This window comes from Alnus glutinosa, chromosome 14 (genome assembly GCF_958979055.1).
Source record: "Alnus glutinosa chromosome 14, dhAlnGlut1.1, whole genome shotgun sequence".
Lineage (NCBI taxonomy): Eukaryota > Viridiplantae > Streptophyta > Magnoliopsida > Fagales > Betulaceae > Alnus > Alnus glutinosa.
In genome coordinates this window covers 12,910,166-12,982,254 of record NC_084899.1, presented here as the reverse complement: position 1 = coordinate 12,982,254, position 72,089 = coordinate 12,910,166, and the positions used below count along the sequence as shown (strand labels likewise).

Genomic DNA, 72,089 nt, shown 5'->3' with positions numbered 1-72,089 from the left:
TCAACTCATGAAAGTCATAAGATCAGTCATGAGGACAATGAAATATAAAAGGAAATATAAATATGATCAACTCATGAAAGTCACGAGGACAAATGAAATGTAAAAGCAGTTTATATAACTCTTTACTTTAATTCTTTTATCTCTTAAGCTTATTGGGTCTTTAAACAACTCATAAAAACAAGTAATAAGATCATATAGTAAGAAGGAGATGCCAAGTGATTCATAAGATATTCCTTTGAAAGTTTCACGTTCAAACTATATCTTTTGAGTTTTTGGACTCGATATAGTGGAAGTGAATCAAACACTTTCTTAGGAATATCCAAGAAGTCACTCCATGCATCAAGATCACTTACCAAGTTGATTTGGAGGGAAAAACCTTCAAGAACACCCAAGTGGCCGTGTGGTAGAAGGAGAGAAAGAGGGAGAGAAAACCAAAGTACAAGCTTTCATGAAAGTTATCTATGATTTGTGTGGAAAAACAAAGACCCTTGCATGCTTATTTATAGAAGGAAAGTAGGGGTATAAGGTGCATAATGTAATAAAATAATCAACTTATTAGATAATATCTTGCAAACAAGTCTTTACTTTATTATCTATTTGAATTTAGGATTTTCGTCCAAATGGAGGGCAGCTTACTCCGACCTACTTTTCGATGGTCAAACCCACTCCGATTGATGTAAAATTTTGAGGGTAGATAGAGGACTTCAAAACAAACACTTTCTCTTTTTGGTTCGACTCATTTCAAGTTTGTTTTGACTTAGTTCCGGTCAAGTCAAAGTTTCCGTCTATTAAGCCAAAATATCTTTAAACTACTTTCTACGTTCACACTTGCTTTACTGATTTTTCTTTCTTTTCATGATTACTCTTGTGATATTATTGAGATCTTTTATTCTTTCATCATTACTCTTGACTTCTACACAAAAATGTTCTAGAACCATGGTGATATTTTTCTCTGATAGTTGTTTTTGTTTAATTCGACAGTTGGGTTATTTAGGCTTGGGTCAAAAAGTCAACTGGTGAACTTTTTTACTGACGTTTGCCAAATGATAGATCTTTCTTTTATGAGCACAACAGTCTTTGAATCAACTACATCTGAGTTCGTTTGACCTATTTTTGGTTCAATCAAAGTTTAAAACTCAAATGTTACTTTTAGGTTTTTAAGGGTTTTTAGGGTTTGATCTTTAAGTTTTCAAGATAACTTTAGGTTTGCTTATAAAAACCTATGGATATTGTCTCCTCAACAATATCAAGGCTTTCTTAAGAGCTTGAATTTCCCAGATATTGTCTCCTAAACAATATCAAGGTTTTCTTAAAAGCTTGAATTTCCCGGGCGTTACAAAGGATGAGACCTTTCACCCCTTGAAGGGGGAGTGGACTCACCTAGAAAAGGTACAGTCTCACCATGCCTAGGATTTTAGTTCCTAAATCCCAGTGCATGTTAGGTACGTTTACATTGCATTATTTATCATATCATATCTTATTCATGCCTTGAATTCTGTTTGAGGAACCATTTATTCTATCACCATATTTTCTCTTGTTGTTTTGAGAAACTTCTGCAGATTTTTTTTGGGGATGAGATATAAAGCACGTCGGGCGGTTGCTTTTTTGTCTTGGTATTTCTAAACCTCCCTCCATGAGGATAGGTTTGATTTTACCTCGCATACTGGGACTAGATATGGTTTCTTTTCCTCATAGCATGCCTTTGTTGTTTTTCTGTCTATTTTTTTTAACATACAAATAAATAAAATTAGGGGTGAAGATGTAGAATTTTTATTTTCTCTTTTGATAGCTTTTCAAATATTGTATATATTTTTGCCTGATATCTCAGTTCATTGTGCATTGATTGAAAATGCTTATATATGATTGAAAGTTTATGCCTGATATCTGCTAAGTTTTATTGTTGCATCTTAATGCTAGATAGTTGATTTTCTCATGCGATGAAAAATTGTACACTATCCAAAACTCCCCTAAAGTACATTTTTTTCTCTCTGATTTTTAGCTTCTGAAAATTCTGATGAGAGAGATTTTTTTGCTAAGATGATCAAATTGACCAACTTGCTAGTTTTCTATAGCTTATAAATTCTGGCATTCTTTCTAGGTTGCAGCACCAAGTGATAAAAAGCATTTAAATTTCAGTAAATATGGATAAATAAAAAGATCCACTGCTTATTGTGTTATAAATCTATTCTTATACTTGTCCCTAAAGAAGCAGTCAGTGACCAAATCGTTGCAGAAATAGACGGTCACTAAAGGACTAAGTAAAATAAAAGTGCTGCATCTTAGGGGAGTGTATCAGATGAGGGTGGCTAGGCCCTAATAAAATAAGGTTTGACTTTTGACTGATCTATTTTTGATTTTCTCTCTTGTTTAAAAAATCAAGTTGCTATAAATTATATCAGTAAACTTCATACCTTATTGAGAAAGCTTTCACACAGACACGCATTACATGAGTTGAGTAATCTATTTAAAATTTCTATCTGTAGGAAAATTTGTGCTAATTGAATACTTAACTTTCAATTATATCTTTGCTTATTTTTGAATTGCTATTTTGATTGCTTTATCAGTCATTTATACATGCGTGTTCTGAAGCTAACTTTAGGAAAAATTATTTTTCTACAAATTTTTGTCTGATTTTCAGCTTTTCAATGTGAAGCATCCAGACAGACTTGGCTTACAGTCTGGACGCAAGCGGCCCTGCCAATTGCTAATCTGGCAATGTATTGTTCGGACAAGTTGGTAACACGTTCGGACGGGATCCTTACAGGTTTTTATCTGTCGCTTGCTTTCTCTGCCATTCACACACCATTGCATTTTTTTTTTTTTATTTATCATGTTATGTTGTGTGTTTTTCTCGCAAATTTCTCCCAAGATTTTGGCATTCTCTGCACATCTCTTCTCATTCCATGATATTTTCTGTGTCTTCCTTTATTCTTTTAAGTTGTTGTGCTTGTTAGAATATTGGAATATTTTCTTGAGATATTGTGCATGAAAATCCTATTCTGTCTATGTGTTGGGTTCATATTTATATATTTGTGCCATTTGGATTGCTATATTTGCTTTTGTAATTTTTGGGGCATCCAATTGATAGCCGTCATAATATCACATTTTTCTTGGAAATAACAAGATTTAATCTTTCTTGGTGGTGGTATTTTTGGATATATTTCTATCTAAATCTTTTCAGGAATATGTCATCCAACAGCACCCAGCAAAGTGTCAGACAAATGGATCCTTTGGAAAACAAATTGCTGTTAAAGTCATATATTCAATTTCCAAAGTTCTCATGATTTAGATGAGCTTGTTCCCCCAGCTCATGCAGAGCCTTTCATAGCATCTTCCTCAGATCTGTATCAGTTAGAGGTTCAGTGGTGAATCTTCTCATTTATCTTGCATACCAGTTGCTTAGAGGATGTCAATCTGCGGATAACCTGTTTCAAGTTTTGCAAAATCAAGCAACTGAAGGTTTTTTAGTCTATGGTTCTTGACTTCAGGAGCTAGAAGCCGAAGTAGCACAAATCCAGCATTTTTTACAGATCTCTCTTCGTCACTTGCTTTAAGTGGATTAGCGGGATTTGGTACTTGGAGGATTTTTGTTCCTCTCTCTATTAATTGTTTTACAAACTTCTGGTTTTTTGGGCTCCTTACAGACACTTCTCTATTATCCCTGTTATTTTTGGATTTTAGAACTTTTTGTCTGTGGATTTTACATACTCTGTTTACCCTTGTCCTTTTGAGACATTAAGGGAGAGTATTTTATAGCTGGTTTTTCTACTATGTTTACCCTTTGTCCGTTTGAGACAAAAAGGGGAAGTATTTTTTGATTTGGACCAGGAATGTATTTTTCAATCGATTAAGTATTTTTGTCCCAGAATGGCCAAATGGAGAGTTTGTTAGTTTGTGTTGACTGCATTCTGTTTGACAAAATCACTATCTTGTAAAGTTGCTGTTTTAATCATGGATGTTGTATATTTAGAGTCCTCATTTTAGAAAAGTGTTTCAAGATGTTCAAGGAAGATTTTGTGCAGATTCCAACTCAGAGAAGTTGGATCCCAAGTTTCTGTCTGGACGGGCCAGTCTTGCGTCCGGACGGGCCAGTCTTGCGTCCGGACGCCCATTAGTGTCTAGAAGATTCTCAGTGCTCCAACATACATCCATCCAGATGTCATGGCAACATGTCCAAACGTACTTCAGGGTTCAAGAAGAATTAGGTTTTCCTTCACAGACACGTATATGGGAAGACTGTTTCATCCGTCCGGACAATGGGGCAACACCATCCAGACGAGGTCCTTAATAAGGCAAGACGTGGAGAAGAATTGCAACCGTCTGGACGTCATGGCAACACCGTCCGAACGCTAGGGCAACATCGTCCAGACGCGGCCTTAATATGGGAACGCGTAAAGCGCATTATGGAAAGCCGGTTGCACAGAGGATTGTCCAGACGCTCAATGCTTCCGTCCGGACGCTGCCTAGAGAATTCAGAAATAGACTCGATTCGGGTCTTCTTAGCCTATAAATAGAGGTCTCTAGGCATGTATTCCTTACAAAATTCGGTATTGAATTCTTTATAGCTTAGAGAGGGTGTTTAGGGAGAAATTGTGAAGATCCGCTAGCTCTCAAGCTTTTGTCGTTATATTGTTGCTATGCTTGTGATTGAAGTCTATCTTAGGGAGGAGCCCTAAAGTAAAGGAATCTATAGAAGACCCCTTCAAGTAGGAGACTTGGTTGGATTACCGTTAGAGTGTAAGATACGATCGCTGCATCGGGTGTGTGAGTGTTACTATCTTTGTATTAGCTTTGTCTTCTAATAGTGTGTTAGTTTTTGATTGGTTGCATTCTATTGACAAAATCACTATCATGTAATCTTGCTATTTTCATAGGGATGCCGTATATTCCAGATTTTCTTCAATGTATTTAGAGTTTATTTTTTTAAGATGGAAAGAGCCTAATGACAAGTTCCAATGTCACAAGCTGCAAGAAGGCTATTTCAATGTTCAAGGAAGATTTTGTGCTGATTCCAACTCAGAAAAGTTGGATCCTTTGTTTCCGTCCAGATGGCCCAGTAAAGCATTTGGACGCTCGTCAGTCAACAACATTCATCCAGACGATGTGGTAATATCGTCTAGACTCCCATCAATGTCGAGAAGCTTCGAACAGTTCAAGGTTGCATCCGTTCGAAAGTCATGGCAACATGTTCGAATGCTCTTCAGAGTTCGAGATGAGTCCAGTATTCCAGTGAACCTGTCCGGACAACGTGGCAATACAGTCCAGACGCCTATGAGAGTTCGACAAGAAATCAAATTTCCTTCACATACACAGATATAGGAAGACATCATGCTATCCTTGATAAGGCCTGACGTGGAGAAGAATTACAACCGTTCGGACGTTAGGGCAACACTATCCGAACACGGTCCTTATTATGGTATTTACGTGTAGCAGAAGTGCAACTGTCCTGACACTAGGGCAACACCATTCGGATGTGGCCCTGATATGGTATTGCGTGAAGCACATTATGGAAAGTCGGTTGCACAGTTGTCCGTCTTAATGGCCTCAGTTTGAGTTTGGACGCCGCCTAGATAAAACCAAATTATTGTCGATTTAGGTCTTCTGTAGCCTATAAATAGAGGCCTCTAGGCATGTAATAATCAAGAATTCAGTATTGAATTCTTCTGTACTTAGAGAAGGTGTTTAGGTAGACATTGTGAAGATCTGCTAGCTCTCTAAGGGTTGTCGGTGTGTGGTTAATTTGCTCATGCTGAAGTTTATCCTAGGGAGGAGCCCTAACGTAAAGGAATGCATAGAAGACCCCTTCAAGTAGGAGACTTGGTTGGGAGACATTCACATTGGGTTATGTGTCAGAGTGCTAGATACAATTGTTACATCGAATATGTGAGTGTTACTGTCTATGTACTAGCTTTGTCTTCCGATAGTGAATTTCCTGGATTTGGCTGTCCCGAGGTGGTTTTTCTCTTTATTGAGTTTCCACTTCGTCAACAAAATATTTGTCTTCTTTAAATCCTCATTTAATATTTTGTTGCACACGTTATTCACACACACCGTAATTAGAAGTCATATTTATTTTTTAATTGGCATCAGAGCTTGGTACACTCTATGTAGATTAAATTCTTGAGTGTACTCCATATTTTTGCTGACTTCTTTTATCATGAATTCTTCTATGTTATCTAAAGAGAATTCTGATACTGAGCTCCTTGAGAATTTTCCTTAAACTGAGTAAAAATTGTAAAAATTTCAATAAAGAGCTCAAAAAGGTTAAGCAAGAAAAAGAGTCCTTGATCATTAAACTGTTTGAATCACATGCTTGAATTGACTCTTTGAAATATGAGAATACCATGCTGTTTAACACTATTGATACACTTGAGAATAAATTAAAAGAATCTGAAGATATCATGAAAAAATTCTCTAATGATAATTTAAAAATCATGCTTTGTATTTATACAGATATTTCTAACAAGCCTGACTTAATTATTGATGATTTGAGTGCTTCTACTTCATATGTTTCTGATCCTGAATTAGATTCTATTGTTATTAAGCCTATGATAGTATATACAGCTTGTTTAGATAATTCTGAAAATTCTTGCTTAATTAGCAATGAGAAGCCTAAATCCGAGGGATCAAGAACACCAGGTAAGTTTGTTCCTACTTGTCATAATTGTGGGAAGATTGGTCATATTAGATCAAATTGTTATTTGTTGAAATCCCACAGGCCTTGGAATAAGCAAGTTGATCCTAAAAAGGGCAAAATTGAGAATCCTTCTTCTGATAAATATGTCACGCCCCATAGGAGACATTTATCTCAAAAAGGTAAGAACTTTGTTTTGTGTAAGAATGCTAACCCTAAAATTTCAAAGCCTATCAAGAAGCATTTCAGCAAACAAAGATAGTCTACCTACCATCACTGCAGCGTCACAGGACACATCAGGCCACACTATCATCAGATCTGGCATCAGAAGCCTCGAATCAAGAAGCAAGAGCCAAAGATAGGTAAGTCTAGCTCTGAACCTTCCAAGCCTCATCATGCTTCTCGGCAAAAGCGGCAATACCCTAAAAAGGGTTCTCCCTCATGCCGTCACAATGGCAAGAATGGTCACACCAAGGCCAAATACTTCAGAGATAAGCCTCACAAGCCCAAGGAAATTCATACCAATGAAGGGCTTGTCAACATGATGAAGAGTGTTCTAGTCAGACTGATCAATTTGGACATGGCTCACAACCCTGCCTCACAGGTAAAGAAGGTATGGGTAAGGAAGGATAAGACCATTCACCCCTTGAGGGGGAGTGGACTCACCTAGGTGGTGAGGTCTCACCATGTCTAGGATTTTGGTTCCTAAATCCTAGTGCATGTCAGGTATGTTTGCATTGCATTGTTTATCATGTCATATCTTATTCATGCCTTGCACTGTTTGAGGAACCATTTATTTTATCCCCCATATTTTCTCTTATTATCTTGAGAAATTTCTGCAGGTACTATTTGGGGATGATAGAAAAAGCACATCAGGCTGTTGTTTTTCTGTCTTCTTTTTCAACATTAAAAAAAATAAAAAAATTGGGGGAGAAGATGCAGAATTTTTATTTTTCCTTTTGATAGCTTTTCATATATTTTATGTCTTTTTGCCTGATACCTCAGTTCATTGTGCATTGATTGAATATGCTTATATATGATTGAGAGTTTATGCATGATATCTGCTAAGTTTTCCTGTGCATCTTAATGCTAGATAGTTACTTTTCTCATGCAATGAAAAATTGTGCACTATCCAAAACTCTCCTAATATACATTTTTTACTCTCTAATTTTTGGCTTTTAAAAATTCTAATAAGAGAGATTTTTTTGTACTAAGATGGTCAAATTGACCAACTCACTAGTTGAACCTAGAATCCATAAATTCTAGCATTCTTTAAAGGTTGCAGCACCAAGTGATAAAAAATATTTAAAATTCAGAAAATATGGATAAATAAAAAGATCCATTGCTTTTGTGTTATAAATCTATTCTTAAACTTGTCCCTATAAAAACTGTCAATGACCAAATCATTCCGGAAATAGTCGGTCACTAAGAGACTACGTAAAAGAAAAGTGGTGCAGCTTAGGGCGAGTGCATCAGATGAGGGTGGCTACGCCCTAGTAAAATAAGGTTTGACTTTCGACCGATCCAGCATTGAATTTCTCTCTTGTTTAGAAAATTCAATTGCTTTAAATCATATTAGCGAACATCATACCTTTTTGAGAAAGCTTTCACACACACACACACACATGCATTGCATGAGTTGAGTAATCTATTTAAAATTTCTATCTGCAGGAAAATTTGTGCTTATTGAATACTTAATTCTCAATTATATCTTTGCATATTTTTAATTTGCTATTTGACTGTCTTATCAGTTATTTATACATGCATGATCTTAAGCTAACTTTAGGGAAAATTATTATTTCTACAAATTTTCTTCTGCTTTCATCTTTACAATGTGAAACGTTCGGACGGACTTGGCTTAGAGTCCAGACGCATGCGGTCCTATCAATTGCTAGTTTGGCAAGTGGATTGTCCGGACGCGATCCTTACAAGTTTTTATCCGTTTCTTTACTTTCTCTGCCATTCGCACACCACTGTATTTTTATTGATTTATCATGTTATGTTGAATGTTTTTCTCGCAGATTTCTCCCGAGATTTTGGCATTCTCAACACATCTCTTCTCATTCCATGATATTCTCTGTGTCTTCCTTTGTTCTTTTAAGTTTTTGTGCTTTTTAGAATATTGGAATATTTGTTGTTTGGAATTTTTTTTGAGATATTGTGCATACAAATCCTATTATGTCTATGTGTTGGGTTGATATTTATATATCTATGCCATTTGGATTGCTATATTTGCTTTTGTAATTCTTGGGCATACAATTGACAGTTGTCATAATACTGCATTCTTTTTGGAACTATTAGGATCTAATATTTTTTTGTGGTGTTATTTTTGGATAGATTTCTGTCTTTTCAAGAATATGTCGTCCAGCAGCTCCCAGCACAATATCCGATAGATGGATCCTTTGGAAAACAGACTATTGTTGAAGTTATTTGTTTCAATTTCCAAATGTCTCAAGATTTAGATGAGCTTTTCCTCCCAACTCATACAGAGCCTTCCGTAGCATCTTTCTTTGGATCTGCATCAGTTAGAGGTTCAGTGGCTAATCTTCTCATTTATCTTGCAGACCAGTTGACTAGAGGATTTCAATCTGCGCATAATCAACTTCAGGCTTTGCAAACTCAAGTAACTGAAAATTTTCAGTCTATGGTTCCCAACTTTAGGAGCTAGAAGCTAATGTAGCACAAATCCAACTTATTGTACAGATCTCTCTCCATCACTTGCTTTCACTGGATCAACAGGATTTGGTACATGGAGGATTTTTGTTCCTCTCTTTATCAGTAGTTTTACAAACTTCTGATTATTTGGGCTTTTTACTATTTTTCCTTTTCCTGTGTTTGGACTTTGGAATTGTAATTTTGGGATATTATATACTCGGTTTACCCTTGTCCTGTTGAGACATCAAGGGGGAGTATTTTTGAGGTTTTTCGATACTCTGTTTACCCTTTGTCATTTTGAAACAAAAATGGGGAGTATTTTTAGTTTTGTACCGGAAATATATTTTTAACCGGTCAAGTGATTTTTGTCCCAGAATGGTGAAAGGGAGAGTTTGTTAGTTTTTGATTGGCTGCATTCTGTTGACAAAATCACTATCATGTAATGTTGTTGTTTTCATAGGGATGCCGTATATTCAGAATCTTCAAAGAATTTAGAGTTTATTTCTCTAAGATGAAAAGAGCCTTATTATGACAAGTTCTAGTGTCACAAGTTGCAAGAAGTCTATTTCAATGTTCAAGGAAGATTCTGTGTAGATTCCAACTCAGAAAAGTCAGATCCTTTGTTTCCGTCCTGACACTTGTCATTCAGCAACATTCGTCCAGACGACGTGGCAATACCGTCCGGACTCCCATCAGTGTAGAGAAGCTTCGAACAGTTCAAGGTTACATCCGTCCGGACGTCATGGTAACATGACCGGACGCTCTTCAGAGTTCAAGAGGAATCCAGCGTTCCAGTGAACCCGTTCGGATGACGTGGCAATACCATCCGGACGCTTGTCAGAGTTCAACAAGAAATTGAATTTCCTTCACAGACACAGATATGGAAAGACATCTGCATTCGTCCGGACGACAGGGCAATACCGTCTGAACGCTATCCTTAATAAGGCAAGACGTGGGGAAGAATTGCAACCGTCTGAACGTTAGGGCAACACCGTCCGGACGTGATCCTTATTATGGTATTTACGTGCAGCAGAAGTTCAATCGTCCAGACTCTAAGGCAACACCGTCCAGACATGGCCCTGATATGGTTTTGCGTGATGCACGTTATGAAAAGCCAGTTTAACAGTTGTCCATCTTGACGGCCTTAGTTTGCGTCCAGATGCCACCTAAAGAAAACTGAATCAGTGTCAATTTAGGTCTTCTGTAGTCTATAAATAGAGGCCTCTACGCATGTAATAATCAAGAATTCGGTATTGAATTCTTCTGTACTTAGAGAAGGTATTTAGGTAGATATTGTGAAGATCTACTACCTCTCTAAGGGTTGTCGGTGTGTGGTTACTTTGCTCGTGCTGAAGTCTATCTTAGGGAAGAGCCCTAAGGTAAAGGAATCCATATAAGTCCCCTTTATGTAAGAGACTTGGTTGGGAAGCGTTCACGTTGGGTTACGTGTTGAAGTGCTAGATACGATCGATGCATCAGGTATGTGAGTGTTACTGTCTATGTACTATCTTTATCTTTTGATAGTGGATTTTCTGGGTTTGGCTGTCCCGAAGTGGTTTTTCTTTTCATTGAGTTTCCACTTCGTCAACAAAATATTTGTCTCCTTTAAATTCCGAATTGAATATTTTGTTGCACACGTTATTTACACACACACACACCGTAATTAGAAGTCATATTTATTTTTCATAGTGGATTTCTTGGGTTTAGCTGCCACAGAATGGTTTTTCTCTTAATTGAGTTTCCACTTCGTTAACAAAATATTTGTCTCTTTTAATTCCGCACTTTTGATATTTTGTTACACATTGCACATGCACACGGTAAATTAGAAGTCAATTTAATTTTCAGTTTTATACTACTGAGTTTGTGGACTCACTCTTCCACCCATGTGGACGTGGCTATCACTATGACCGTGTAGATGTTGATGATTTGACTGTGGATACCGCTGACGTCGATGATGACTTAATTAATGGCGTTCTATTTGGGATACTAAGACTAAGGCTTTTTGCATTGTTCGTATGTATGTCGGGCTCGAATAGTCCATCCTTTCTATAGACATTTTATATATGGCTTGTGTCGCATGTGACACTTATTTTGTATAGCCATTATTTTGATGGTAAACAGTTAAATAGCTCTAATGTTGTAATTACTCTTTTTAGATCATGAATATAGTTACGCTGCTTTTGGTTTATCTCTGATATATTATGCATATGTCATGAGATGCATTAGGTTGATGATGACTTAATGACTAATCGCCATGTCACTGTGATGATTTTGTTTTAAAATAAATAAATAAATAAAAGGTCATCACAGGGTCTATCTTCTCAAAGCTTATCGAATCACTCGAAAAAAAGAAAATAGAGGAATGTTGTACTTTTTTTTTCAATTGATGTACTCTTTTTCTTTCTTTTTTTTTTATTCTTCTTCTTCTTTTTTTTTTCTTTTTCTTTTCTTTTCTTTTCTTTTTTTTTTTAATTTATTTTTTTTATCTAGTGTTTTCTCTTTTTCAAAATGGAGTTTATGTGATTCCATAGATTCAGTGATAAATTTACAAACGAGATGCGTAAAAGATAGATTAGAGATAATGTGTGCCAATCTCTCTTCTTCTTCTTTTTGAAAAAAATAAATAAATTTAACAGTGACATTTTCGAAACATTTTTGTTTTTTGACATTTGGGTGGAATTTCTATTTATGGGTGTCCAGGTATATTATGGCAATCCTTTGCAACTTTTTTAGTGTGGCAATGATGAGACTTCCTTTTTTACTGGAGTAGACAAGAATGACATAGGTTTGTAATAAATTGATCGGTTTGAGGAGGCTTAGAGCACTAGCAGCAGATTTCCAACCATTTTCCTTATTTTAGGGAAAATTTAGAGAACCAAACCATTTTTTTTTTCTTTATACAAAAACACCCAATAACAGCTTCCTTTTATCTTTCCCTATAAATTAAAATAATATTTCTTTTATCTTTTACTTTCTTTTTTTTTTTTCTCTCTTCCGGTTCTCTCTCAGATTTTTTTTTTTTTCCGTCTTCTTCTCCCTCTCATCTGTCTCTCTTCTTTCTTTCCTTTTTTTTTTTTTTCCTTCTTCTTCTCCCTCTCGTCTGTCTCTCTTCTTTCTTTCTTTTTTCTTTTTTTTTTCCCGTCTTCTCTCCCTCTCTCTCTCTCGTCTCCATCTTCTTCCTATTTTGTCTATCTATTTTTTTTCTTTCTTCCATAAACTCTTCTCTCTCTCTCTCCATCTTCTTTCTCTCTCTTGTCTGCATCTTCTTTGAGGTTGAGGAATGAGGACAACTGAATGAGAGAGGAGAGAGAGAGTTATTTTTTGAGATTGAGGAATGATGATGCGTGAAGATTCGAAGAAGAGAGGAGATAGGAGAGAGAAATGTTTTTTTTTTTATTAAAATAATCTGTTGGGAAGCTACAGTGCTTCCCAAGTATCCTCATCTAAAATGAGGAAGCTGCTGTGGCTCGTATTTTGCACATTTTTTTTCAAATTTTTCCTATTTTAGGGAATAGAACTACTTATAGAGCATCTGCTACTAGTGCTCTTACAAATTGTTAGTTTCATTTCTTAAATTTTGTATTAAGGAAAAATAAAAAATAGAAGAAGAATTGAGGTAGGTCTGATTTCGCATAAGATTGGTATCATAAAACGCAGGGAAAGTCCTTTAAATGGTTGGTCATTTAGAGCACTCACATTGGATCATGTAAAAGCTCCTTTAAATCTATAATAGATAACAAACTCACAAAAACATCCCTCCATTGGATTATCTATCTTAAATCTAAAAACATCTGCACTATTCACCAATCTATCCATTATTTTATTATTTTCTACATACAAAAAGTGAAAAAAAGAAAAAAAGAAAAAAAGAAAGTAAAATGACAAAAAGTAGAAAATAGATAAAAAGAATAAAATAAGATTAAAAGAAGAGTATAGAGTTAATAATAGATAATTGGATAGAGTGTGCATTTTAAAACCCATTAACTAAATTAGATAAAATAAATTTTAATTAATTATTTTAGATTGAAATATATACAATTAAATGTAAGTGCTCTTAGCAGCAGTGAATTAAAGAAATTCAATTATCAGTGTGTGACTAGTGGGGGCGTTTGGTCCACTAGTTCGTACTGTGGTTGATTGTTTCTGGCCGTGGGTGGCTACAATCACCCACGTGACCACGTCCTCGATTTTCAAATACTTTTTGACCACATACATAGTAATAATGGCCGGTCACTGCAAAAAGCTAGCCCATACGGCGGGGACTGTGGACGATGGCCCACTCACCAGTGTGTGGGAAACGACCATTGGAAGTTGGAGCTGTACGGAGTACATCCATCTCTATACATGATGGTGTTGCTAAACGCTCCTCCAATCAATGCGACTTCAACCTTATCCTCTCTATCTCTCTCTCTCTCTCATTCATGTTTTTAATTACAAAACCACGTTTTCCATGCAAACTCTCAAGGCGCGCGCACTTTACTTTAAATTATATATATATATATTTGCTTCCGTTCCAAATCTCTTCCCAAACCCTCGCCTGTCTTTCTCTCCTCTCTTTCCATCATGAAGAGCATCTCTGTCCACATTTTGCGGGACTGCAGGTAATTTTATTCTTGCCTTCGTCATTAATTATGATTGCCTGATCTGATTATTACGACCATTTTATTTATATGCAATGCTTTTCTTCTTCCTTTCAGCATCATTTCTTCACTTATTTCTTTAGTAGCAAATTAATGCTTTGAGGTACTACTTATTAGTCATAAGACTTCCGTAAGACGTATGAGGGTACGAGCATGCGACCCAATTATTAAACATTTTTTGTTTTTTTGAGTACGTGAACCAAATCATTAAACTTGTGGCCGTAATACTGATTGCACTTGTGAGTAATTTAGGACAGGCCGTAAGGGAAGGAAGAAACTAATCCCTGAAGGATTTTGATGTAATTGCAAAAAAAAGAAGGTTTTTATCCTATGTTATATAGTTTTCGGTATAGTGTAAGCTGACAATCTTTGATATTCTTCACGTTTTTAGAATTCTCGTTTCACAGCAAAAACCAACACTGTCAAGAAAACCCATCACCATTGCCAGCGGATCTCACTCCAATACCTAGCTAAGTTAGTTTCTCAGGAAAAGAAATGCTAAAGCATGATAGTTTACTCTTTGATTTATACTTAGTATAAGGGTCTATTTATAGGCTACTCCCTCTTGACCTAGAAGCATCGTTCGAATTTGACCTGGACTCGAAATCCTCCTCCTCCTCCCCAAACTCGAACTCTTTCAGCTTTACTTATCTTAGAGCAAGATTCTAAGCGGCTAATCCAGGATTCAATTTGGTCCCGATTTCTAGGAACTGGGTGCAATCCCGGATTTCTCGGGGTCGCATATTGCGGCCCCATGTTAGCTGTCGATCCTCGGAGCAGTACCTTCCCGAAGCTCCAGGATATCTAAATTCCATACCCGTGGGCTCATGCCTGACGGATTCGAAGCCCGCAAACATCAACAAACCATTGTGAACTCAGGAGCTCATAATCTTTAGAATGGACTGGACCGAGTGAGATTATTCCCAACATCATCTATTAACTCAATCTTGCCACACTTTTTTCACTCATAACATAACAATCACCAAAATCTAGCATTTTCAAGTATCGAACGACTCCAAGCTATATGTATATAGAGAGAGCGAATAATTTAATTATAGATTTAACTATTATGGTGTACATGCATAAATTAGAACCTCGATCACCACGTCCTGGAAGCTTCTCATGGGGGATTCCATTCGACTTTCGCCTAAAGCACCAACCTTTATAATTAAGAAACCGCTTCATATTTTGATCACATACTCTTCTCTACTATTTGTTGAGAGGGTTCTCATTGCTTTTCGAATTAGAAGTGTACGTGTTCTTATTGTTTTAGAAGTTACAAGTGTTGTCATCATGATCTGGGTCTCTTTTGTTTGGTGGGTTATAAGAAGCTTTAATTTTTCTTCTACCAATTAATCTTGCTTTCTTTTGTACGTTTTACCACCGTTATTTTAAAATTAGGCTTATCATCCATTTGAGTGTTATTTTGTCTTATTGTTAGTCTATTTAAGGACAATCCAAAATGATAATAAAAGAATTCAGGAACTTTCTATTTGACAACTTATATACGTTGTTAAGTGTTAGGGGTATACGGACATAGCCGTTGGGTATGTCGAAGAAGATGGTTAAAAGAGTTTTGAGTCGTTGGGTTTTGCATAGAAGAAGAAGGAAATTGGTAAAAGTTGTGAGAATTTATTTATAACTCCTGATTTTTTATTATTTTTGTAAAAATGTATTCAAACTTTAAAACGTGATAATTTAGGGTATCCATCTTTCAATTCTTTTTCAATTTCAACTTTCCGTTAGAATTTTTTGTTAAATTCTGTCAAAATTTTCAAAATATATACCACTCCTATTTGTTTGAGTAAAAAAGAAAGAAAGAAAAAATTCTAGGATTTAGGTATTGGTTAGAATTTAATGGAATTTACAAAAATACCCATATCTGAATCTTTTAAAAAAATTTATTTTTTTTTAAAAAAAAATAAGCACAAGGGTATTTTGTTAATTTTGATAGAATTTAACATAAAATTCTAACAGTTGGTTGAATTGAAATTGAAAAAAAATTGAAAGATGGATACATTAAATTGACATTTTTTAAAGTTTATGTACCTTTTTGCAAAAGTGATGAAAGATCAAGGGTTATAAGTGAAGCTTTTATGGAGAAAAAAAATGAGGAATGAGGAAGAGTCTTGAAGCACATGAGGTGCACTGCCCAAGGTAGCCGAGCCGTATGGCAGTCAGGCACAACCGAATATGAGATTGAGGCTGAGCGAGAACCAACTTCAAGACAATGTGTTTTATAGTTCATAAGTAGAACGCTGCGTTTTACATGTATTCCTAGATATATTCTAAAGTTTTTATGAGATTGTTAAGTTGGGCTAATTGAATGTAAAGATGTGTTTGTTTTGGCATAAAATGTTTTTTCGTCGGAAAATATTTTTAGGAAAATCAATTTTTAGGAAAATGTTTTTCACTAAAAACATTTTTTGGCATTTGGTATGTACGAAAAATCACAAATATTTTTTTATATCTTCATTCAATCATATTAACTGACGGTGGCCTAGTGATGATTCGACGATAGTTTGGTGGATGGCTAAGTGGTGGTCTGGTGGGTGGCTCGGTAGTGGTTTGGGGGTGGCTCAATAGTGGTCTGAGGGTGGCTTAGTGGTGGTTTAGGAGGTGGCTTGGGGGTGGTCCGGGGTTGGCTCGAGTGGTGGCTTGGTGTTGATCTGGCAGTGGTTTGGGGTGGCTTAGTGGTGGTCGTGAGTGTCTCTGCGGTGGTTCGGGGGTGGCTTAATTGTAGTTCAGGGTGGCTCAGTGGTGGTTTGGGAGTGGCTCGATGGTGGTATGAAGTGGCTTAGTAGAGTGGTATAGGGGTGGCTCGGTGGTGGTCTAGGGATGGCTCAGTGGTGGTCTGTGGGTGCCATGGTGGTGGTTTGGGGTGGCTCAATTGTGGTTCGAGGGTGGCTCGATGGTAGTCTAGGGATGGCTCGGTCGTGGTCTAGCAGTGGTACGAAGTGACTCAGTAATGGTCCAGCAGTGATCCGAGAGTCGTTCGAGGGTTGCCTAGTGTGGGCTTAGTGGTGGTCCATTGGTGGTTCGGCGGTTTAAGAAGGAGAAATTCAAACTTGAAAAATGATTTACAAAATTTAAAAATAAAAAATTATTTTCCGAAACTAAATAAGCTTTTTTAGTCAAATTGAAATTTTTTTCGTTTTGACTATTATTTTTCGACCGCACCAAACACCGAAAATGATGCAAAATATTTTTATGCCGAAAACAAACGAAGCATAAGACTGGTGGAAAGATTTGATTAGTCAACTATTGGGTTATATAAATTGGCCCATTTTCTGTATTGAGATATTAGATATTAATATGGAACCAATTTCCTTTTCGTGTAAATTGGAGACCGAACCTTTCGAAAGTGTTCAAACCCTTTCATTACAATCAATTACATCTCCCTCATTCCATAATCCATTCTCCACACCCATTCCCTATATCACATGACATTTAGTAATACATTCTACAAGCAAAAAAACTCTTTACATTTGGTATCAGATTGCCAACGATCCTACACTGTGGTAGATGGAACGAGAGTTGCTCAGCTTGCTGAATCGGTGAAGCAATGTGTTATACAAATATCAACCTAGATAATAAGCATTCTAAATGTATGTTTTAATTCGCAAGTACACAAGATTAAACAAATAGTATAGCTAGCAAATACAAGATCATTCCCACGAGGATTGGATTAATTGTGTTTAAAGATAATTTCTTAAAGCTTCTATCTAAATGAAAGAAAACAAATAACAAATTTGAATAAACACTCAAGATTGCACTAGTGAAAGAAAATTGTAAAACAGATTTGAAACTAGACTTGAAATAATGAGAAAATAAGTTAAGGCTTCGATATTCACCACTAATCATCTTCTTTCAAACAAACAACTTGCACAATGCTACAAATTAGATCTAGATGCTTAATGTTTGCCAACCTAAGGGCATGATATATATTCCTTAATGAAAAATAATGACTCCTAATTTACCTTGTGTGTGTGATCAATTGTGCAACAAAATATTTAAATGCAGAATTTAAAAGAGAAATATTTTTGTTAACGAAGTGGAAACTCTTATCAAGAGAAAAACCATTCCGAAGCAGCCAAACCCAGAAAATTCACTATTCAGAAGACAAAGCTAACAAAGCACTCGTACTCACATACCTCTGATGCAGTAGCCATACCTTTAACTCTAACTCGTTCCTATACGTGAACGCTTCCCAACCAGACCTCTTGTCTGAAGGGGTCTTCAATGGATTCCTTTAGCTTAGGACTCCTCTCTAAGCTAGACTTCAAGTTGATCAAATCACACACAAAGAAATTCTAAGAGAGCTAGCAAATCTAACAATCTCTGCCTAAACAACCTTTCTTAGCATAATGGAATTCAATACCGAATTCTTAAAGAATACATGCCTAGAGTCTTCTATATATAGGCTTTAGAAGACCTAATACAAGTCTGATTCTGAGTTCTCTAGGCTGCGTCCGGACCTAGACAGTGGGCGTCCGGACGGCAAGCAGCAATCGACTTCTTTTCACACGGTTTCACGCATTCTTCATTAATCTTTAGTCATCGAGTCCGGACGGCTCCGCACTAGCGTTCGAATGGTTGCATGTTGTCTTCACTATTCGCAACCTTCAGTTTGCTGTTCGAACACCTGTGCGAACAGGTGCTCTCGGGAGTTGCTGTCCGCTAGGCTGTTCGGACATTTGTGCGAACATGAGTTCCTTGTCATTGGTGTCTATTGAGGTGTTCGGACACTTCTTCGAACACTGATGGGTGTCTGGGATGGGTGTTCGGACGCTTCCTTTGGGCCGTCCGAACGATAGTAAGGGAACCGACTTTTGCTGAGTTGTAAGAGCGTCAAAATCTTCCTTGATTTTTGAAAATTGCATTTCTTGATATTTATGACACTGAACCTGTCATATCTTGGCTTTCCATGTTAAGGAAATAATCTCTGAATATTCTGAAGACTCTGAATAATTACGGTATCCCTATTATAGCAACACACTAATATGGTAGTGATTTTGTCAACTGAATGTATCCAATAAACTAACACTTAAGCTATTGATTTTCCTAAGCAACAAGTTAGGCATGAGTATCTACTCTAACTCTTTTCATTCTCAAAGTATTTAGCACAGTATCTATTAAGTTACACTTCAAGAAATCATAAAACGATAGAAACAAACACACGAAACCTTGAACATGATATCTATTCTGGTTTTTCATGTTGATTAATCCCAAGAACCCATAATTGGTTCCTTCGTCACTTAATGTAGTCACAAGACTCGGTCATCTAAATTTACCTAGCTGACAATCTCCATATAACATATGGATATGATGATCAAGTATAACACATAAGCCATATGAAGAATGATATAAAACTTGGAAGTAATCAGTTAAGCATTACAAAAATAATTTGTAAAAAAGCAAATTGAAATCCTTAAAAAAAATGACTAGGGCTTTAATCGAGTCCTAACTAAAATATTTAGTTATACATAATTCTAAGGAAAAATATCATCATCACAAAACAATAGATAAAAGAAAGAAAAGACAACTCCTCTATGATGATAATCCTCAGAGAACAAGAGCTCCCATGCGTGAAGACAGCCACCTTAGAAGAAAATCTAGTAGAAAAAACATGTGTATCCTTTAGGTCTCTTAAACATGTATTTACAGAGCCCTCAACAAAACCCTAGCAACGTGTGCCTCTTTTTATTTTTTGATTTTTTCCTAAACTTATTTAGGCACTCAGCTTCATTTTCCAACTGTGCAAATCCCAAGAAATTGGAATTTAATACCTCCTTCAATTCTACCACGTTGACATCACACACAAGCTTACCTTTGTCTACCAAAACTGCCATAACTTTCTCTACAAAAATTATTTTTATGACCTGTAAAATTCTCCAAAAAATAGACATCTAGATCTTTCCAAGCATATATGGGTCATCTCTTGGTTATTTTTGAATCAATACAGTTTAATCTGCAAAATTGTCTGATCTGTTTGAGCAATTCTAAGATTTTAGTGAGGCTCATTTTTCACCTTTGCTAGTGACAACATGACTTAGCAAAATGCTCAATTTATCTTTAACTGCCCAAAAATGATGGGTTTCGTTGCACTTCTCTTGGGAAACCTGAAAGCATGTAAAACACTACAAAAGATTAAATTATAACAAAGCTGAAGGATTAATGAATGCAAATTAAGGGCATTGAATGTGTAAAATTCAGCGTTTATCACAATGTCAAGTAGGCCAAAAGGAGACTCAACGGGAGACTCAAAGGCAGTTGCAAGAAGCACACAAGCTTAACCAAGAATTACAAAAATAAGTAAAGGAGTCAATTAAATAGCAGTTCAAGGATTTCACCTCGGATTTGAAAATGGGCAAGTCCCAATAACCATGCTATACATGAAAAATGAAGATATAAGTTTTAATAAAGAATATGAGGAAATCGAGTATTCAAGGGGTAATAGGTATTTCTAACCTCAAAATTCGAGATTGGATTTTCCAAGGTTTGAGGGTGACAATCCAGCAGATGGGTTTATAAAGCTAATCAATTTTTTAATTTTTTTTCTTGCTACCAAACACCCGAAATACAAAAAATAAGGTTGGCTTACTTCCACATGGAAGGTTATGCCTTAATATGGTTTCAAGATGTCTGGATAGTGGTCTTTTTTCCTCATTGGGATGCATTTGGAAAAGAAATTCACATGAGGTTTGGGCCATCAGCCTATGATGACCCCTGGAAGCCCTAACTAGACTAAAACATACATTTACTGCGGTTGTATACAAAGCCTAGTTTAAGGCTCTTTCCAATAGGCTAAAGGGAGGTCTTTCTACAAGAAACAAATTATGTTGCTTTCTTAGTGGGTTAAAGGATGACATTAAGTTGCCTATACGCATGTTATACCCAAAGAACCTAAATGTCACCTTTGGACTAGCCAAGATTAAGGAAGAGTACATTAGTAGTACCAAGAAGCCCATTAAACCTTTGGCAGGGGTCTTATGGGTACGGGAGCTGTAACGTCCCAAGAAATTAATTAACTGGTAATTAATTTCACAGTTCGTCTTCTACTCTTATTCCAAGAAGAATAAGACCACATGGATCTCTACTCCTCAAAAAGAGAACACTATGCAGCGGAAACATAAAATATTCTATCAACATTAGTTGCAACCAGAGCATCTACTAAGAGCCATTACATTAAGTGAAATCACACTATACAAATCACCAATCAAAACTAAACCTTAAAACACAATTGAGCATTAATTACTAAGCCTACACATCACCCAGAAGTACTACACATCACCCATGAGCGGCCTTCAAAATCCTCCAATAAGTCCTCAAGCATCAATCGGATCAATATCACTATGCCAAACGACCGCATCTTCTTCGAGGTCCATCTTGAATCCAATATCTAAAGGTGGTTCAACTATGAAACAACATGTGAAAAATATGCATGAGTAAGTCCATGACTTAGGGAGTAATAATATGCATGGTGATAGGTTATCATGTGGTGAACTCTATTATTTATAAATCACATGCACCAATGTAAATTATACTTCTTTTGACAAAATGATCATGGATGCAATATAGATATAATATATGTTGTAATAAGATAATCATGTCATAGTTCAATTCGATATGATCTACCCAGAATAATAACCCCTTCCGGTCAGGGTTGGCGATGTCCCAAGGGACCTGTAACATAGCCACCAGTGCGTAGGATATGTATGCTACCATCCATTATTAATAGCTTGACCGAGTCTGACCTCGGGTGGCCCACACTCATAATAACGTTTGTAATTGTGGCCCCCATTTAAGTACGGTGAGCTGGTCACAAAACAACTATTGGATCCAAGGCTAAACATAAAAATAAATAAACCTTTGATCATAGAGAATAACCTGTATAATAGTAAGTCCTTGGTCATTATCCCAAACGTACCGTTGTATTATGTCATACAATGCAATTTAATATTCACTGTCTTTTACATGCATGCTTTTCACAAACTCATCATTTTCATTATCTTGTCATTAATCACTCATTTTTACATAAATAAAGTTCACATTAATAAAAAAGTATATTTCATGTGAGTTGTAAACATGCACGTTTAGGTACACAAAATAATCATCCAATGCGGAAAAAATTATAATAACAAGTATCTATGTGAGTTTTACTCACCTTAGTCGGGAGTTTTCATCGGGTAATTCCCTTGATAGTCCACAACGTCCAAATCTGTGAAAGGGTATATCATTGGTCTTAATCTAAGCTAAAATACTCCTAAGACTATCCTAAGGGCAAAATGGTCATTCTGTATGACCATTGAATGTTCGATACTTGTGTCGAACGATCAGCATCGAATTTTTGGTACTAGTGTCGAACGATTGGTACTTGTGTCAAACGTTCGGTGAGTCTAGCATAACCTTAATTTCTAAGAGGTCCTAGTTTAACCCATCCTAGCATTATCCAAGGCTTGATTATACTTTTTAATACGATCCTAAGCCCATATATATCTTACATACATATCAATATCCATCCATAAACACTAACCCATCATGAATCTTCCCATAAAGCAACATCAAACTCATAATATCCAACTTGTAGATTTAAACCTACTAACCTAACAAGAAATTTATTATAATACATCTCTCTAAATAGTGGGTTAATCATGAAATAACATATGCTTAACAAAACTATAACCTACCCACTCAATAAACAACATCAACTACCCTAAGATTCATCCTAGAAATCTTAAACACAAACCTATTAACCCAACACACTTCGAGATAGTAAACATAAGTACCAATAATCAGTAGAAACTTCGAGAAATTGAAAGGGGAGAGTGTTAACATTTTACCCTTGAAGCTTTCTCTAAGTCCTCTTGTTCCAAACACACTTCCTCCTCTTAATCTCCTATCAAAATCTAATCTTCCCTTCCCTTCCATTTCTTTCTTTCTCTCTATTTTCTCTCTAGGGGCTGCTGAGTCATTCTTGGGGTTGGGGGACACATATAATGGAACCCTAGCCCCAAAACACCCTTTTTGTAGCTCTGAAATGTCAAATCTGCGTGTCTAATATAGGGGAAAACGTTCTCGGTCGTTTGTTTGCTTTCAAGCTGGGTCTAAAACCCACTTTCTGTTTAAAGGTTTCTATCTGGGCCGGGTTATGACGAAGTCCAAATCTAAGAAGCAGGCAGAGGTTACGAGTCAAGAGCTCCCTTCGGATCTTGAAGTGGGGTTTTGAGTTCTCTTTGGGTTTTGGGTCTTCAACGGTTGGAGGTGGCGGTGGCGGTGACAGTTGCCCTGGGTGGTGGGTTCTAACCAGTTCTGAGATGTTTGAAGGTGCCGAAGATACTCATGTGAGGACACTATCCTTTGCTTCTGAAGGCACCGGCTCTTGCTTGAACATGTCATTGCTCGCTGATCTCTCTTCGCATGTTTTTGAGGGATTTTCAGGATGGGCTGTAGAAGTTGCACCTTGTCTTCTGTTGCCGACAGGGTTTGGGACAGATGCTTATGCTCTGGAGTCTTCTATGCACGCCTCCTCTCCTGTACAAGCCTCTACGTTTCCAGGTATGTTGTTACTGGCGATCTCTAGTCTTGTTTCAACGTTTTCTGGGTCCCTTTCTGCGATAGCCTCCTCTACCTCTGCTCTGCCGCCAAAAGCAGTGGGTGTTCCCTTTGGGTGCTTGTCATGAGTTGGTCAGAATGTGGGTGTGGCTGTTAAGGTGGACTCAGATTCTGATGGGTTTTCTCAGGCGCTCGACTTCCTTGAAGTTGGGTCAGATTCCTTCAGTGTCTCTTTCGGTAATGTTGGTAATGTCGAAGAGTGGGGCTCCCATCTACCCATCAGTCCAAATCAATGCCGAGTTATCATCGGAGATCGAAGGTAGGCAGAGGTGCTCAGATGGATGCTTCTCTGTTTGACGAGGTTGTGACGGCTATCAGTGCTCCAACGACTCCATCTTTGGGTGCTCCTACTTAGGCCTTGGGCGGGACTGTGGTCCAGTCCTCGCCGAAGCCAGGTGAGAGAGTGGTCGATATGTCTCCTTCGGCGAGGCTTCCTTCTCCTGAGTGTTCCCTCCCCTTTGTGTGGTTGCGTTACTCCAATTGCTAAAAAGGGCGTAAATTTCAGGTTGGACAGTTTGGTCCAATCTCAGAAGTGGCCAGTACGTCGGGGAGATTATTGTGTGGGATTAAGGCGATGATGTTTGGGTTGGGGATGATGGAGACTTCCCTTACCCCTTGGGTGTTTGTCCTCCCGACATGCCCTTGGATTGGGTGTTGGATGGTGTTAGAGGATGAAGATTTGTCCTTTGCGATTTTGGATGCTATTGAAGAGTTTCCATTGGATTAAAAAGGTTGCGCGTTTTAAGACCAAAGGTAGGAGAGATGTGTTGAATCTGCAAAGCTCCATTAACTATAGCGATGTAAGCATGCCCTCTTGGGGAAGGAAAGACAAGGCTCACGTGCTGTAGCGTTGAATGCTCTTTGCGGGTTTCGGGTGTGGGGCTTTGGCTTCTTGTGATTTGGGTTTTAATCTTTTTTTAAAGTCATGGGTTTTAATCTTTTTGACGTTGTGCAAATATTTTTCGCCATTTGGGTCTACAAAAAATAACCATTTTTCATTGTCACTGTTTTCATGAACCTTTTTTCGCCCTTGTTTCAAAGTCTTCATCAATCTACAGGACCCAGCGGCATAAATTCCTGTTTTGCACGCACAATATCTGAACATTCTCCAATCACTTTATTGGTAGTAAAAAAAAAAAAAAATCCCTTTTGACCTTCTGAATTCGAGCAGCATGTCAAGTGCAAATAGAGTAGTTGAATTGTGAAATTTGTAACGCGATTATTTAGCGCTTCGTAGAAGATGATAATTATACTTGGAATTCATTCAAATGATACAGTGCGGTTGGTGGTGGCGCAAGCAGAGGCAGAGCGTTCTCTTACCGTTTTACAAGAAAGAGCAATCAAACACGACTTTCGTTCCCCAACCTTATCACAACTTCCTACGGGTAACCTCCCTCCATTTCTGTCTTTGCACCTTCTTCGTTTCCTCTCTCAACACTCATTTTCTTTTGCGCATGTGTGTGTGTGTGTGTTTTAGCTTTAAAAGTTGTTCAGCAACCCTGTCAGTGGTGGCGGAGGTGGAAGAGAAGCCAAAGTTTGACGTACACAAAACGGCTTTGCTCGTTAAGGAGCTCAGGAAGAGCTTTAATTCCGGCAGGACAAGAGGCTATGAATGGAGAGTATCGCAGTTGAAGAGCATCGAGAAGATGATTGACGAAAAGGAGAAGGAGATTACCGAAGCCCTCCACAAAGACCTCTCCAAGCCTGAACTTGAAGCCTTTATTTCCGAGGTAGTTAATCTTTTACTTTGCCCTTTATGATGATTATACAAGTGTCTCTCAAATTCATTTCAACTCCTATTTGTATCATCATGTCATACTGTTATTTGATTCTATTAAAATTGACTCTGTGATTAACAGATTCATGTATGGTTAAGGAATAACACTCTCAAGTTTATTTTAATGGCTATTTGTATCATGTCATACTATTATTTAATTTTTAGAATCTGATTATCAGATTAGCACAGATGGTTTTAACTGTAACTTAGATTTTGTAACAATTCATACTATAAATACATACAAAACTGTATGAAAGCAGAAGAATACATATGTTTAACCTTATTTAATATGTTTTCTTTGTTTCCAAGTAATGTAATATTCACCTCTGGCAAGCTGCTATTGTTTTTTCCTCGTAACTGTTACTATTATTACTACTGTTATCCCTCTTTTTACTACTATTGAGGATCTTGCTCTTCCTCAATGTACTACAATTGGTAACTGTCAGAATTAATGTTCCAGGCAGTCTGAAAACTTGAAGACCTCATTTGGTACTATCTTTTGTTTTTGTTTCTTGTTTGCAGTCCAGATGCTGAGCTCATTTGGTACTATCTTTTTGTTTTTGTTTCTTGTTTCCAGTCCAGATGCTGAGCTCATTTGGTACTATCTTTTTCTTTTTGTTTCTTGTTTCCAGTCCAGATTCTGAGCTCATTTGGTACTATCTTTTTGTTTTAATGCACATCTATTCTTGTAAATTACCATGAGGAAAAACGTGTCCATTAGCCACACAGAGTTCTTGTCGAAACATAAAAATTGCAGATCTTTCTTTGGGTAGTTGCATCAGGGATTTTATCTTTTCATAACGAACAGTTCAAGTTAGGAATGAAAAGTGAAAAGGAGAACAAAATGCTGCTCAAGTGAGGGTGTGTTCTTTTGTACTTGCATTATAGAGCAGCAAGTAATGAAGGAAAGAGTTAATATAATTTATGACGGACTAAAAGCATTTGAAGGATGTTAAGGTCAATGGTGAGGGAAGAGATGATTACTAGCACTTGCATCCAAATAATGTGGTTGATGAGGAAGGTTTGAAGTTGGAGCTAACAGTTGCCAACATCATGGGCAGACTGATAAAGAAAACGTGGTGGCAAAGCCATAGGAAGATGGAAACCCCAAGCCTTGAAAGGTAGAAGAGAATGATGTGGGCTTGGAAGCAACAAGGCCGGAGTGTACAGATGTAGATAATATTGGGAAAAGTCTACATACCCCCTTAAACTACCACCCAATTGACAATATCCCCCAAACTTTAGATTGCGATAATGTCTCACCAAACTACAAAAAATTGTTCATGTCTTCAAAGGCTAGAAAAAGACAAAAATGACCATAATTTTTTTTCAATAAGACACAAATACCCCTATAAATTTGAAAAAGAAAAAGAAAAAAAGAAACAAAAAAAAAAAACACTGAAAAGGGGGTGGCGGGCTGTGAGAACTTGAAGGCGTGTATTAAGCAGTATTGATTAATGCAATCTGTCTATTTATTTCTTATTCATTTTTTCATTATAATTTTGATTTGTACAAGTCTCACTTACAAGGCTGGGAACTGAGATCCCAGTCCCCCGTCCCCTTCAGAAGCTGCGGGAGATTAAACCTTGTGTCAATTGTTTCTGCGTGAGATTAAACCTAGTTCTTGAGAGAGAGAGACGGTTGGATTATACAAATGAATATCCAACAATATTGCATAACATTTCAATATATAATTAAAATCACATAAGCTAATAGCAAAAAAAAAAAAAAGAAGGCAGAATTTTTCGTGTTTTATATTTTAGTTTTTTTAAGAATTTTTTTTTTTTTTATTAAGAGTATTTTTGTCTTTGGGGGGGGAGGGGGCATTGTCAGTTGGGTGGTAATTTGAAGGGGGTTATGTAGACTTTTCTATTAAATATTTTATTGAGCTAAGATAGGTATTCTATGTAAAGTAGGTTGTGGCTTGTTTTAGTAGCAAGGTTAATGAAATTGTTGTTTTACAGCAGTTTAATCTATTATATTGGTATTGCTGATTTTTTTTTTTTCTTGCAAATGTACTTAAATCAGCCAAGTTTCCAATAGAATTCTCTTAGATACTAAAAAGGAAAAACGAAAGTCAATGGCATTATAGAAACACAGAATATTTTGGCTTTCAAAGCTTGCACATCTAGTGAGCGTCTATTCAGTATATATAGAGATTACATAGAATACAAGATAACTTCTAACTTCTAGCTTCTAGCTTCCTGATCTAATACTATCTCTTAGAGATAAGTCTTATCTAATACAAAACTGTAATCAATAATTTAAACTAACTTAAATACAAATAAAACTTTTTCACTCAATACAAGTAGGACTCTTATCTCTGGGAACCGGTTGTCACTAGGAGTTGTGAACTACCGGAAGTCTTATCAATACATTGACTAGAACTCTTATGTGTTAGAGAAGAGTTAGGAGTGTGTTGTGCGTTAATAGGCATAAAACTAATTTACTTTTACCTAGTTTATGCACTCTGTTGATAATTCTATGTCAGTCTCATCTCACAACACATGATGAGGTCTAATTGTTACCCTGGTAACAATTTTTGTCAAATCTGTTTAGGCACAAACACTTGAGCAGCTTCAAATAAAGAGAACGCTGTGTACTTCTTTCTCTTTGGTTTATTCAGTGCCTTGGCAATATTGAGCTTTGCAATTGTTGTTCATTGACTCACATTTAGTTGAATATGGTAAGACTATCTATATTTTCTCTCGTTAGAATTATGAGTAGAGTGGCTTTAGAATTATAGGCGAATCTAGGATACTGTATTTGTAGAGGGACGATTTTAGAAGAGAACTAACTTGACAATATGTGTGTGTGTGTGTGTATATGTACGTATGTAGGTGCGCTCACATATTTACTCCATGTAGTATATTAATTAATGCGCTTGCTGTTTGATGCAGATTTCGCAGGCAAAATCCTCATGTAAGTTGGCACTAAAAGAATTGAGTTATTGGATGATACCAAAGAAGGTGATTAAAAATATTTACTTTCTATCGTTGAGAACAACAATGATATGTAATGTTGTGTCTGTCTTCTCGAATTTGAACAATCACGAGCATAACTTGATGAAAATTCTCAACATTTTTTCAGGTCAAAACTTCACTTACAACATATCCATCATCAGCGGAAATTGTGTCAGAACCTTTAGGAGTTGTGTTGGTCATCTCGACATGGAACTTTCCTTTCTGTATGTAAAAGAGAATCTGGTTTCACGCAATATTCAACTGGTTACACATTTGCTTTTCCATGTGCATTTTGTAACTATATATAATCACATTGTAGTAGAGCTATAACTTCAGTGTTCTTTGTTCTTTTTGTCACTTCATTCTTTATTCTTTTCTTGGTTTATCCACTTCCTTTTCATGTCATAATGACATATAACTTCCAAGTGGAATAGAAACATAATTATATCACATTTTACTACACCTACAATATAATGTTGCTGGCTCTTCTTATATGTTGTCTATGACTCTAGTACTCCATTCTCCCTACCCCAAATAAATGTACAATATTCTCGATTTTCCAGTATCACTAATTTTTTTTCCCTTATATTGTACGCTGGAGGGGGCATAAATATGCATTTAACCCTCCAAGTATCATGACTTTCCCATTGTTATTGTGATGTTCGCTCTTCATTGAGCTAGCTTCCTTCTCAAAATAACTTGACTTCTTATGAGTTTGTATTTACCTAACATGAAGCTACTCAAACCTTTCTTGGATTGGTTTTTACCTTTATGCTATTTTAGTTTCATCAGAATAGTATCCTATATGTGTAAAGACTACAGACACCGAGAGTCCAAATTCCTCTAGACTTTCTGTAGTAGCCGAATCTTCAGCAACAAGTACTCTAAAGCATTGTGAAAGAGAATGGATAAGTCTCAAAGTTGTACAGTTGTGTAAAACTAGCGTCACATGTTCGCATAGGAATAGGATAACAGTCTTCGTGTCTGTATTGAATTAGGATAGCAGTTTTGATTTACATTGCACTTTTATTTGTAACTATTATTTAAAGGAATGGAGAGAGGTCCTCACTGAAGTGCGAGACAATTACAAATCACATGAGTTATATTTAGTTTCAATATGGTATCAGAGCTGTTAAAGACTTAACAGTCATCTTTTTCTTTTCTTTTTTCTTTTTTTCTCAGCTCCTAGTTCTCTTATGGCTACCGAAAAATTTCTCATACCAGTGGTACTACCACTGTTTTGAGTACAACCTAACCTGCCTCTCTCCCAAATCTGCAACACTCTTTTCCACATAAATTGACTCATGATAACTATCTTGTGTGCGCCTTCAATTCCTTCCCATCTCAAAGGTCATCACCTGTTTGGGTATGTTGATGGCACTCTTGTGTGTCCCAGCTGCTATGACTTCAACAGCCTCGTCTACTTCCAAGTCTGCTGCTGTTCATGTTCAAAATCCAGTCTACGTTCAATGGTGTGCCACCGATCAATTGCTGCTTTCTACAATTATCTCCACATTGACAGAACCAATCTTGGCTCACATCCTCAATGCCACAACCTCATGTGCACTCTTGAGTGCTTATTTGCTTCTCATAGTCAGGCTCAAGTTCTTCAAATCAAATTCCAACTGCGGCAGGCAAACCATTGGGTGACTCCGATTTTATTTCTTATCTTCTTGCAGATTTAAGCACTGACTATGGTGCTCTAGTTACTTCAATTACTACTTTGTTGAACCCATAAATTCGGAGGATGTCTATACTCATTTACTCACACATGAGATGCGTTTAGAACACCAAGCCACATCACTGGATCTCTCGGCCTCTTCTGTCAATGCAGCCGTGAAGGGTGCATCATCCAGTTCTGGTTCCAACCAATGGTATCCCAATTCTCAGTCCTCCAACAACAGCTCATCCAGTGGATATTTCTCAAACTGTGGCCGGGGCCTTGGCAACCAACAATTTTCCTATGGCCAAGCTCTGCGGGTTATATGTCAAGTCTGCAATAAACTGGGCCACTCCGCTATGAACTGTTGTCATCGATTTGATCATGCCTTTCAAAGTGCTCCCCGGACTCCAATTCAGCTGCCATATCTACACTCATTCAGCAATTACAACGTGAATTTGCCATAAAGAATCTGGGAGAGCTACTTTTTTTTTTCTTGGGGTCGAAGCTGTTCAAACCACGGATGGGTTACTATTGTTTCAACAGCAATACATTTATAATGTGCTCAAACTCACCAACATGCTCACCACCAAACCTGTCTCGTCTCCAATGGCTGTTTCTAATTCACTAAGAAAATTTGATTGTTCAAATTTTGAAGATCCTACATTGTACAGAAGTACTGTCAGGGCGTTACAATATTTATCTCTCACACACCCTGATTTTACCTTTGTCGTCAATCGTGTTTGCCAATATACGCATAAGCCATCAATTTCACCCTGGGCTGCTGTCAAGAGAATCTTAATATCTAAAGCATACAATCAGCCGTGGTCTTCTCCTTCACAGATTTTCTACACTTTAGTTTTTTGCTTTTTCTGATACTGATTGGGCGGGGTGTCCTTGTCCTGATGATCGATGATCCACAACGGCTATTGTGTCTTTCTTGGCAATAATTTGGTATCATGGTCATCTCGCAAGAAACCCACTGTCTCTTGATTAACCACAGAAGCTGAATACCGTGCTCTAGCCAACACAGCTGCTGAACTTATTTGGCTTCAGTCTCTACTTCAGGAACCTGGGTTTTTTCTTCCTACGGCACCCACACTACATTGTGACAATGTTGGGGCTATGTATCTGACGGCTAATCCAGCCTTTCATGCGCATGCAAACCACATTGACATTGATTATCTTCTAAGCAACTTCAGGTAAAAATTTTGTCTAGCTTGTATCAATTATTTGATGTACTCATTAAGCCTTTGGCCATTGCTTGTTTTCAATTCTTAATTTTCAACCTCAACATGTGTCGCTTATCGTTTAGCTTGAGGGAGCGCGTAAAGACTACAGACACCGAGAGTCCACATTCCTCTAGACTTGTAGTAGCCGAATTTTCAGCAGCAATTATTCCAAACCATTGTCAAAGAGAATGGATAAGTCTCAAAGAAGTACGGTTGTGTAAAACTACCGTCACGTGTTCGCATAGGAATAGGATAGCAGTCTTTGTGTCTGTATTGAAGTAGGATAGCAGTCTTTGATTTACGTTGCGCTTGTATTTCTAGCTATTATTTAAAGGAATGGAGAGAGGTCCTCACAGAAGTGTGAGACAATTACAAAATCACGTACGTGTTTTGTTTAGTTTCTATAGTATGTGAGTCCTATATATGTGACTGTAGGTTTAGTAGCCTATATATTTTACCTTCAGCTGGGAGCAACTCCTATATATGTGACTGTATGTTTCTCTGGTAGCATGTTTTGTTCACCTTCTAATTTCTTTTTCCTTTAAGGGAGTTGGTTTCCAGATACATCATTAAGGTGAAATGATGTTCTACTTCCCATGCATAGTGTCCTATGTTGTGCCAAAGTTTGATTCTTGATGAATTTTTCAAAAGCTCCTGCTTATGCATTGTGCAGGCCTTGACTTTGATATATAGCTTTCACTTTTGTGTGTACTGCTGAACCATGGTGTATATTTATAGTAGATCAAAATGTTGTGATTGCTCCACTGTTTTTTGATATCGTTGATGACTCTTTGCTTCTGTGGCCTGTGAAGGTTTACATTGCTACCTTATAGATTCTTAATAAAATATTCCATGTTACCATGTTAGTTACTCCTGATATTTTCTATAATGGCTATTACTAGAATCAATGATAAAGAGTAAGGTAGAAATATAATGAGGATGATCAATTGATAATGGTCCAAGAGGAAACAATGTCATGCATACTTATTTCAAAAATAGGAGATCAATATAGGGTTCAATTCTATCCACTTTTTATCTAGCTTTTAAAAGAAAGAGTTGTCTGTTTCTCTTTCATTATTTTATACCGAACAAATCCATACATAAATACCGTAGATATACAATCAAATTTTACCATTAGTAAGATAAATTTTTTTACTGTAGATCCCATCCGTTACATATCGCAAATCCAAAGCATAAAGAACTGTTGTCGAAAACACAAAGCTGTTATAAGACCTTTGTCAGATTACATAACTCTTAAATTTCACTACGAGAAACAAATGTAAGCATGGGCAAACATGTGGCACATACACATTGGAGATTTTTTTTCTGCCATAGTCGGTTTCATTGAATTGTGTCAGCCTACATCTCACTGTTCTATTACACAGAATCCTAAGAACATGTAACCAGACCTTTTTTTTTTTCAAATTTTAACTTGTACTGATCAATGCTATGTGACACTGAAATAAATTTTCATATTTTTTAATTCAATTCAGGTTTTTATGGTATCTTATACACCGTCGACATAATGGTTGCTTTTGTTAAACTATCCGCACAGATATTGGGATATTTATTTATTAAACTATGCTCATCTAAATTAGGGTTCTTTTTTTCTTTTCCTTTTCCTTTTTTTTTTTTTGGTCTATTTTCTAGTGTTATCTCTTGATCCGGTCATTGGAGCTATTTCAGCTGGTAATGCTGTGGTTCTAAAACCGTCAGAAATTGCTCCTGCCACATCATTGCTGCTCTCAAGTTTGGTAGAGGAATATCTAGACAATTCTGCCATAAGAGTTGTTCAAGGCGCTGTTGATGAAACTACTGCTCTACTTGAGCAGAAGTGGGACAAGATACTCTACACAGGTTTTTTAGCATTTCTTTTAGCTTTCATAATTTCATCTGACATCCTAAGATGTTGAAACAATGATAGTTGTATGTATAACAGTACTTGCAGTAAAATTCTCCTGCCATAGTTTATTCACTTGTGCAGTATGACAATTTCTCATCTTTGGGTTGTTTTTCTAGTGCCATGGTTTAACCGTTGGAGTCGTTTGGATATATCAAAGTAGTGATGCATTCCCATCCAATATTACTTGTTTCTTCAGACCTCACTTGCTCTCGTATTTAATATTTTTTCATGAAGTAATTGTTGGATTTTCTGCAGGTAGTGCAAGAGTAGGACGCATTGTGATGGCTGCTGCCGCAAAACACCTTACACCTGTAACTCTAGAACTTGGAGGAAAGTGCCCAGCTGTTGTTGATTCAAACATAAACTTACAAGTAATTATCTCTCCTAGAGCTAGGATTATGGTTTCCAGCTTAGTTTTTATGAAGGATTAAATTTTTAAAAATATGTAAGGTTGCTGTTCGGAGGATAATTGCTGGCAAGTGGGCATGCAATAACGGGCAAGCTTGTATCGATGTCGATTATATTATCACAACGAAAGAGTTTGCTCCAAAGTTGGTAAGGTCGTCATTTTGGAAAACAGAAATGGTATTTTTCTAAAGCATATTTCTTGATACATGCCTGCTGAACAGATAGATTCTCTAATATATGAATTGGAGCAATTTTTTGGGAAAGATCCAATGGAATCAAACGACATTTCCCGCATTGTGAGCTCATCCCACTTTGCTCGTCTAGTAAAGCTCTTGGATGAGGATAAGGTATCTGATAAGATTGTCCTTGGAGGCCAAAGGGATGAGAATCAATTGTGAGTACGATAGTGCATTGCCTTGTTGGATTCAGCTTGTTTGAAAATCTTAGATAAGTTAGATCGACCATTATTACATCAAATATCCTATATTTATTTCAGAAAGATAGCTCCAACCATCTTGTTGGATGTTCCAGAGGACTCACTGATAATGCAGGAGGAGATATTTGGGCCTTTAATGCCCATTGTCACTGTGAGTACTATAATTACATTAAGAAGTGTATCTTCCTCTGAGATTTGTTTTAAAGGGATATATGGCCAGGGAGAAAACCCTCTATTTTGATGAACTAAACTCATTCTCTCTCCAGCCATCTTGTTTGAACTATGCAGTATCTTTGTTACTCTGCCCTGCTTCATCCTCCCCAGGTTATAAAGACCAACTTCAAACTTTTCACTTAGATTGTGGATATGACAATGCTCTCTCTCTCTCTCTCTCTCTCTACATACACACACACACACGCACAATAGAGGTAGTGAAATCATTGTTCTTCTTCATCTTAGGGAAGACCTCCTTTCCTCAGTCTTTCCTGAGAAATTTTTGCTACCCATTGCTAATATTTGTGTACAAAAATAGATTTTTAAAGTTGTGTCAGCAATGCCTGCAGTGAGACAGAATATGTAGAAATAGTTTAACTTTCTTCAGGTTTGTCCCAGGTTGAGAACTTGGAGGACAGCTTTGAGGTTATAAAATCAAAACCAAAGCCCCTTGCTGCATATCTCTTTTCTAATGATGAGCAGTTGAAGAAGGATTTTGTGCAGAACATATCTTCAGGAGGAATGCTCATCAATGATACCATCCTACATGTGATTACTCTCTTCCTGAAATTTACACAAAAGATAGATATGCCCAAAACTTTTTCCAGTGTGATCTTATTTTGTAAACGCAGTCATGTTTGAGTCTGACACCGATACAAACTAAACTAATGATGAAACAAACCAAAATAATGATTTCATCATTAAGTTTAGTTTGATCCGAATAATTAGTATCTGATGAAACATTTTAAAATCTAGTAGTAGAGCTGTTTGATGATTGGCATATGGTTAAATCCAGTAATTGAGCAATGTAGTTCATCTAAGTGAACAAGCAGATTAATCAATTTGAGGAACTCAATAAAATGCTGAAAGATAAGGAGTTAAATTTAATAAATGTTTGTGTTAAATTTCCTGCATTAAGAATCATATAAGAAATTCTGTCTGTGCAAGCCAAAGCATGAAATAGATATTTTAGTAACTTAATAAGATAGTACAGATGGAGTTCGAAGGGCCACACCTACTTTTAGAGTTCTCTTCAAAGGATTGCAGAGTTTCTTAATATTAGCATAAATTAGTCCTCAAGTATTCAAGCAAAGATGGGGTACTTGTCTTCTGACATTCGGACATCCATATTCTCTAACAATCTGTGTTCTAGCCAATTATTAATTTTTTGATATGTTACGAACTTCACAATGCAGGTTGCAACAGACGGTTTACCTTTTGGCGGAGTTGGGGAGAGTGGAATGGGTTCATACCATGGGAAATTCTCTTTTGATGCTTTTAGCCATAAGAAGGCAGTTCTCTACAGAAGTTTTGATGGAGATGCATCGGTAAGGTACCCACCATACACACCTAAAAGGCTAAGACTATTGAAGGCCCTGATCAGTGGTAACATAATTTCCATAATACTTGCTTTGATTGGATGGTCAAAAGATTGAAAATATAGATGGATATCAGTCACATTAAACATCTGTTTCTTCCAAGTTTTATTTTCAAATAATTACTGTCCGAGATATTCTGCATAAGGAATAATGAGAGCTGCTAATGCATTAATGAAACTGAAGTTCTTGTCAAATTCTTTTATGAGAGTTTTAGTTTCAAAGTTCAGATTAGATGCCAGGTCAGTTTATGCAAATCACATGGAAAGGTTTAGCATTCTTAACAATGCAGAACAATCCAAAAAGAAACTTGGACTATCAACATGCAATTGCACTTGAAAAATGGTTCAGTATGGGAAGTTTCTGCCTTCCCAAAGCACTGTTAATGTTAAAGTATGCAATTGCACGGGTTCGAGTTCGAGGTCGGGTCAAGTTTAATCGAGCGGGTATCGGGCGTGTTGTCGAACGGATTGGTTTCTTTCGACTTCAAAAAGAAACCTAAGCCATATATATATATATATGCAAACTAGCCTTGGCTTCCATGAAAAGGAAACACCATGTTTGGGTTTATGGAATGAGTCTGATAGGGATTGGAGGGTCTAATCCACACAAGATTGACCTTCAATCTTTGCATCCTACAACTTTAGTTTTCTGGCAATCATATTACAAACTCACGTTGCACCAAACATCTCTTTTAGACATATCATAATGTTTTGGAGCAAGTGACAGATGCTGCATCTGATGCAGGATAACATTTGACACAATGGCCAAGTTGTAACACTTGGCCATCTCAACTGATTATAGCCAGCGATCATATCGCCGTTTATCCTTTAAAGAGGAGGCTTCCAAAGCTGGAATTTCTGGATATGATTGATTCAACACATAAATATGTGCTCACAAGTTGGGAGCACAATGTCCAAATTACGTTTCCAGGACTTGAGTTGTGAGTTTATTAGCAGTCCAGTCAAAATAAATGATAAAAGACTAAAAGATATGTTAATCTGAAATATATAACACAAGCAATTATCAGAGCATATCAAATTTAGCAATAAATAAAATATGAAACCCTTAGAAACACATAATATTTGAATTAAAATGACAAGAAAAAGACTTCGTTGTCAATACAAGGCGCTCTTAATTACTGTGACTAGCTCGTAACCCGTGCTATGCACGGGATTCTTCCTTATAATTTAGTTTCATAATAATAATAAAAAAAAAAAATGGAAGAAGAGAAGCATAGAAAATATAGATAAAAAATAAAAACTGAAAAACACTAATATAATATAATAGGGATAAAAATTTCTTATAAACTGGTTTATAGGAAATTTTTTACAACTCACATTTAAAAAAGACATGTATCCTTTAAACATGTGAGAAACACTTTTTTTTTTTTTTTTTATTAATGCTATTAGTACATGCTATTTAAATAACATATGCTTCTCACATGTCAAATGACACATGTCAATCTTATATGTGGATTGTAAGAAATTTCATACAAACCGGTTTGTAGGAAATTTCTGTCCATATAATAGTGTTATCTTTTTTGTATTACACAAAGTAATAAAAAAACTACTCAATAAACATAATACGCTAAAAAATCATCATACCCCGTACAAAAAACAACCATAGGAAACTCTCTCTCACCATCATTTTCTTGAATTTAGTGTAAAATTTACAAAATATAAAATAAGTAATTTGAATGAAAAATAATATATTAATTACATAAAAAAATAAAAAAAAAATAAAGAAAAAAAGAAGAAGAGAGGAAATGAAATAAGAGAACCATAGAAAATATAGACAAAAAGTAAAAAATAAAAAATACTAATAGAATGAATTAGAGTTTTCTTTTCCATATACTTTTCCGGTTCATATGAAATCTTGAAAATCAATATTGTCTATCAGAGCACGTTAACAATGTGCATTATACAGGGAAAAAAAAAAAAATCAATGAACAATATAAATTAAAAAATCGTCATACCTCGTACTCAAACGACAATTAATGTAAACTCTCTCTCTCCATGGTTTCCTTGAATTCAATGTAAAATTTAGAAAAGGAAAAAGAAAAAAAGAAAAGCAATTTGAACAAAAAAATAATATAAATTAGGAAATAGGGACAAAAAAAAATGTAAAGAAAGAACAAAATCATAGAAAATAAAGTAAAAAAAAAAAATGTAAAATGATAACCACTAATATAATAGAAAATAACTATTTTTTTATATACTTTTTCCAGTTCCAAAGAAATTTGTAGGTATAGGAAGAAACTACGGTCAGATAGATATTTTTTAATTCGACCATCATTCTTATATATAGCGTAAAAGAAACTACTTTTTCAACAAATATATATATATATATATATTATCAATGCAAAAATAAGGATAGAAAATCAAATTAGAAAAACAGAAGCACATAAAATAAATACAAACATATTATTTACAATTCTATTGAACACAGCCCCGACAAACTTGAAAGACAAACTAAAAAAAAAAGGGCTATAGCAGTATTACAAACAAAAAGGTTCCAACAATAGCAAAAACTTCGCTCTCTTTACTTTGAGGTTTAGTTTGTAACGGACATTTAGTGGGAAGGGAAGCAGTGTTAGAGTAAAAGATTTTACTTAAAGGAAGAGAGAGAGAGGTAGAAATTAGTGAGAATTTAATAACAACAAAATTAAATGTTTCTATTCATTTTCTATTCAATGGAAAAGATTCGATTAGGAATATTAAACGCACCGTTTATTTCACTTGAAATACATGGAGCAGTTCAATTTACCTTTTTTTTTTTTTTTTTTTTTCTTCAGTTTTACTTAAAGGAAGAGAAAGAGGTAGAAATTAATGAGGATTTAGTGACAAAAAATAAAATAAAATTGACGTTTCTATTCATTTTTTATTCAATATAAGATAGTTAGTTAGTCATATTAAATGCACCATTTATTTTACTTGAAAGGCAAACTAAAAAAAAAAAGAGGCTATAGCAATATTACAAACAAAAAAGTTCCAACAATAGCAAAAGCTTCGCTCTCTTTGCTTTGAGCACTACTCTCCGGTAATGTAAACAACATTGCAGTTTTGCATAGTCACAACCCATTACTTCTCCATATATTTATTTGAGGAAGCGAGAGATATTGGAGTTACTTTTGACATTTCCCAAAGAAAAAAAAAAACTGACATTTGACTTTTTGAGGTTTAGTTTGTAACGGACATTTAATGGGAGGGGTGGCGGTGTTAGAGTAAAAAATTTTACTTAAAAGGAAGAGAGAGAGATGTAGAAATTAGTGAGAATTTAATGACAACAAAATTAAATGTTTCTATTCATTTTCTATTCAATGGAAGAGATTTGATTAGGAATATTAAACGCACCGTTTATTTCACTTGAAATACATAGAGCAGTTCAATTTTACTTTTTTTTTTTTTTTTTTTTTTTTTTTTCCAGTTTTACTTAAAGGAAGAGAAAGAGGTAGAAATTAGTGAGGATTTAACGATAAAAAAAATTTGACGTTTCTATTCATTTTTTATTCAATATAAGATAGTTAATTAGTCATATTAAATGCATCATTTATTTTACTTGAAATACACAGACCTGTTTAGTTTTACTTAAATTACCAGTTTTTTACTCAAATGGCCGGTTCAATATTTAAAAGTATGGATTCATGCCACGTGTCCAAATTCTAGGCCAACTCTAAGTTAGAACTCTTTCAATAAAAATAAAATCCATATAATTTTGAACATTAAAAAAAAAGAAAAAAAACATTTCAAATTTAATGCTTAATTAACTCTTTAGTGTTTTAAAAGCATTTATATTCCTTTTGTGCACAATAATCAAATAAAATTTTGCATTTTTGACTTTCAAAAGCAGAATAATACTTACAAAAAATAAGTGAAAATCGTAAAAATCACATAAAAGAAAAACAAATATCCCATAAAACATTTAAATCAATTAATACATAAAACCCTTATTTTTAGTTTAATTCATATAAATTAAAACAATTTAAAATATTTGTTCAGATAGGTGTAGTTTAGAATGAAAATAAGTATGAAGAAGAAAAATAGCAAGAAGAAAACCACGATTTTGATTATCAAAATATAAAATAGAAAATTAGTAGGAATTTTTTTTAATGTTGGTGTGATATCTATTATATTTCAATCCTATATAATTCTGAACATTCGAAAAAGCAAATGAACAAAAAAAAAAATCTCATAAACATTCAAATGAAGAATTGTTCAATCACAAATTTCACAAACAAAATTGAAACATATTTAGATTTCAACCAAAAATATAAAAATACCAAAGAATCATACTTATATCATTAATTGAGAGAGAGAGACTACTTGTATCATTAATAGAGAGAGAGATTAAATAGACCGGTTATATTTAGATTTCAACCAAAAATATAAAAATACCAAAGAGTCATACTTATATCATTAATTGAGAGAAAGGGGCTACTTGTATCATTAATAGAGAGAGAGAGAGAGGGAGATTAAATAGACCGGTTCAATTTTATTTAAAAGACCGGTTCAGTATTTAAATGACCGGTTTAGACACTAAAAAGTATGGGTTCATGCCACGTGTCACTATTCTAGTCATTCTAAGGAAAAACTCGGCTTTTATATATATATATATGATTAGGCGATCATTATTCTCACTATTAATGTTACTCGGGTATCTTATACTGAACATTAATAATTTGTCGCTTTTCCCTTAACCTATAATTACAAGATGATAGAGATCCAACGGAAGAATATAATCTTAAATTAGTCAAGTTTGTGATTGACTGGACCAAGGGTCAAGATCGCCCATCAGCGTGACTTTCGAAATAGAAGCTATAGGTTGAACTATTTGACAACACGAAACGGCACGACTTTAAATTCATATGAGCCACTCATCGTGATACCGTCTAACATCAACGATCCAAAAAATTTGAGGGGCAATAATCAACGTGCCTTCTGATACATGAATGATTGCAAGCTAAGTCTCCAAAGAAAACGAACAACTGCGTTAATTGTTGAGCAGACAATTAAGCAGTTCCCACTTCCCGAAGGTTAATGATCATTAAACGATTAAACTTGGAAATACCATTCGCTATGGATACTTGTAACAAAATTTTCTGACTGACTTAATCAATAGCTATAAGTCACTCGTGGGAATTTGGGAGCAATTGTAAAACCTGGTTATCTACGAGCCTTTGAGCCCAGCCGATGTTGATCCTTCTAGATATGGGCCACAAAGATGCCCCCCCCCCCCCCTTATCAATCATGGAATAATTTAGGCCCTCGAATTTCTCCTCCATCATTAACATGCGACTACCGATTGTATTTATTTATTTCATTATCAGTTGCTTTTAATGCAAGATAGCGGTGATGAGTTTGCACAAGGTTGTGCACTTCTAGTATCATATATGTATTATAATTTTGTTTTCAATCTTTATATGTAGATTTGGAGATTATAATTACAGGACCTTAATTCATTACAAAAGGATTAAAGGATGAAAAGACTATAAAATAAAGAACAATATTAGGACATATATAAATTTAGCAAATAAATATAATATGAAAACCTAATGGCAACATACAATATTTAGGGTTAAATGCATTATTGCCTCCTGTAGTTTGAAAACTTTATTTTTTGCCCCTTGAGTTTTACTTTTGATCATAAGTGGTACTTGTGGTATGTTAAAAGACGAAAATGGTACCTCCGTCCATTTATCCATCCAAAACTAACGTCCGACAATGTTAATGAACACGTGTTAATTAGACGATGCGACACATGTCACCATGTCACATTAGATACGAAACATGAGTCACATAACTCACTCCATTGCCACGTCATTTAACAGGGAAATTAGTTTCTCCAAAATTTTTCAAAAAAAAATTAAGAGTAGTGCCGTTAACTATTTCGAATTGTTTCTGATCCCTTTTTCTTCCCAACTTCACGATTATTCCCAGCCCTAATTTCTCAAAGTTCGTCGACCTCCCCCCAAATCTCTTCCGTCCGTTGCAACGCCCCGTCCATTTCGGCCTCCCCAAGCTAAAGTTCCAACATTTAGGCCGGATCTGTTAGATCGGAGGCTTAGAAGCATATTTCCGGTTATATTTCCCGGAACCCACTCGGCCATCCTTCTTGGAACCCACTCGGCCATCCTTTGACGGAGTAGCAGCGAAAGAACAACAGGTATTTCTGAGACCCAAAAATTGTTTTTTATGATACTTTGTGTGAAGTTTCTTTGTGAGCTGTGGGAGGACTTGACCCAAGAAGTTTTATATACATCTTTTGTCTTAGGGTTGGGCAAAGTAATATTATATGAGTTTGGTTTAGTGGGCAAAGCATAAAGTCCCCAAATTTATGTAGGGTCCCCAATGCACTGTGTTTTGTATGTTTTTGTCGGTTATAGCTTTTGGCATCTTCTGACATGTTGTCGGTTGGTTGTTGGAATTACTGCATTATTTAGTTTTGGGTTTGAGTTGGGTGAGTAGTAATTTTTAGTATTCACATGTCATTGGTCCCCACTCCTTGGTGCTTATTCTGACAATGTGGATGTACTTAACTGAGGTTCCACAGTGTAAGTGCAATTATAAAACATCTAATTGGTCCAATTTGTACATATGAGTTTCCAATTTGTACATATGCCCATCTACACATTCAATACAAAGTAGGACTTGTTAAATAATGATATCGTTATTATGGAATTATGTAGCATAAATTTGGGAAACTTGTAGAAATAACATAGAAGTTATAGGTAGTAGTCATGATTTCTGTTATTATTTGTTGTAATATTGTTTCAAAAATTGTTATGCTATATAAATAATATGTTCAGAGTGGCATGATGTAGGCTGTATACATAATATAAGATGTAATGTGTCCATTGTGTCTTGGCTATGCTCACAAGTTAATTTGTCACATCTCACAATGTGCACGCATTCTATAACATATTATTAGATATGTGCACATTGACACTCCAACCTAATACAGATATGCGACAATCTAGGCTTATTAAGTAGGCTTATGTGATATGATTTTTGTGTATTGAAAGAAGTAGCCTTATAAAGTGTGTGCTTGGTTTGGTTGTGTATGTGAGTTTGATTTTTGTCATAATTGTGCATAAATGGACCCAATATTTGATCTAGTCATTTGCCACCATGGGTCCCTGTCTGGACATAGGATGGAGTACATAGGAGGAGATCATATGGAGGTTAATAGACTGGATGCAGACAAGTTCTGTTTTTGGGACCTTACAAATATCCTAGAGTCGTACATGGGGTACAGATACAATGAAATTCCGGCAATGTATTACAAGAATGACGATGAAAGCAACGAAAATATAAACAGTCTTAATTCAGACCAAGATTTCTTGAAAATGATCAACGGGATCATAAAAGATGGCAAGGTGAAGTTGCATGTGTTTGTTGACCATGAAGAGGAGGAACTAGCTGAATCGGTCCCAATTGAAGTGGTGACCCCAATGCTGCTTCTCTCTCAGACTCCATCAGAGGTGGAGATTCAGTATTCCGAAGAGGATTTGCCACAACACACATCACAACCTTCAATAGATGAGCCACGGTCTGATGAGCCAGTAGAGCAAGCTGCTGTGCAGCCACCATAGCAGGTTGCCCGAAAGCCAGCTCGACAGCCTCGACGGCAAACTACCCGGCAACCTCGGAAGCAGTCAGTTCGGCAGCCTCCGCAACAGCTAGAACAGCAGCCTCAGGATGATGATGAGGAGGCTGATGAGGAATACCTTGAGATGAGTGACTTTGAGGTCACAGACGGCGAAGAATAAGACATTTTTACAGAAAAAATGAGATAATGTTGTACGCGAAGCAAGAGAAGAAACAAACAAACGGTTTCAGACGTGGGACAAGGCATCTACATCAAAGGATGGAGGTGATCCAATAAATGACCTTGATGCAGAGTCTGATGACAGTGAAACATTTCACATTATGGATAGTGAGGAGGAGGAGGATGAAGGTGAGGGTCCTCGTAGACGAGGGAGGAGGTATCCGGAATGGAGGCCCATGCAGGACCTGAAAGACATAATTACATTGATAGTAGGGTTGAAGTTCAGCAACCCCACTGAGTTTAAGGAAACATTGAAAGTGTTTGCAGTGCAAAATTCATTTGACTATATGTACAAGCACAATGAGAAGATGCGGGTCTCCGCGGAGTGCAAGAAAAAATGTGGCTGGAGAATACACGCAAGTTGGTCGAACTGTAGAAAATTTTTTCAGATCAAAACTTTTCAACTAGTTCATAATTGTGGCAGCCACCACGATAACTAGCGGGCAACAGTTAGGTGGGCTGCTAATAGATATATATACAGCTTTCGAGACCAAAGAAACCTCAAACTGACAGCTTTGAGGGAAATGATCCGGAGGGACTACCATGTTGACTTCAAAATGTTGAGCTGCCGTCGTGCAAAAAGAATGGCATTGGCGATACTGGATGGTATAGATGGTGAGCAGTACAAGCACACTAGGGAGTATGCCAATGCATTACTGCAATGGAATCCGGGTTCCTCAGCGTTCATTCAGTGGGATGGAGTGTTCTTTCAAAGGATGTATGTTTCGTTGGCGGGCTGTAAGGAAGGTTTCTTGGCTGCCTGTAGGCCAATGATATGCGTAGATGCATGTTTTATGAAAGGAAAATGGAGTGGTCAACTGCATGCAGCAGTTGCTTGGGATGCAAACGATGACATTTACCCGATAGCATATGCTATATGCGAAGCTGAAACTAGGGATATTTGATGAGTACTAAATATTGTGTATTTGGACCCCTTGATTTACATTAGTTAGACCTTTAGCCTTGTTATTTTCTGATGCTTTGGTTAGTTTTTGTGTTTTTATGTTTTGTAGGTCAATAAGTGAGGAATGGCAAAATTTATGTGGAATTGCTTGAAAAATTCGGAAGTTCTGAAGAACTCGATCGATCGAACTTAAATTCGATCGATCGAATTTTGACCGAAGTCGATCGATCAAAATTTTCCAGAACTTACGTTTGCAGAAGCGCGCCAGAACACCCAATCAGGAGCTTCTCCATGACAAAAAGCAGTTCTCCCTCTGATTTTCCCAGCAGAACACGCTGGTTTCGTGACCTTGGTTGTCTCTAGCAAGAGAGGAACCCTAGAGGGGGTTAGAGGAGTCATTTTACATGGGTTTCTAGCCCTAATTTCCTTCTATAAAAGCCATAGCCATGCCTCCTTGTTGGAGAGTTCAGAGAACAGTAGCTAGGATTTATTTCGTGCATTTTGTAGTTGATTTCAGTAGCTCTTTTCTTTAGACATTTGTCTTTGTAAAGCTTTTCTTTTATTTCCATGTTTGTTCTTCATTTTCTTGTGGTGTTCTTAGTCATGGAAGGCTAGTAACCTCAACTAAGTTTGATGATGAAACCTTTCCATTGATGACACTCACACTCTTGTTATACTACTTGCACATTTGATGATATATCATATTTGTTGTTCAAAGTTCCATTCATTTAAATACTTTATCTTTTGCAATGAATGTGATTGTTGGTAGATATAGGACATTTAATGTGTTTCAACCAATGGATACATTGTTTTATCGGTTTGAATGATGATATCCATTGTGATTTGTTCACTAAAAGGATACATTGGATGATTTGATTTCAAATGGGTACTCTTTGTGATTTATCTTTGAGTTGGATTCATTTAATGGTTCTAAGGTTTATGGTTGAGAAACTTGAATGACACCCTAAGCTTAATGTTCTTTGGGTGTTCAAGTGGAAACCAAGAGTGTGAGTTGTTAGATTTGGTTTGGTAGATTCCTTAGCCTTAGTTTCTTTTAATTTGCATATTTTACTTCATCTCTTTTATTTAGTCTTTTGTTCTTGAATCAATCCTCAAACCTTTCGGAACTAGGTTAAAATGAGGTTGATTAAACAAGACGCCAATATTTGACCATTTCCCTGTGGATTCGACCTCGCACTTGTACACACTATATTGCAAACGATTCGTGCGCTTACGAGTACATTAAAATTTACACATCAGGACATATAGACCTAGTTCTTGAAAATACTTTTGGATGATATTGGGTATGATTGGGAGCATACGTGGTCGTTCATGTCCGACCGTCAAAAGGTAATATTTAATGTACATTGACATGTGTTCTTAAACTTTCATTATCAAACATATTTTCACATATTTGCTTTTAACAATATCAAACAGGGGTTGGTTAATGCTTTAGAAGATTTGATGCCTGGCGCCGAGCATAGGTGATGTGTTAAACATCTGCATGCCAATATCAAGAGGAAAGGCTTTAAAGGGAAAGAGTTCAAAGATGCTCTCTGGGGTGCAACAAGGGCTTCCAATGAAATACAATTCAAGTATTACCTCGAGGTCATTAAGGGTATGAACCAAAGAGCATACAACTACATCGAGAAGATAAACCCTAAGATGTGGTCCCGACATGCATTCTCCACTACAAGCTACAGTGACATTTTACTAAACAACATTGCAGAGAGCTTTAATGCATGGGTGTTGGAGGCTAGGGATCAGCTGATTCTATCTTGTATGGAGACAATAAGGAGGCAGTTGATGAACCGGTTTGATAAGAAGAAGGTTGGAGCAGCAACTTCAACCAATGTGATTTGCCCTAAGATTGTAAAGAAGCTTGGCCGAAACAAGAAAGAGGCTGATGCTTACATATGTCACTGGAGTAATGGACTCCAGTATAAGGTTGATCATACCCTTGAGCCTAGGAGAGTTGTTAATCTTAAGGCAAGAACTTGTGGATGTGGCAGGTGGCAACTGAACGGTATTCCCTACCCTCATGCAATTTGTGCAATGTATAGAAATAGACATTTCCTTAAAGATTACATCAGCAAATGGTACTTGATGGATACATATAGGCTGTCATATACCCCTAATATTAATCCAATATCTTGACCCAATGACTGGCCCATTGACCGTGAAGTAGACCCTATAGAGCCACCGATTCCAAAGACACAACGCGGTAGGCCAAAAAAGCTCAGAAGAAGAGGAGATGATGAGACAGTTCCAGATGATAGTACACGGGTCACTCGAAAGGGGTATGATGTATGTTGTGGGAATTGTGGTAAAAAAAGGCCATAATGCTAGAAGTTGCAAACAACCTGAAAATCCAAACAGAAATAAGTATCCCAAAAGGGATAGGAGGAAGCTGAAGCCAACAGATGTGAGTTGGCTTTTTTTTCAATAACATTATTATAATTTAATGTTATCTTGTATGACGTGTTTGTGTTATCTTATATATGTGACAGGGATCACCCTCGGGAACAGCAGCCAATGTTGGTCAACAATCAGGGGACAACGCTCCTCAAGACAACCCTCCTCAGGACAGTCCCGTTCAACCATCATGCCTCAACCCCCAAAGTTCAACTGAACTGCTCATGCATAGACAAAGACGTGTCTCTAACTTATATAGGAGGATGGAATAGGTGAGTTTCTCATAACTTTTAGTAATGTTTTATTGTGGGAATTGTAGATTTTCCTCTAATGCCTTACGTTAATTTGTTACCTATTACCTTGCAGCTTCGGGGGGAGACGTCAAACACGATGCAGCTCAGGAAGGATCACAGCCAGATTGAACAAATTGACACATTGACAAATTGGTCATTTTTTAAAATAGGATTGATTGTGTTATGTTATGATGGATGGATAATTTGTACATTGACAGTTGGTCATTTTTTGAAACAGGATGGGAAGTGTTATGTTATGTTATGGTAGATTTGTACATTGACAAATGGGTTTGGTTTTAGTGGACATGTAGTGGTGTATTTCTGATGTAAAGTGTTATTTGGATGGATAATTTGTACATTGTCAATTTGGATGGAGGATAGTGGTGTATGCTATTTTTTGGATGGATAATCTGCACATTATCAATTTGGATGGATAGTGGTGTATGCTATTTTTTGGATAGATAATTTGCACATTGTCAATTTGAAACAGGATTGATTGTGTTCATAATTTGGAACATGATTGAATTTTTGGTTTGGACAAATTGTTTTGGTTTTGGTCATTTTTCGACACATGATTGATTGTGTTCATTTTTTGGAACATGATTGATTTTTTGGTTTGGACAAATTGTTTTGGTTTTGGTCACTTTTTGACACATGATTGATTGTGTTTATTTTTTTGAACAGGATTGATTTTTTGGTTTGGACAAATTGTTTTGGTTTTGGTCATTTTTTGAAACAGGATTGATTCAAACAGGTATCATTTAGGACACATTTACAAAACCAAGGTACTAGTTCTGATTCACTTAGAAAACCAAGGTACCATTGGTGATACATTTATAAACCACAGGAGGCACATAATGAAAAACATTTCGTCATATTTTTACTTGTAATTCGATAGTATTATATTCGGACATCTTTTAGGTGTAGTTTTATAGTAATTCATTTGGCCAGTCAGATTTTTTATATTTGTGTTCCAAACAATCTTATTGGTCAAGAGGTACCTTTTATGTTACATTGACAAAACCCAAGGTACTACCTATGATATATTTACAAAACCAAGGTACCATTGGTGATACATTTACAAAACCAAGGTACCATTTCTGATACATTTACAAAACCAAGCTTACAATGTTGACATACATGTGTCAAACTATAAACTCACTTAACAAGTGCAAAACAAGCAACCAACAACATTGTGAACCATGACAACAACAAAACATACATAAAAAAATTTTCCCTAACCCTTTAGATGTCATTTTCCTTCTCCAGACACTTGATGATTTCCATGTGTTTCTCATTCTTCTTCTCCAATTGCTTAACCCTTTCCATGCAACTTTCCTTTTTCATTCTCTAAGTCTTTCACCCTTGCCATCAAGGTACCATTTTCATCCTCTAGTTCTTCAGCTTGCTTCATAATTTTTTTTAAGACCTCCATAGATGTTGCACAGGTTGGTTTGTCCACCCATTTAAAAAATTTGCAGGCATCAGATTTTGTATGTATTTTGAAGTATAGGTAGTCTGTAAGAAATCATTCAAATTATCTAGAGGAAGTGATTCAACCATAAAACTGCTTACTCTCGAGTTGTAGGAGGCGCAACCCCAAAATCTTCTCCCAGGATTGTCCTCAGTCCAGGAGGTCTTTATAGGTGCTAGTAAACCTCAAAAACATAGGTAGGACTTCTCAGCACGCCCCACAGAGGAAGATCCAGATGATAACTTTGTTTGATTCAAATGTCAAAAAAAAACAAAACAAAAAATAAATTTTTTAATCGGCTGATTCAAAAAATAAAAAAATAAAAAAATCCACTCATAACTCAATAACAAAACAATAGATTAAGAACACACCTTCTCTGAAGAACGGGAAACTTCTTTCCCTGCTGAATCTTGTACGAGACTTGATGATGACATTGGAGAAACGGTCGTGCCAGAGCTGTGGGGCGCCACTGAAATCTATTGTCGGCCTTATATGATTAAATTTATAAGATTGGTTTGGGGAGATTTGTTGAACCGGAGCTGTCGGTAGGGTTAGGATTCTATGGTTTTTGAAGGAAGGCGACGCTTTTAGTTGTTTTATTTCAAGAAAAATTTCAATTCTTGAACTATTATGTGATTATCTGGATTTGTGTTAATAGGTAGCATTACACAATATTAGGTGGCATTACATAAACACGTAGGATTTATCTGAGGTGTTCATTGACATTGTCAGACGTTAGTTTTGGATGGAGAAATGGACGGAGGTACCATTTCTGTCTTTTAACATATCATAAATACCACTTATAATCAAAAGTAAAACTTAGGGGGCAAAAATTAAAGTTTGCAAACCACAGGGGGCAATAATGCATTGAACCCTAATATTTAAATTGCAACGACAACCTACTCTGGTAATTAAATAAACTCTATCTGAAGGGAGCAGAGCCAGCAGCCAAGTCAAGGTGTCTTTAATCACCTTGATTTAAGCAAGACTACTTTCTCATTATTAACATCTAGTAGATATTAACATTTCATGTACTCATTGCTATATCATAGTCTTGATCTAACATTTGACTTTTTACATCAAACTTGATATTCCAATACTTAGATGCACGCATAAGTTCAACAAAGTTCTTTTGCATCTTGCATATTACATGTCTCTAGATCTTTGCTAAAATATTTGTTTGACTGTATACATCTCTCATGGTGAAGATCTCAAAATAATCAACCTTTGACTTTAATCTTGATTAGAGGTCAAGCATGATTATAGGTTTAGGGTGAAGAATTTTCTCATAGTAGATCCATTTCTTTTTGAGAAAAATTCTTAACCACTATTGCTTCAAAGGTTTTATCCTTCCTTTTTATTCGACTTTGACTTGTAAAAACTCAATTGCAACATCTAAGTTTTAATATTGTTAAGCGTCTTTACAAATAGCCAGATTTGGTTGGCTTAGCAACCAAATTTACATAGCCTTGATCTAATTATCCGCATTCAAAATCGTTCCATTGTATTCTTTAGGATATATATGATTCATTTAATGAATCTCAAATCCCACCACAATATGTTCAGTACTTCTGATGTGTCAGTAGTAAAACACATAGTGTATCTGAAATGTTTGTAATGTCTACGGATAACTATTATCTCTTTTAATATATGAGCGTTCTTTTAGAATCTTCACTCTTTCATTGAATTTACTCATATAGTCTTAATTTTTAGGAAGTCGGTGTGAACCAACATCTTCCCAACAAATAGGATTATATTGTTTCTACAACCTTTCTTTCTTTAAAGAAATTAGGCATAGTATCACCTCTATTACGAAAAAAAAAAAAAAAAAAAAGTATTCCTCATATCTCATACTATCTTTGTTGTAAACAAAGGTTTAATCAACTAGGATTCTATTCATATTTTGATGAGTTATCTTAAGTAATACTTTGATTAAATCAAAAGTTCTTTATATATTTGAAAAATCAAAGAATTCCGTACATAAACTTAACAAATCAAAACATCATTACCAAAGCATATACCTTTGCCCTACTTTTTTCTCAAAGAAAAGAACATCTTTGTTCATATTATGCTCGAAGGAAGATTCTTCTTAGATTAGGAGCTCATCAAGATCCAATTTTGCTCATGTATCTTCCAAAAGGAAAAAGATCTCTTGAGCTCATCCCGGACTACCCCTTGGATCATTGATGAATAAACAAGTAAAATACAACATATTGGTAATACTTATATTTTGTTAGCTCAAGAATACACATCAAAGTAATAAATGATTCTAAAATAATTGTCAGTCATATAAATCCAGGATGTTTTTGGGTGCATTGTTTTTCAAAAACAAATTATATTGGTATTTAATGGTATTCACAATTTTTTAAAAATAAAATAAATTTTATCCAACTTTTTCTAATTTTGTCTCAAGAAGTCAAATCATCTAAACATCTTTTTTCAACTTTATTTTGCCTTGGAATTAGTGCAGTAAATTATAGTTGAATTTAGATTTCAAAAAATCGAACATCCAAACATCCCATGATCTAAATATGACAACTTTAAAATTTTCATTCAAACTCCAAACTTTCTAGGTGTGTCTTTTATTTTCTTCGTTTTCTGGTTTTCTAGAACCCTTGTAATCTAATTGCAGACATGTATATTAGTACCAAATCCACACACCAGGAATTCCGTTGGATTCTTACAAAACATGTATCTGAAATCTAAATGAAAGTTTTTACATGAATGTTTGAGTGACAGATACTTAGGAGAATTTATCATTCAATGTCCATCCGCCTTACAATAAAATCATATTCCAGCAAGGGCCTTTGGAATTTTTATTAGCTTTATTGACACCAATGACAATAACTTTGCCATTTTCCTTGGTTTCCTTTCTTCTCTTCTTTATGTTTCGGTTCTTAAAAAAATAAAATAAAATCAGCCCTAATACCAGACTTTGGTTTTATTATGCTATCCGCTATTACACTCACCAACTATGACAAACAAAATCCTCTAAAGAGTGTTTCATGGAGCTGAGGATTTCATAAATCTTAGATTGATCATCAACCTCAAGATTAAATAAACCATTTTGTTTCAACTTGAAAACTTGCTTTATTGAAACAACTTCAACCATTTTGGCATTTGTGTCCAGTTCAAGAACATCATATTGTTCTCCAAACATTATGTTAGTATTTTATGTTGGCGACATTCTGGATGACAAAAACACTTTATGTAATAATTGCATATTAACAGGATGATCGGTTCTTATTTCAGAGTCTTCATATCTTCGAACAGTGTTCATTTCAAAACATGTGATTAACCACAAGTTTCTAGAAGATGTCCATGAAGATTCATTGCAAAATCCAAGACAAAACAGCCGGTTCCTGTGCAACCATTCGGACGAGCCTTTGAAAGAGTCCGGACGCCCCACAATGTCTAGCATATTGCGTTGAAGACGTTTGGATGTCAGAGCAACACCGTTTGGACTCTAGGTCAAGCTTTTTCAATTTCTACACGGAGTTGGATTTCAGAAGTCGACACTGTTTGGGAAGTTTCTGCAAGATGTCCAGACGACGTGGCAACACATCTAGACGCTGTCCAGCATTTCAGAATATTTTGAACTTTCGTTCGAATGCGGAAAGGAGTTATAGTGAAGACCGTCTGGACGCTTGGCCAAGTCGTCCGGATGTATACCTGTTATGGAAAGAATTGCGCTATTCTGGAAGGTGGTCACAGAAGACCGTCTGGACAAGGCTAACTTCCGTCCGAACGCTCGATAGCCAGAGTTCAAATTTTAGCAGATTTAAGTTTTCTGTAAGCCTATAAATAGAAGGTTCTAGGCTTGTAAATTGTATGAATTCTATAATGAATTTCATAGTACTTAGAGAAGGTGTTTAGGGAGAATCAAAGATCCGCTAGCTCTCTAGCCGTTGCCGGTATGTGCTCAACAGTTCGTGTGAAGTCTATCTTAGGAGTCGGTCCTAAGGAAAATGAATCCATCAAAGACCCCTTCAAGTAGGAGACTTGGTTGGGAAGCGTTCATGATAGGCTTTGTGTTATAGTTAAAGGTATGACTACTGCAATAGGTTTTGTGAGTACGAGTGCTTTGTAACTTGCTTTGTTTTTGGATAGTGAAGTTCCTAGGTTTGGCTGCCCCGGAGTAGTGTTTCTCTTCATAGAGTTTCCACTTCGTCAACAAATATCTTGTCTTTTTATTTTTCGCATTTAAAGATATTTTTGTTGAACACAAACACACACACTTGGTTGTTAGAAGTTAATATTTATTTTCACATTACTTCTAGATATTCCAACATATCTGAATCAATCTTAAAGTTACGCAACTTTACATGAAGCTCAGGTGTAATTGTCAAGATAAAGGTTCTTGGTACATCATTAATCTTGCGACCACAATTGTAATTATTTATTTCATCATCAGTATGTTTTAATGTAGAATAGACATGATGAGTTTGCACACGATTGTGCCTTTCTAGTGTCATAGATTTATTATAATTTTGTCTCCAATCTTTATAAGTAGATTCTGCGATTATAATAACGGGATCAACAAGCATCACAAAATGATCAAAGGATGAAAAAACTGCAAAATACATAACAATAATAGGACATATATAAATCTAGCAAATTAATATAACATGAAAATCCAATGACAACTTATGATATTTAAAATGCGACGACAACCTAATCCTATAATTTTTTTTTTAATAAAAAAAAAAATGCCCTCCGAACGGAGCAGGACCCACGGCTAAGTCAAGGTGTCTTTAATCACCTTGATTTAGATGAGACGACTTTCTCATTATTAATATATAGAAGATATTAACATCTCATGTACTCATCATGACTATATCATAATTTAACATTCAACACTTTAGATCAAACTTGATATTCCAATACTTGGCATGCATAAGTTCAATAAAGTACTTTTGCATCTTGCATATTACATGCCTCTAAATCCTTGCTAAAACAACTTTCTGACTGTATCATTCAGATACATCTCTCATGGTGAAGATCTCAAAATAATCAACCTTTGACTTTAATCTTGAATAGAGGTCAAGCATGGGTCTATGTTTAGGGCGAAGAATTTTCTCATAGTAGATCCCTTTCTTTCTGAGAAAAATTCTTAACAATTATTGCTTCGAATGTTTTATCCTTCCTTTTTATTTGACTTTTACTTGTAAACTTAATTACAACATCTGAGTTTTAATATCGTTAGACGCCATTACAAGTAGCCAGATTTGGTTGGATTACCAACCAGATTTACATAGCCTTGATCTAATTATCTGCATCCAAAACCATTCCACAGTATTCTTTGGGATATGATTCATCTAATGAGGGTTCGTTTGGGTTTGCGATTTCAAAAAATGTGATTTAAAAATAACGATTTTAAAATGTGCGATTTGAAAAAGTGATTTTTAAAAATGTAGTTAAACGTTTGGTAAAATCGCAATTTGGCCTTTAAAATCACAGGTTAGCCTTTTAAAATTATGCATTTTCAAAGAAAGCACTCATTGACTAGGATTTGAAAAAACAGTTTTCTGGGTTTTCAAATCGCAATTTTTTAAAAACGCAATTCCCAAACGGTTCATTTTCTGCGATTTGGTTTAAAATCGCATTTTTTTCTTTACTAAATCCCAATCCCAAACACACCCTGAATCTCAACTTCCACCACAATATGGTCAATACTTCAAATATGTCAATAGTAAAGCACATAGTGTGGCGACCCTTTTATATATATATAGACACACACACACAAAAATGGAATTGCACAATGGCATGGCGATTAGTCAAAATGCCAACTCATAGTACACATCCCATAGCATGTATCTGATATATCAGAGATAAATAACTATGCTACGGAAACTAATTCTCTTAAATTGAGTAATGGTATAAACAACAGAGCCATACACTTGTCTATTTATTTAAAGCATAATTAAAACATTAATTACATCAAAAGAATTGTTGTACAAAAATAAGTGTCACATGCGACACAAGCCATATATCAAAATGTCTATATAAAAATATAGACTATCCATAGTGTTAGTTTGTGTTGGCTACATTCTGTTTGACAAAATTACTATCTAGTAAAGTTGCTGTTTTAATCAGGGATGTTGTATATTTCAGAGTCTTCATTTCAAAAAAGTGTTTCAAGATGTTCAAAGAAGATTCTGTAGAGATTCCAACTCAAAGAAGTCGGATCCCAAGTTTCCGTCCGGACGGCCTAGTCGCATGTCTGGATGCCCATTTGTGTTAAGAAGCTGAACAGTTCAAGGTTGCATCCATCCGAACGTCATGGCAACACGTCCGAATGCTCTTTAGAGTTCGAGAAGAATTAGGTTTTTCTTCACAAACACGTATATGGGAAGACAGCTGCATTCGTTCAGATGATAGGGCAACACCGTTCGGACAAAGTTCTTAATAAGGCAAGACGTGGAAAAGAATTGCAACTGTCCGGACGTCAAGGCAACACTGTCCGGACGCGGTCCTTATTATGGAAGTTACGTGTAGTAAAGTTGCAACCGTCCTGACGCTTCCTTAATATGGAAACATGTGAGCACGTTATGGAAAGCCGGTTGCACAGAAGACCATCCGAACGCTTAATGCTTCTGTCCGAATACTGCCTAGAGAAATCAAAGATAGCTCGATTTAGGTCTTCTAAGCCTATAAATAGAAGCATCTAGGCATGTATTCTTTACAGAATTCGGTGTTGAATTTTTTATAGCTTAGAGAGGGTGTTTAGGAAGAAATTGTTCCCCTAGTTTTTAAGATGTTGTCGTTGTGTTGTTGCAGTGCTCGTATTTGAAGTCTATCTTAAGGAGGAGCCCTAAGGTAAATGAATCCATAGAAGACCCCTTCAAGTAGGAGACTTGGTTGGGAGGCATTCACGTTGGGTTACGTGTCAGAGTGCAAGATACGATTGTTGCATCGGGTACTTGAGTATTACTATCTTTGTACTAACTTTATCTTTTGATAGTGGATTTTTTGAATTTGGCTGCCTCGGAGTGGTTTTTCTCTTAATTGAGTTTCCACTTCGTTAACAAAAATATCTGTCTCTTTTAATTCCATACTTTTGATATTTTGTTACACGTTGCATACACACATGATATAAATTAGAGTCAATTTAACTTTCACATAATCCAACAATTACATCCGTCGCGATAAGCTTTAGTCATAATAGCTCAAATACGATGCCACAGGGACCTCATCGATATCTGCAGTACCTACAACCAAAACATCAACATCAACACGATCGTAGTGGTAGCCACGTTTTCATATGTGAACGTATGAGTTCAATAACTTAGTAGTATAATACCCACTAGGTTTTCATAATGAACTAACCATTTCTATTTTACCATATTTTTACAATAACAACTATTTGTGGATTAATGTTTGCATAAAAGTTTTCTTAACCAATAGGGTAAACCATGGCATTTGGTTTATAAATAAAATAACTACAATATACACATCAATACATACATATCATGTGACCCAGATATTTTAGTATACAAACGAAGCTTTGGGGAAATACAGACATAAAAGGATATCTAAAGAAACCATTGACACTATGTCTCGACCTTATGTGCATACAAGTCATTTGAACCAATTCCAATATACGCACACTCCCAACCGTGGTATCATAAGAAAACATTCGACGCACTATTTCGGCTAAATATGCATGCATTTCTTCTGAACCTTTGGAGAATACATGTATACGTACACTAAAAAACTTTACATTTCATAGAATCTACTCAACGTCATTACTCGGTCGCACAAGTATACATGACATTCTGAACCTTTGAAAAATTCACGTATTACAAGCACTCCAAATACATTCCACTTCAATTATTATACAAAATACTATGGGCTTGAGGTTTAACAAATCATAACATTTCTTTGCATAAAACACCATAAAGTTCTGAGTGAGTAAAATACTCACATCTGGTAGATTGCATAGGACTCACAACTCAAGCACTCTTTCACGTTTTAGTTACTTTGAACCCTACTTTGGAGAACAAGTTGGCATTTCCAATCTCATATTACGTGTCTACAAACAATTATGATGTTAAACTCAATTGACTATTGAACCCTATACTCTATTACACATAAAACTACCCGTGTGCTTACACGTAGCATTTTCTGATTCAAAAGCTAGCTAAGTAACTTTGACTATTATTAGGTTAGTCATTGGCTTTAGGTTCGTATTTTACCTTGTTTATTAACTATAAGATGCAGTTGTTACCTTCATTAACTCATTTATTATTATTGTATCTCATTATCTTTGTTAGCACCTTTTTATAGCTTATTTCTTGTTTACTTAGGTTAACTAGGTATATTTGACTCACATATATATATATATATATATATATATATAACCAATGCATTTATTCATGTACTTTAAAAGTACTCGTGTATATTAGGCTTGATAAGCGTTATATATATATACATTAAATTGTGATATAAGTATATAATGGCCCTTAGCCTCTTTTAAAACCCAGGTCCTAAACCCTACATTAGCCCTTTTTTTTAAAAAAAAATGGATGAGCTACTTAAATAGTTGGTTTCTGGGGCATTAAAATTTGGATGGGCTACTTAGGTTTTTGGGTTAGCTCACTTAATGACCCAGTTTGTGTTTTATTTTTTTTCAAAAAAAAAATTGTTCGGGCTTGGGTCTCCGTATTGGTTGATCCATTCATGACTTGTTGGGCTAATGGGTTTTAAACTCTACCCGATACCCAACCTTTAACCCGAAAAACAGATGCCTCTGACCCGGAAAAATTTCAGATCTGCGCTGCCTCCTTCTTTCTTCTTCCTCATGGCCGGCTGCCCTTCCTGATCCCGCTGCCACCTTATGCAGAGGCCATTCGTGGCCGCTGCTCAGCAGCAATGGCGATTCCTCTGGGTCGCCTTTTACCCAGAAACGAGGCGGCCAGTCCCTGTGACGGCTCTCCTTACACGGAATGACGCCGGCCACGAAGAGGGCCGGCGCCTACTGCATTCGGCAAAACCCGCTTGACTTTATGTGGTTTCTCGCCGGTGCTGGAAGTGAGGAGCAGTCGGCCGGAGTTCATGGTGGGTTTCACGGGAAGCAGTGCAAGTTTTGGAGGAGTTCAGGGCGGGTTTCGCGGCAGCAGTGCAAGTTCCGGTTTCATGCTTTAGTGCTAAAGCATTTACAGAATATTTCAAGGTGCTGCAAGTGCAAAGTTTTTCATGCTTTACAGAGTTATTTCAGGACGAAAGAGGCACAGATGCAAAACAATACGTGAACCAGAAGAGTAAAAAAGGCAATTAACGCTGATCAAAGAAGTTTCCAAGAAATTTCCAAGAAATTTCCCATATTTCAACCAGAAGTGCTTTTTTTCAGCATTCTTGCACTCCTTTACCGAGGTTTCTTACGTTTATAAAATCCCATTAATTAATACAATCCTCGAGTCCCAAACGGAGGGAAAGAACAAAGAACCCCTACATTAGAAGAAATGTCATTGTTGAAGTCGAAAGGCAGGTTCCATAATAAACCCAAGAGAAAAGGAAAGTAAGGTAATTAGAGACAATTAAAGGAGCAAGCAATACCCATTCATGCTTAGCTTAGAAGTAATACTTATATACTCGATGACCCATTTTTTGTCACACGCATCTATAAAGATTCCCATCACGGCCACCGCTAAAAACATCCCCATCAAAAGCACAACTTGGTACATGCAAAAGGCCACAAAGCCCCAAGAAAAGTCTAATTTGCTATTTCTTTCAGTCATTTTGTCAAGCACGTAGTTAAATCACTAAAACTCATTCATTCATTTGCTAATCGAGGTAAGAGAAATAGAGAGAGATGAAGGAACAGAAGGCGGTGGTGTTGGTGCTACTACAAGTGCTGGTGCTGTTTTTGGGTTTATGTGAGTCATCAATGTCATCAGCTCCTTATGTTGATCAGGTGCATAACAGGAGGAAGTCCATGCTAACCGAGCCGACGTCGTCACTGTTGCTCAACCGATTTGGGTCCTCCATCGTGTTCCCACTCTTCGGGAACGTCTATCCTATTGGGTACGCTCATATAATCTACATGTCACATATATTTCTTCTTCCCCACGAAAACTTGCTTTTTCCTATTGTAAAAAAAAAAAAAAAAAAAAAAAAAAACTTTGGGGTATTAGTCCATATATATGATATGTCCAAATTCTAGACCCACAATAAGACACCATCTGTTGAATTTAAGACACATAATTTGCAGGTTTTACAACGTCACCCTCAACATAGGGCAGCCATCAAAGCCCTACTTTCTGGATCCTGACACCGGTAGTGACCTCACATGGCTCCAGTGTGACGTTCCCGGTAGCAAATGCACCGAGGTTAACTATATATATCATTGTCTTCTCTATTTCTAGATATATATATATATAGAGAAAATGATTTAAGTTTGTTATGTTGTTGTTGGCTGCAGGCACCTCATCCACTTTACAGGCCTCACAACAACCTGGTAGTCTGCATGGACCCTCTTTGTAAAGCGTTGAACCCATCCGGTGAACACAAATGTGAAAGTGCCCCAGAGCAATGTGACTATGAGGTTCAGTATGCAGATGGTGGTTCATCTATTGGTGTCCTTGTCCAGGATGTCTTTTCCATCAACCTTACTAATGGGATGCAATTTAAACCTCGCCTACCCCTTGGGTTTGTCACTTCATTTCATGATCATCATCTTACTTATTTTCACTAAATCTGAAGATATTGTTTTAGAAGCCAATCTTTGAGAATCATATATGACTTTGAATGGAATTAATTTTTGCAAATTATGACTTGGAAGGAGATTTATAAGGACCAATGACTTTCAAAAATGACTTGAATCTCATATATCTATCTAGTACGTCTTTTTGGACCGTCTATTTCCATTTACTTTCAACTGATCGAGAACTTATCTTTTGGGCTCTGTAAGGCTGTGATTACTCTTTTCAACTCCACACAAATATATATATATGTACGTGCTGATTTTCTTGTATACATATGTACGTACAGCTGTGGATATGATCAGATGCCTAATCCAGCTTCTCATCCCTTCGACGGAGTACTTGGCCTCGGCAAGGGACAGTCCAGCATTGTATCACAGCTTAGTAGGCAGGGTTTGGTGCGAAATGTGATTGGCCATTGTTTAAGTGGGCGAGGCGGAGGATATCTCTTCTTCGGTGATGGCCCTTACGATTCTTCACGTGTGCTTTGGACATCAATGTCACATGATCATCCGTAATTAATTACCCCGTCCCCCTCTATTCTATTTACATGCATGGACATTCATTCATATATTAATTTACATTCATTCATATATTTGTCAGCCAACATTACTCACCCGGCTTTGCGGAGCTCATATTTGGAGGAAAGACCACTGGAATTAAAAACTTGGTCCTAGTTTTTGACAGTGGGAGCTCCTACACCTACCTAAATTCTCAAGCTTACCTAGAGTTAACTACTTTGGTGAGTAGATTTACATTATTAAACGCTTGCAAAATCTTTTTATCTTTTTGTTATATATATATGTGTGTGTGTGTGTGTGTGATCGATGTCATGTATATTTGTAGGTGAAGAGAGAATTAAGTGGAAGGCAGTTAACAGAAGAATTGGATGACAAGACTCTCCCAATCTGTTGGAGAGGTCGAAGACCATTCAAAAGCCTAAAAGATGTCAGGAAATACTTCAAGCCCTTAGCATTAAGCTTCATCAATGGTGGGAAAGCCAAAATTCAGTTTGAACTCCCCCCTGAAGCTTATTTAATAATATCGGTAATTCCCGTACCATCATTTCTTGTCTCAGTTGCCACTTTGTGTCAAAACTCAAAACTCACTAACAACATGCTCTCTCTCTCTCTCTATATATATATATATACAAATGCCAGTCCAAGGGAAATGTTTGCTTGGGAATTCTAAATGGAACAGAACAAGGGCAGGGTACTTTGAACATCATCGGAGGTAATGATTGGTACATAATATAATGCAAACAAAAATATCAAACATCCCAAACAAACAGTAGTGCAGCTAGATCATTACTTAACACAACCACCGCCTTAATTCGTTTTTTTACAGACATATCAATGCAAGATAAGATGGTTATCTACGATAACGAGAAGCAGTTGATTGGATGGATGCCTGCAAACTGCGATCGGCTTCCAAAATCTAACACTGTTAGCATTTGATGACAATGAGTAAGCTTGTCAATTCAGCATGTGATGGACTTAGCCATGATATATAAAAGAGAATAGTTGTTAATTTGCCTACGTACGCAAATAATGCCTTGCACAAGATACAAATTAAGTTATACCCGATTGGCATGATCATCAAATGCTGCTTTTCTTCTTTAATTTGTTGCATAATCAATATTTTTAACAACCGGTGGAAATCTGAAATAATGCATTAGCTGCATGTTCTGATGTTCAAGCTTAGTTTGTCATTTCTTTTGAATAAACTCAAACTTGCTCATCAAAATTGGCAAGTTGATAAACCTAGTGTACTTTGTTGTGCGGTGGCGGAGTTAGGATTTTTCTCTTGCGAAGCTTGGACTAATAATTACTAAAAAAAAATAATACTACAGGAAAAATATAATTTAAACACTATATGAAATAAAAAGTTTCAAACGACTTTCTTTAAATATTAATATTGCCTTAAAACTAAAGAGAAGTGTATATACAAAAGGTATATCTTATCAACTTTCACATAGATATATATTAAAAAGAACATAAAAAAGTTCATAAATTTAGCATCACAATGGGACCCGACCATGTTTTAAAGAATAGAAATCTTTTATTAATATTTTTGCCAGTAAATTTTCAGAGATTTCTTTCCGAATGAAGATAACTAAATAATTTGCAAGAAAATCATCTTTCATCTCGTTGTGAAGCCTATTTTTCCTACTAAGAAACTTGTGGCACAAATTTGTCTCAACATCTATTTCAATATAAAACTACAAATATATATAGATAATACAGTAAACAAATCAATAAAAGAAAAAAAGATGTAGTAAAAACATATGGTTAAATATTATTCAGCCTCCTAAACAACCATTTTTTATAAAGCATCACGAATTGATAGTGTCATGCTTTGACCTTTCAAACTGCCAATTTGTTGCAACATAACCCCATCCGTTAGTCTTGACCATTATATTGGATGGAAAATCAAATTTGACTAAAATGTTTCGAAAATACCTTATTTTGACAATTGAAAAACAAAAATTACCCTTTTGTAATTGTTAATTGTAGAAAAAACAAATTTTTTTTTTCAAAAAAAAAAAAAAGAAAAGAAAAAAAGTCAAATTTTTTTTGGAATAAATGCTAAATCAATCTCTTAAAAATAATTTAGAGGTCCTCGAGGTAGGTCAAAATAATAACTTAGTCATTGTAGTCAAATTCCGTCAAAACACTTGACGGATTCCATTAGTGTGCCACTTGTCATCACTAATAGAATAATGACATGTGTTACTCTTTTTTTAAAAAAAAAAAAAAAAAATTAAATATATAAAAATTAAGAAAGAAAGGGGTGGCTGCCGGTGCTACCCACGATTAGCCACCCCAAAGGTGGCTGGCCTTGGGGCTGTGACGATCTTTTTTTTAAAAAAAAATTAAATTTTTTAATTTTTACAAAATGGAATCATCAGAGTGGTATGACGAGTAGTCACAAAGCCAACACATGGTATACATCCCATAACATGTACATTATATTCAAAGTTAACATCTATGCATCGGAAATTGAATCTTATAAAACTAGTAAGTTTTAATTACAACGACAGAGCTATTTAATTATCTATCTGTTTAAAGCTTAATAAAAGTATTTATTACATATCAAAAGAATGGCTTTGCAAAAATATGTGTTATATACGACACATGCCATACTCAAAATAACTACAAAAATGGACCATCTGAGCCCGACACATCTATGACCCGAGCGATTAGCTTCAATTGTATTATCCCAAATACATAGCCACTGGGTCGTTGTCAACATCAGCCGTACTTGTAGCCAAAGCATCAGTATCTACACGATCGTGGTGGTAGCCACGTTCGCATAGGTGAAAGTATGAGTTCGCCAACTCAAGAGTAAATCACACACTGGTTTTCATAATGAGCCAACCCTTTTAATTCCTACTGTATGTTTACAATAACAGTTACTATTAACATGATGCTTCTATTTTGAAAACGTATTGCAGCTTATGAGAGTAAACACCGGTATACATAAATTGGAAGGTCATACTACAAGTATTCCGCAACTTCAGGGAACACAAGCATATGGACATTTCTAAGTATAAAAATCAATGACCTCATACCTTAGTTATACAAGCATATAGATATTCCACAACCTCAGAGAATATAAGTATACAGGCACATCCAAACATGAAAATCAACGACATCATATCTCTATCATACAAGCATACAGATATTCCACAACTTCGGAGAACATAAGTATACAAGCACATCAAGACGTAACATCGATCCTATATGAAAACCATTGACATCATAACCTGGTCATACAAGCATACATATATTCCACTACTTCGGAGAATATAAGTATACAAACACGCCAAAAATAGACATCACTTAAATCATATGCTACTAGTCGAATAGAAATATACATATGCTCTTTCCCATTAAGACACATAGGCATATTAATATGTCTAGTACGAAGTCTTGTAAAACATCATTAAATCTCATGTCATGCTTGCCATTATAATAAGAGACAACTTCAGCTCATATTAGCATCATAATAGGGGACAACTTTGGCCCATATTATTCATTATGGAGACAACTTCGGCTCCTTGTTGTGTAAATATCTACCTAAATAAATAGGTAAATAATTATATGTTTTACTCCCAAGTACACAAGATCAAAACAATAGTATAGAAGGCAAATACGAGATCATTCCCATGAGAATTAGTATAAACTATGCTTGAAGAGATTTTCCTAAATAAAGATCTTGAATAAGATGAGATAAAATATTAGATTGAGATATTAAGAAGAAAAGGTAGGGCTTCGATATCCACCACTAATAATTCTCAAATAAGATTCACAATAGTCATAATACTACAAGAATAACTTGATGCTTAATGTTTACCAGCCATAAGGGAATGGTATCTTCTCCTAAAGCTTTTGATTTCTCTAAACAATGAGTTAGGCATGGTATCTACTCTCTAACTCTTTTCTTCATTGAAGGATTTAGCATGGTATCTACTTTGTTCTTCAAGAAAGCATAAATCTATGAAAATTGATAAATACACTCAGGCTGAAACATGATATCTATTCCAATTGTCTTTATATTGATTAATCCAAGAACATGTGACGGGGCTTCTTTCGTTACTCTATTATGCCTAGGACTCGGTCATCCAAATTGACATAAATAACAAATTCATACCACAAACATATGCTGGCCTAACATAAACATGTCAGGAATTCACGAAACTAGAATTAATCAAGTTTAGTATCAATATATGAATTGTAGCAAAACAAATTGAAAAACTAAAAGATACATGATTAGGGCTTCAATCAAGCCTTAACTAAAGTATTAGCTACACATAATTTGGACTGAAATCATCCTCATAAGAAAATAATGAAGGAAAATAAAAACTAGAGAAAACAACCCCCTTCTTGGAGTAGCCTTTGATTCTTCTCGAAAGCTTGTGTTATTTTTCTTCAATGGTTAGAGGCCTATTTATAGGGATTAAAGAAGCTCTAGAAGCCCTAGGAATCCTATAAAAATCGTAAATAATTCTCCTACTCCGAGTAGAATAAGAAAAATTCTTTTCCTTTTCTGAAATTCCAATCTAAACTGGAAAAGGATTCATGCCGTGTACTATACGCCCGGGTGTGTTCGAGCCCATGTAGATATGCGCTCGAGCTTAGGTGATGAAGCGGTCGAGCGTAGGCGCGCTCGAGCCTAAGTTGTGAGGTGCTCGAGCGAAGGTGCGCTCGAGCCCTTGTTCTAATGCGCTCGATCCCAGGGTCTTCAGCATGCTTCCAAAGGTCTTTTAAGTCCAATTTCCACTCGAGTTCTTGCATCTATCTTATAAAGCTCTGAAACATGAAAAAATAAAAAATAACAATGCTAAGAAATTAACATATGTGAGTTAAGGGGCTAAAATGTGCAAAATCCGATGCTTATCACTCCCTTTTCTTTCATTATAGAGACAAGTTCAACTCCCTTTACTTTTACTTTTAGATGGACTTTGTCTCTGCATTGGAGATAACTTTGTCTCTACCATCATTACATATATACATACATGCTCATGCTTCATGCTTTAGTACTGAAAATAAATAATGACTTTTAAATTACTAAGTGTGTGTTCGTGTGCAACAAAATATCTTAAATGCGAAAAATAAAATAGACAAGATATTTGTTAACGAAGTGAAAACTCTGTGATTAGAAAAACCACTCCGGGGTAGCCAAACCCAGGATATCCACTATACCGAAGACAAAGCTAGTTACAAGACACTCTTACGCACATACTTTTGATGCAATAGTCATACCTTTAACTCTGACACGAAGCCCATCGTGAACGCTTCCCACCCAAGTTTCCTACTTGAAGGGGTCTTCAATGGAATCCTTTACCTTAGGGCCGACCCCTAAGATAGACTTCACACGAAACAAAGAGCACACACTGGCAACGACTGAGAGCTAGCAGATCTTCAATTCTCCCTAAACACCCTCTCTAATCACTATGAAATTATATACTGAATTCTTATAAATAACAAGCCTAGAGCCATCTATTTATAGGTTTCAGAAAACCTAATTCTAGACAAATTCAGACTCTAACTGTAGAGCATCTAGACGGAAGTTAGCCTCGTCCGGATGGTCTTCTGCGACCGCCTTTCCAGAATAGCGCGATTCTTCCCATAATAGGACCACGTCTGGACGGCTTGGTCGAGCGTTTGGACAGTCATCACTGTCACTACTTTTCGCGTTCGTAAAGGAAACCCGGACTATTCTGGAACGTTGGGTAGCGTCCGGACGTATTGCCATGCCGTCCGGATGTCTTGTAGAAACTTCCCAAATAGTGTCGACTGAAATCCAACTTCGTGTAGAAATTGGAGAAGCTTGACCTAGTGTCCGGACAGTGTTGCTCTGACGTCCGGACATCTTCAACGCTTAAGCTTCTAGACACTGAGGGGCGTCCGGATGCCTTCAAAGGCCCGTCTGGACGGTTGCACAGGAATCGGTTGTTCTGACTTGAAAATTGCATGGAATCTTCATGGACATCTTCTAGAAACTTGTGACTGATATGGCTTGAAATAAACATTGTCCATATAACATGAAGACTCTGAAAAGAATCGATCATCCTATTAAAAAGCAACCGTTACATAAAGTGTTTTTGTCAATCAGAATGTTGCCAATATAAAATACTAACAAATACTTTCATGTTCAATAGCATCATGTTGATCACATATTTTTCCAACACATTATGAAAATGAAAGTATTAAACCTCATGGTCTCCAATAATGCAGGAGATGGTGGTAGCACCAGGGTCTTTGAACTTTGGAGGGATGCTAGGGTGTTGGATAAGAGAACTGACTTGCTTTGTGCGGTGAACTTTCATCAGGGTGTTGGCCCTTGTTCTTCTCTTTCGCGTACACAAATCCTTGAGGAACTTGGCGTAAGGCAGAATCTGTTTGATGGCATCAAGGAGAGGGATATTGATTTTTACCTACTTGAAGACCTCTAACATGCCTGGGATGTTCTCTCCTTTCTTTCCAGACTGATTCGATTCCTTAAGACATTCAGGGAATGGAGCCTTCAGTTCATATGGCCGCTTAAGAGATAGAATGGCTAAAACTAGCTCATTTTGAATTGCCCCTTGTCTTTAACCAGAGTAGGATCTTTTGGCGGACCAACTTGTTCATCTTTCTTCTCCGCAACCAAATATTGTCCCTTGGGATTGGCCACTAGTTGGCTCGAAAGTTTCCATTCTTCTCTCCTGCTGAGTGTGGTAGCTATTTGCCTGATTTGGTTTTCTAGCTTTGCAATGGACTTTGTATGAGAATTCAGCAGATGTATTAGTTTATCATCAATTGCAGAATTTCAAGGAGGAGGGGTTGACTAATACTGCTTGAAGGGCCTGTAATTGGACGATGAGTTGAAGGCTCTGGTGGGCTACTCCTGTCCTTGATTCTGTATTTCTTGAGATGGTGCTGAATTTCCAGCAGCTTGATTTCGCCAAGAGAAATTCGAATGATTCCCCTAGCCTAGGTTATAAGAATTAGAGTATGGATCATGACCTAGTCTGGCGAAAGCTGTATTCACTTGCTCATAAGAAGTGTCAGAAGATTAGTGACCTATAGGGCAATCATTCGCATGTTGCGAAGGATGAGAGCAGAATGCACAAGCCTCATGCTGAATATGAATGGGAGGTGTTGAGGTAGGAGCAAAGCCGGCTACCATTAGTTGGTCAAGCTTTCTTGATAGTGTCCACCTTGATAGTTACCTCCAAGGGGTTGCTCATTGCATAAATACCTTCAGCCTTTGGAACTATCATGGCATGGGTTCGACGACTGGATGAGGCATGCTATATGGAGTTCTTGCCGAGGTTCTCAAAGAGGGTCCATGCTTCGTTTTCACTTTTCAGCTTGAATGTACCTCAACAAGAAGAATCAATCATCTGTTGGTGAAGTTCGGTCAACCCGTCATAGAAACACTGAACAAGTTGCCATTTAGGGACAGCATGGTGTGAGCACTTCCTAAGTAGGTCCTTCATCCTCTCCAATGTCTCATAGAACAACTCTCCTTCAGCTTGGGAGAAACTAATGATAGCTCTCTGTATTTGATTGGTCTTTCTGATTGGAAAGTACTTCTTAAGGAATGATTGTTGCAGCTGAGTCCAAGAAGTGATTGTGTTCACTTCTAAGGAATGGAACCAAGACTTGGCCTTCTTCTTGAGAGAGAAGGGGAAGAGAAACATCCATAAGGCATCCTCTGAAAAGCCCTGTAGCTTGATGGTAGAACAAATTTTTAGGAACTCATTGAGATGCTTGTATGGATCCTCATTGTTAAGTCCATAAAAGGATGGCAGCATTTAAATGATGCTGGACTTAATCTCATAGTGAGCTGCTGTGATAAGTCTTGAATTATTCTATTCAAGACCCCTTAATTTACATTTGTTATGCCTAGTTTGTGTTGTAAATATAATATTTTGCAGTAGTTTTGTGTTTTGCCTTATTTTCAGGTCTTAGTTGAAATCTAGTTCAAAACACTTGAATTAGACCTGAAAATACATCAAGGGCAATTTGGTCATTTCCAGGGTTCAAAGTTGCTTCTACCAAGTGAAGAATCGGTTAAGGCAAATCGATCGATCGACTTTATAATCGATCGATCCAATCATCAGTCTAAGAAAAATCAATCGTGCAAGATACGATCGATCGAGACAGGGCAACCACAAATGCGATCGAGCGAAATGCGATCGATCGACTTTATAATTGATCGATCGAATTTGGATATTTTCTGAACAATTTGGAACAATGCTGACATGTCACTCTTCCTTGATATTTTAAATATCTTAGATATTTTCTTGATATTTTTATATATTTTTTAGATATTTTCAGATATTTTCAAAATATCTTAGATATTTCCAAATATCTTAGATATTTCCAAATATCTCTTATCTTATCCTATCTTATCTTATCATATCCTATCCTATCCTATACTATCTTATCTTATCTTATCTCTTATCTTATCTCTTCTTTAAATTTTATTTTGTAATCCCCTCCTCTATGTATATGAGGCATGGGTGAGAGAGATAGAGATGCATCTTTCGGGACTTCCATTTTCTCAGGTGTATCTTCTTAGTTAATTTTAATGTTTTTCATTTCCTTTTGCAATCTGAATCTTCTTTGATTAATATAGTGTTATTAGTTTATTTAAATTTTGTTTTCTTTACTGTTTTCTTTTATTTCATGCTCAGATTAGTTTACTTCATGTCTAGCTAAATTAATTCTTAGGGTTTGATCAAAATATTTTCCAAAAGCCATGGAGTGTTCTTGATGTTCTTAAGTTTTTCTTGATATGTTTGATGATTGTGTAAGGCTAGAGAATTTCAAAACTCATGCTAAAAAGTTTTGTCTTCAATATTCCAATCCATTTATTCATGAAAAAGAGTTATACTTGTTTATGAGTTTTCTTAATTTCTTGAATAAAACCAACGTTCTTGAAAGAGAACGATGTCTTTTGCAATGATGTTATAAGGTATGCAAGATACGATTGGTAATGATAATAATAGGCGACCAAACATTCACTGCACAACTGCAGAAAATAGAATTAAAAGAATAATAACTTAAAAATGAGAAGAAATTTCAGGTACTCTGCTGGTTGCAGTAAGTGCAGTTGCTTCAATAGTACTGCTCTGGGAAGGTGCACTCGAGCCCAATTAAGCTGCACTCAAGCTCAATTGTGCATCCGAGCTACACTCGAGCCTAGTATATTGCGCTCAAGCGGTTTTGGACAGTGTAGTTCAGAACCTGAAAAGGAAACTAAAACAGAAATGTAAAAAAGAAATAAAAAATTAAATAGTACAATTGCCCTAAGTCATGAATCAATATTAAAATTAATCCCAACAACTTTAACAACGTAATCATGAACAATCCTAGGCAACAACGCCAAAAATTGATGTGGTGTGAAGTGTACCAATAATAAAAACCACTTGCAATAAAACAATTCCTTGTAAGATATGTGAGGGTGTCGAACCTCAATGATTGTTGGTTTTGTATCGTTAAGTTTACCAAGATTAATTGTAATATAATCCAGAAAAAGAGTTGATTGATTTGTAGTAATTATTACTAAAGTAAAACGTAAATGAAATTGTAATGTAATCAAGAGAAATATAGGGGATTGATCTCACATCTAACCTCATCATAATGGTAAATTACATTTAATATGAAAATTTAACGTACATAAATATTATGACCCGTGTGCGTGTGTCAAGCACCGAACGGTGTCGTCAAGAGAATTCTTTTATTAAGAAATAAGCATAATTCATATTTCGGCAATGTATGGATGCTCTACCTAAACTAGGGTATAGAACAATCCATTCTTCCTATAAATGGGCTATCAAATATCCTAATTAGCTTACACATAATCAAGGGATGATGATAACTCATTTTTCGGCAAGCATAAATCGATTTACCTAAATTAAACTAACTAGGGTGTAAAATAATTTATTCTTCCTAGGCATGGCCTATCAAACCTTCTTGATTTTGTATCCATTAAAACTGTTGTAAAACCATCGTTCACATAATCACAGAAATATGAATGTTGAATTCAATCAAGATAAATAATTTTTTAAGACAAGATAAAAAATTTATCAAAATTGAATCTAAACATTAGAAACAATCTCAAGATTAAACAACCAATTCTCATGTTCATAAAATTCCCAAGAGAAAACATAATAATACCATTACGACTTGGAAAGGGCTACATCAATACCCTACAGATGGTTCACCTGCTCATAGAGATGGTGGAAATCATCTTTGTTGGAGAGAAATCCATTCCAAATCACTACTAAAATTCTCCACTTTTTCTCAAAAACCCTAGCCTTTAATTCTATTGATTTCTATTATTTAATGTAAACTAGTCTGATCTTTTAATATGGACGAGTTTAGGGTATTCATAGAGAGGACAAGTTAAATTCTTCACAGATTTGTACAAACAAGAACATCTAATCCAACTAGAAATCCTAAAACAACTCCTAAGTGAATTTGGTGTCTTGCTTTCAACTCTGCTGCACGATTGTGCTCGATCCCAGGTATACTGTGCTCGAGCCTAATTTGATGGTGTCCTGTGCGCGAGTCTTCCTACAGTGTTCGAGCCCCTGAGGTGCGCTCGAACCTCATGTATGCCTGATGCGCTCTAGTGTAGCTGAACTACACTCGAGCTCACTTGTCTTGGTGAATGCTGGTTTTTTTCTTTAAGTACGAAAGATTACTCGTGTTTTTATCTTGGTTCCTAAGAGTGCTGTTAACATAAAAACAATGAAAAAGATCATATCACAATGATTTTAAGAGGCTAATATATGCGAGCTAAGGGGCTTGAATGTATAACATTCAAGGCTCATCACTTAGCTCTTGAGCAAAATCAAGAACCTAAGTGGGATTTAGAGTTAGAAATATGTTGGGTTGGTTTTAATGCGTCATTGCAATGTAATATGCAGTGGTGCATTGTGTAGTTTACATGGAGGATTCCTTCAAAACCAACATTATTCAACTCATTGAAAAAAGATACTAAGTTTTGGGGTTTTATAGTATTACTAAATGACATATTTGCTTAAATTCGAGGCGATGTTATTTTATAATAATATGTGCTTTGAGAATGCTTTCATTACTTTCAAATATGTTGAAATTTGATGATGGTTTATATGTTTTAAGATATGAGTATGAAAATGTGGATTGAGTTATATTTATGAGCTTTATGATGAGATAAGATTTCATGGCATGTTGAAAAGAATATGAAAAGTATAAGATGAAAAGAGTTGCATTAGTGTGAAAGCATGTAAATGATGCATATATGGCACGAGCATGTTACGAGATCATGAATGCTAAATGAAGACCTTGGGTTCAAGTCCCGCAGGCACAAAGTGTAAGACCATGGGTTAAAGTCCCACTGGCATTTGGAAATAAGACCTCTGAGATTCAAGTCTTGTAAGCACTATGAAGCCATGAAACAGAACAACAGCATGCATAGCATGATGATGGTCTATGACATGTTTTAACCAGGTAATTCATGCTAGACATGTTAATATGCATATGAGTCTCAATAGGAAAGAACATATGTATATTTTTATCCGCCTAGTTTGCATATGATGATTTACAAGATATTATGTTTGGGAGTGCACGTATACTTGTATTTCACAAAGGTTTAGAAGACTTGTATATGTGTAAGGCCGAGATATGATCTTAGTTGTTTTATATGGTGTTATGCTTGGATGTGCATGTATACTTGTATTCCATAAAGGTTTGGGAGACTTGTATGCAAGTATAGCCGAGTTGTGATGTCATTCATTTCATGCTTAGATGTACTTATATGCTTCATTTTCCCAAAGGATTGGAAGGTCTGCATATACATATAGCTGAGTCAATACGTATGTAAATGGTTTATGTGTTTTTAATAACCAATGTTTACCTAATCAGCTACGAAATGTTTTAAGAAAATAAATAGTCTATTAAGAGTAGTTGTTATTGTGACCTTTTTTTCTTTTCGTTTTTTTTTTGTAAACATACAAATGGATCATCACAGTGGCACAACTACTTGTCGCTCAACCAACATACGGTACACTTCCCATAATATGTACCTTATAATCAGAGTGACATCTAACAGCGGAATACAATAATTAATGTGCAGCGAAACACATATCAAAGCGGAAATACATCTATATAAACATAATTGTTAATCAACAATAAGAGTCATTTACACATCTATCTGTTTAAGGCTTCTATACATATTAATCTAATTACATACCCATAAGACCAACTTTACAAAATACAAGTGCCACGTAGGACACGAGCCAACTACAAAAGTTTATCAAAAGGGGACATCTGAGTCCGCATCACTACGACACCAGCTATATGCCTCAGTCGTAGAACCCCAAATACTGTGCTACTGGGTCGCCTTCTACATCCGCTAAACCTGCAGCCAAAGCATCAGTATCTGTACTGTTGTGGGTTTAACCACATCCATA

The 72,089-nt window shown here is 36.1% G+C and overlaps 2 protein-coding genes across 4 annotated transcripts; both read left to right on the top strand.

Moving 5' to 3' along the window:
• The first annotated feature begins 13,737 nt into the window (after window positions 1-13,737).
• Window positions 13,738-35,709, top strand: LOC133857059 (aldehyde dehydrogenase family 3 member H1-like). 3 transcript variants are annotated; one of them, XM_062292166.1, is made up of 12 exons: window positions 13,738-13,890; window positions 24,822-24,929; window positions 25,022-25,274; window positions 28,222-28,290; window positions 28,412-28,508; window positions 32,863-33,033; window positions 33,335-33,450; window positions 33,530-33,634; window positions 33,709-33,881; window positions 33,984-34,074; window positions 34,536-34,685; window positions 35,333-35,709. In XM_062292166.1, exons 1-12 carry the CDS (start codon window positions 13,853-13,855, stop codon window positions 35,570-35,572), a joined length of 1,611 nt encoding a protein of 536 aa, XP_062148150.1. In that variant the 5' UTR covers window positions 13,738-13,852; the 3' UTR covers window positions 35,573-35,709. The 3 variants fall into 3 exon arrangements, with proteins under 3 accessions (XP_062148150.1, XP_062148149.1, XP_062148151.1); XM_062292165.1 differs by having other exon boundaries at window positions 32,827-33,033; XM_062292167.1 differs by lacking the exon at window positions 34,536-34,685 and having other exon boundaries at window positions 32,827-33,033.
• A 22,397-nt stretch (window positions 35,710-58,106) lies between these two features.
• On the top strand, window positions 58,107-60,661 carry LOC133857680 (aspartic proteinase Asp1-like). Its single transcript, XM_062292978.1, has 8 exons — window positions 58,107-58,454; window positions 58,642-58,759; window positions 58,852-59,078; window positions 59,421-59,645; window positions 59,735-59,873; window positions 59,978-60,178; window positions 60,292-60,364; window positions 60,479-60,661. The coding sequence occupies exons 1-8, from the start codon at window positions 58,243-58,245 to the stop codon at window positions 60,586-60,588; spliced, it is 1,305 nt and encodes a 434-aa protein (XP_062148962.1). The 5' UTR covers window positions 58,107-58,242; the 3' UTR covers window positions 60,589-60,661.
• The last annotated feature ends 11,428 nt before the right edge of the window (window positions 60,662-72,089 follow it).

What these genes read in the sequence shown, in the direction of transcription:
- LOC133857680 (XM_062292978.1), top strand. Translation starts at nt 58,243, where the DNA reads ATGAAGGAACAGAAGGCGGTGGTGTTGGTGCTACTACAAGTGCTGGTG. An exon ending in ACCTAGAGTTAACTACTTTG is followed by an intron (nt 59,874 to 59,977) that starts GTGAGTAGATTT and finishes GTATATTTGTAG; the next exon opens with GTGAAGAGAGAATTAAGTGG. An exon ending in TACTTTGAACATCATCGGAG is followed by an intron (nt 60,365 to 60,478) that starts GTAATGATTGGT and finishes GTTTTTTTACAG; the next exon opens with ACATATCAATGCAAGATAAG.
- LOC133857059 (XM_062292165.1), top strand. Translation starts at nt 13,853, where the DNA reads ATGAAGAGCATCTCTGTCCACATTTTGCGGGACTGCAG. An exon ending in CACATTTTGCGGGACTGCAG is followed by an intron (nt 13,891 to 24,821) that starts GTAATTTTATTC and finishes CAAATGATACAG; the next exon opens with TGCGGTTGGTGGTGGCGCAA. An exon ending in TTGAAGCCTTTATTTCCGAG is followed by an intron (nt 25,275 to 28,221) that starts GTAGTTAATCTT and finishes TGTTTGATGCAG; the next exon opens with ATTTCGCAGGCAAAATCCTC.